The sequence below is a fragment of the Protopterus annectens genome, chromosome 3.part1 (genome assembly GCF_019279795.1).
Source record: "Protopterus annectens isolate FY-2018-M chromosome 3.part1, PAN1.0, whole genome shotgun sequence".
NCBI lineage: Eukaryota > Metazoa > Chordata > Ceratodontiformes > Protopteridae > Protopterus > Protopterus annectens.
In genome coordinates, this window is record NC_056732.1 from 1286406912 (window position 1) to 1286479000 (window position 72089).

Consider the following 72089-nt stretch of genomic DNA (forward strand, 5'->3'; position numbering starts at 1 on the left):
AAAGACAAGCAAACCTCACAAATACATTTTCAGCATAAGCATCTGTACAAATCAGTTTGATAAACAAATGACATATGATTATTTAAAAAAATTCCAGTTAGCTGTGTTGGCATATGTTACGCATCCACTGACCCACTTCTCCTGGCATGGCTGGCAGTACTTCCTATCGTCACATTTTCTCTCCTCCCTTTGAAGCCTCAAGCTAGTTTTTCAAGTGCCCCTTGAGAAAAATTGCTTGAGAGGAATGAGCCTATCTGGGAATACATTATCCCATACCTTGTCTTGAGATTTCAACTGCCTTGGCATTGCTAACCCCACTACACTGCTGCACTGTCATATCGCATGCCTGCAAGCTTAGGTTCCACCATAGTAACTTGGTATTTTGCTGGCTGGCTCAGTGTAGCCATAGATCACCATCAGACTCCTCCTGCCTCCTACTGCAAATACATAACACAAGGGCCTCCTTAGCATGATAAGGTTTCATCATGTTAACATGGTACAATTTGTGCCCCTGCCTCCTGCCTACCATATAGTTAACATCACTGACCTTCTTTACCACTTTGAATGGTCCCTCCCAAGCTGCCTATAGCTTATTGTGTCTAACAGGAATGAGAACCATCCCCTGCTGCCCCACAGCATATTCTCTGTCTAGAGCATTCCTGTCATACCACACGTTTTGCTACTATTGGCTTCATGCCAGGATCTTCTTGGCCAATCCAATGAGCTCCCTAAGCCTTGTCCTGAGGTTTAGAACATGTGCCACAACAGATTCCTTGTGGGATTCACAGTCACCCTCCAATTAATCACAAATAAATTTTATAAAGTCCCCTCACCCTATGCCTACACATCAACTCAAAGGGTGAAAAACCTGTGGATTTGTGGGGTACCATTCTGTAAGCAAACAGCAGATGGGGTAAATATTTGTCCCACTGTCTTTTAAACTGGTTTGTAAATGCCTGTAGCATGGTCTTTAGTTTAGAGTTTAACCTCTCCACAAGACCATTAGTCTGGGGATGGTAGGGGGTGGTCTTTAGGTTCTTCACCCCACAGTGCTTCTACAGACAATCCAGCAGTTCTGACATGAAAGTGGCACCTCTTTCGGTGTATTTCTCTTGGGAAATCTACCCTGCTGAAAATCTCTAGCAAAGAATGTGCCACCTTCTCTGCCCCAATGGAGGACAGAGCAACTGCCTCAGGCTATCTAGTAGCATAATCTACTACCACAAGGATATACTTCTTCCCTGTGGAGTGTGGGGTACTCAGAGAAACCAGAATATCCATAGCTACCCTTTGAAATGGCTTGTCAATCACAGCCAAAGGCATCAAATGAGTTTTGACCTTATCTCTTACCTTTTCTGCTTTTTGGCACTGCTCACAGGTCCTGCAGTAACCTGTCACATCCCTTGCAATCCCGGACCAATAAAGGTTCTGCATAATATGTCTCTTGTTATGCTTTATGCCCATATGACCTGCAAAAGGAATGTCATGGGCTATGGCTAGAAGTGCCAGATGGTAGGCTCTAGGCACTACCAACTGCTGTATTACCTCACCCTCTAGCCCTCCTTCAGGGGCCCACTCTCTGTACAGTAACCCTTTGTTCTAGTATACAGAATCCCCTTTTCCTTGAGAAGCAGGTGTCAGAAGCTTCAGAGAGTTAAGTCCTCAGCCAAGTGCCCAAGCCAAGTCCTCCACCACTTTCTCTGTAAAACCAGTGCTTTGGGTCCTTGCCCAAGTAGCTGACATACACACTCTTTGAGATTTAATTTTCACACACACACACACACACACACACACACACACACACACACACACACACACACACACACACACACACACACACATACACACACACACACGCACACACACACACACACGCACCTGGGAATGGCTGCCACAGATTATTCACTCTTCCAACTTTGTCCGGACTATAAGGGTTGACTCACTGCCACCAGTCAGTTACTATACGGCTCTTAAAAGGGTATCCAGTTATACTGAGTGAAGTTAATACTAATACAAATTGTAATGTTGACCAAACAGCTAGGCTTCCAGGAGTGGCCAGAGTTATCACCACATAAATATGTACAAATACTCTCAAAATGTAAATATTTTCTAAAAAGAACCAGCCACAATGAAGCATTTAAATATTTAATAATAAATAGTAAAAGAACATGAAAATACTAAATATATATTTATAGTAAACTCCAGAGTTTGGTCACAGGAAATATTCACCAATGGAAAGTTTCAAACAGTTATAGAAAAACAGTATTTAGCGAATCTCACTATCTATTCCTGATTGACTAAAAGAATTACTGTTCCTACTTAATGAATAGAGCACGCACAATAATATGGTTGTATGGTCCTTGTTTTCAGATCCAAGTCAGAATGCAGAATGCCAAGAGCAATCTCGTACTACTACCTAAATATTCTTTATGGCTTACAGAATGACATCACACACATCTGGTCATCTGACTCTGTTTTCAGAACTAGCTCCAATTACTAGAAGCTGACAGGATTTTAGCACCTGTGTGCTACCATATACACAGATAGAGCATTGTTCAGATGTGTTGCATAAAACCATAAAACTATTTCACTCTTCCTACAGAAACTACAATCTATTCTCTAAAATAGACATTGCGTCTCTGGCTACATTCAAAACTGTAGGATACTATTTATGGCTTAACCCATAAAGTAATTTAATTTCAGATATATTTTAAAGTTTGAGATTAACCTCATCTCTTTCAGTCCTCTGTTAAAAAATATTCATTTAATTCAGTTACAGTAATACATGTACATTTATTCTCCTTCCAGCAGGGAGCACTGTTCATACACTTAAAGACAAGCAAACCTCACAAATACATTTTCAGCATAAGCATCTGTACAAATCAGTTTGATAAACAAATGACAAATGATTATTTAAAAAAATTCCAGTTAGCTGTGTTGGCATATGTTACGCATCCACTGACCCACTTCTCCTGGCATGGCTGGCAGTACCTCCTATCGTCACATTCTCTCTCCTCCCTTTGAAGCCTCAAGCTAGTTTCTCAAGTGCCCCTTGAGAAAAAATGCTTGAGAGGAATGAGCCTATCTGGGAATACATTATCCCATACCTTGTCTTGAGATTTCAACTGCCTTGGCATTGCTAACCCCACTACACTGCTGCACTGTCATATCGCATGCCTGCAAGCTTAGGTTCCACCATAGTAACTTGGTATTTTGCTGGCTGGCTCAGTGTAGCCATAGATCACCCTCAGACTCCTCCTGCCTCCTACTGCAAATACGTAGCACAAGGGCCTCCTTAGCATGATAAGGTTTCATCATGTTAACATGGTACAATTTGTGCCCCTGCCTCCTGCCTACCATATAGTTAACATCACTGACCTTCTTTACCACTTTGAATGGTCCCTCCCAAGCTGCCTGTAGCTTATTGTGTCTAACAGGAATGAGAACCATCCCCTGCTGCCCCACAGCATATTCTCTGTCTAGAGCATTCCTGTCATACCACACGTTTTGCTACTATTGGCTTCATGCCAGGATCTTCTGGGCCAATCCAATGAGCTCCCTAAGCCTTGTCCTGAGGTTTAGAACATGTGCCACAACAGATTCCTTGTGGGATTCACAGTCACCCTCCAATTAATCACAAATAAATTTTATAAAGTCCCCTCACCCTATGCCTACACATCAACTCAAAGGGTGAAAACCTGTGGATTTGTGGGGTACCATTCTGTAAGCAAACAGCAGATGGGGTAAATATTTGTCCCACTGTCTTTTAAACTGGTTTGTAATGCCTGTAACATGGTTTTTAGTTTAGAGTTTAACCTCTCCACAAGACCATTAGTCTGGGGATGGTAGGGGTGGTCTTTAGGTGCTTCACCCCACAGTGCTTCTACAGACAATCCAGCAGTTCTGACATGAAAGTGGCACCTCTTTCGGTGTATTTCTCTTGGGAAATCTACCCTGCTGAAAATCTCTAGCAAAGAATGTGCCACCTTATCTGCCCCAATGGAGGACAGAGCAACTGCCTCAGGCTATCTAGTAGCATAATCTACTACCACAAGGATATACTTCTTCCCTGTGGAGTGTGGGGTACTCAGAGAAACCAGAATATCCATAGCTACCCTTTGAAATGGCTTGTCAATCACAGCCAAAGGCATCAAATGAGTTTTGACCTTATCTCTTACCTTTTCTGCTTTTTGGCACTGCTCACAGGTCCTGCAGTAACCTGTCACATCCCTTGCAATCCCGGACCAATAAAGGTTCTGCATAATATGTCTCTTGTTATGCTTTATGCCCATATGACCTGCAAAAGGAATGTCATGGGCTATGGCTAGAAGTGCCAGATGGTAGGCTCTAGGCACTACCAACTGCTGTATTACCTCACCCTCTAGCCCTCCTTCAGGGGCCCACTCTCTGTACAGTAACCCTTTGTTCTAGTATACAGAATCCCCTTTTCCTTGAGAAGCAGGTGTCAGAAGCTTCAGAGAGTTAAGTCCTCAGCCAAGTGCCCAAGCCAAGTCCTCCACCACTTTCTCTGTAAAACCAGTGCTTTGGGTCCTTGCCCAAGTAGCTGACATACACACTCTTTGAGATTTAATTTTCACACACACACACACACACACACACACACACACACACACACACACACACACACACACACACACACACACACACACACATACACACACACACGCACGCACCTGGGAATGGCTGCCACAGATTATTCACTCTTCCAACTTTGTCCGGACTATAAGGGTTGACTCACTGCCACCAGTCAGTTACTATACGGCTCTTAAAAGGGTATCCAGTTATACTGAGTGAAGTTAATACTAATACAAATTGTAATGTTGACCAAACAGCTAGGCTTCCAGGAGTGGCCAGAGTTATCACCACATAAATATGTACAAATACTCTCAAAATGTAAATATTTTCTAAAAAGAACCAGCCACAATGAAGCATTTAAATATTTAATAATAAATAGTAAAAGAACATTAAAATACTAAATATATATTTATAGTAAACTCCAGAGTTTGGTCACAGGAAATATTCACCAATGGAAAGTTTCAAACAGTTATAGAAAAACAGTATTTAGCGAATCTCACTATCTATTCCTGATTGACTAAAAGAATTACTGTTCCTACTTAATGAATAGAGCACGGCACAATAATATGGTTGTATGGTCCTTGTTTTCAGATCCAAGTCAGAATGCAGAATGCCAAGAGCAATCTCGTACTACTACCTAAATATTCTTTATGGCTTACAGAATGACATCACACACATCTGGTCATCTGACTCTGTTTTCAGAACTAGCTCCAATTACTAGAAGCTGACAGGATTTTAGCACCTGTGTGCTACCATATACACAGATAGAGCATTGTTCAGATGTGTTGCATAAAACCATAAAACTATTTCACTCTTCCTACAGAAACTACAATCTATTCTCTAAAATAGACATTGCGTCTCTGGCTACATTCAAAACTGTAGGATACTATTTATGGCTTAACCCATAAAGTAATTTAATTTCAGATATATTTTAAAGTTTGAGATTAACCTCATCTCTTTCAGTCCTCTGTTAAAAAATATTCATTTAATTCAGTTACAGTAATACATGTACATTTCTTTTCCTTCCAGCAGGGAGCACTGTTGATACACTTAAAGACAAGCAAACCTCACAAATACATTTTCAGCATAAGCATCTGTACAAATCAGTTTGATAAACAAATGACATATGATTATTTAAAAAAATTCCAGTTAGCTGTGTTGGCATATGTTACGCATCCACTGCCCCACTTCTCCTGGCATGGCTGGCAGTACCTCCTATCGTCACATTCTCTCTCCTCCCTTTGAAGCCTCAAGCTAGTTTCTCAAGTGCCCCTTGAGAAAAAATGCTTGAGAGGAATGAGCCTATCTGGGAATACATTATCCCATACCTTGTCTTGAGATTTCAACTGCCTTGGCATTGCTAACCCCACTACACTGCTGCACTGTCATATCGCATGCCTGCAAGCTTAGGTTCCACCATAGTAACTTGGTATTTTGCTGGCTGGCTCAGTGTAGCCATAGATCACCCTCAGACTCCTCCTGCCTCCTACTGCAAATACGTAGCACAAGGGCCTCCTTAGCATGATAAGGTTTCATCGTGTTAACATGGTACAATTTGTGCCCCTGCCTCCTGCCTACCATATAGTTAACATCACTGACCTTCTTTACCACATTGAATGGTCCCTCCCAAGCTGCCTGTAGCTTATTGTGTCTAACAGGAATGAGAACCATCCCCTGCTGCCCCACAGCATATTCTCTGCCTAGAGCATTCCTGTCATACCAAACGTTTTGCTACTGTTGGGTTCATGCCAGGATCTTCTGGGCCAATCCAATGAGCTCCCTAAGCCTTGTCCTGAGGTTTAGAACATGTGCCACACAGTTCTTCTACAGACAATCCAGCAGTTCTGACATGAAAGTGGCACCTCTTTCGGTGTATTTCTCTTGGGAAATCTACCCTGCTGAAAATCTCTAGCAAAGAATGTGCCACCTTCTCTGCCCCAATGGAGGACAGAGCAATTGCGAGCAACTGCCTCAGGCTATCTAGTAGCATAATCTACTACCACAAGGATATACTTCTTCCCTGTGGAGTGTGGGGTTCTCAGAGAACCCAGAATATCCATAGCTACCCTTTGAAATGGCTTGTCAATCACAGCCAAAGGCATCAAATGAGTTTTGACCTTATCTCTTATCTTTTCTGCATTTTGGCACTGCTCACAGGTCCTGCAGTAACCTGTCACATCCCTTGCAATCCCGGACCAATAAAGCTTCTGCATAATATGTCTCTTGTTATGCTTTATGCCCATATGACCTGCAAAAGTAATGTCATGGGCTATGGCTAAAAGTGCCAGACGGTAGGCTCTAGGCACTACCAACTGCTGTATTACCTCACCCTCTAGCCCTCCTTCAGGGGCCCACTCTCTGTACAGTAACCCTTTGTTCCAGTATACAGAATCCCCTTTTCCTTGAGAAGCAGGTGTCTCTCTAGAATACCTCCTTCAAGCCTCTCAGTGTAGGGTCTGAGAGTTGAGTCTGTCTCAGCTCTAAATTTGTGACCCTTCCCAGCTCCCCTTCCAGAGGAAGACTGATATCCTCTGACAGCGGTTCCTTACTGTCAGCCTGAATACTACCACTTACCTCTGCCTTGCTGTTACTCTGTCCAAGAGAACTTCAGTACCTACCAGCAGCTGTATCTCACCTTCAGACTCACTGCTACAGGGTAGCTCCCTCCCTGAAATAGCCACCTCACCAGCCATGGCTTCAGGTGTGGTATCTGCCTGGGTCTGCCCCCCAGGCAACCAGACCCACATGCCTGTCTCCAAGCCTGACTGAGTGTAAATGTATGCACGCAAAGTACTACATTATCAGCATCAGTCACTATCAGGACATCTACAGGGATCTCCTCAAATACACCTACTTGCTTGCATCCTTTTTCACCCTGCCAATGAAGGTGAACCCTGGCCAAAGGCATTTGGAATGGGGTCCCTCCTAAAGCTGTGACTGGAGTGGACTGACCAAGCAAGTACTACTCCTCTGTAACCACTACTGGCGTCACAATGGCTATGTCAGAGGCTGTGTCTCTCTTAGCAGTGGCCTGTTTTCCATCCACTAAGGTAGGATATGAACTCTTGTGATAGTGTGATAGTTTAGTACACCTGTTGTCTCCAGACAACTTACCACTGGCATACTGTTATTCCCACTTGTGGTTCCCCCATCTCTTGTTCCCCATCTTGCCTCAGTGGACATCTATATGCTACATGGCCCCACCAGTTACATTTAAAACATTTAACCCTTGTTCCTGGCTGTTTACCTGAACTAGCAGGTTCCCCTGTTATTGGTGAACTCTGCCGGGTTGGTTTAGGCTGCCTATCATTGGTTCCCTTATGTCCATGTGCAGCACTGGGCATCCCCTTCTTGTGCAGTGATGCCCTGCTTGCTAAGTAGAGATCCCCTTTCTTCACCAGCTCATATGCAGAGTTACATTCTTGGTCTGCCAACCAGATTCTCATGCCCTCAGGCAAAGTGCTAAGGGTTTGTTCCCTCACCAAAAGGTCAGCCAGCCTTTCAAAAGTGGCTGCCTGACACCCACTTACCCACCTATGAAGATAAGTGCTTAACTTAGCAGTATAATCCCACACACTTTCATCTGCCTTATGTCCATGCTCACAAAACTTTTTTCTGTAAGCTTCAGGTGTTAACTTACAACATTCTAGTAAACAACATATGACTTTTTGTCATGTTAAACAGTCAATATCAGGCAATTGAGAAACAGCAATTACAGCTTTACCATGGAGAAAGGAGGTCAGTAACTGTGCACAGAGCCCTTGGTCAACATTATACTGTTTACATACCCTTTCAAACATATGAAGAAAACTATCAAAATTATCACCCTTTGTAAATTCTGGAAGAAATTTTCTGACCCTTATTGCTTCTGGGGTTTGGTTATTCCCTTCCCCATTACCTCCATGACCCTAAAAAAGAGTCATCATCTCCTTCTCATATTGACACTGCTTCTCATTTTCTTCAGCCTATAAATGCCACAGTCTCTCTGCCGATTCTATTTTGACCTCCAAATGCCACAATCTCTCTGCTGTTTCTAATTCCAAATGTTTGGCCTCCAGTTCAAGTGCCTTTAATTCCAGATGGATTTTTAATTCCTCTGAGGAAAACATGAACTGTCCTGGTTCTGTGGGTTGCAGATTCCCATCACCAGACTGGTTACTCTCCTGGTTGCTGGTCTGAGCTGCAACTAAGGCTGAAATCATTTCCTCTTTAGTCAGGTTTGCATACACCAGTCCTTTGGCTTCAAATACCTTTGCCAACTGGTTCTTTGTCGATTTGCATAATCCACTGCTGACATTTTTGCCTGCTGTCCCTGACTAAACTAAACTAACAAAAAAATAAATGAATAAAACTGTTGTGATATGAAACTCTGAATGTCTACCTTGTGGCTGCTGAGAGAATGAAAACCTTTAGTTACAACAGGCTACAGAAGTTCAATATCCCACCTCTGCCAATAATATGTGATGTCCTCACTCTGGGTGAATAATCAAGGAGACTGAATCCTCACCACTGACATTGGAGAGGGACGTTCACTTCGAATGGAAATGGATACACTCCATATTTCCAGATGCAGACTTCTCTGCATCAAGCACAATTTCCTTTAAGAGCATACAGGGGATACAGTCAGCCTGGGGTGTAGATTTCTCTATCTGTCTCCCTCCAGGTCCCCAGTAAGACTCCCCACTGGCACAGCTTCAGAGAGTTAAGTCCTCAGCCAAGTGTCCAAGCCAAGTCCTCCACCACTTTCTCTGTAAAACCAGTGCTTTGGGTCCTTGCCCAAGTAGCTGACATACACACTCTTTGAGATTTAATTTTCACACACACACACACACACACACACACACACACACACACACACACACACACACACACACACACACACACACACACACACACACATACACACACACACGCATGCACCTGGGAATGGCTGGCACAGATTATTCACTCTTCGAACTTTGTCCAGACTATAAGGGTTGACTCACTGCCACCAGTCAGTTACTATATGGCTCTTAAAAGGGTATCCAGTTATGCTGAGTGAAGTTAATACTAATACAAATTGTAATGTTGACCAAACAGCTAGGCTTCCAGGAGTGGCCAGAGTTATCACCACATAAATATGTACAAATACTCTCAAAATGTAAATATTTTCTAAAAAGAACCAGCCACAATGAAGCATTTAAATATTTAATAATAAATAGTAAAAGAACATGAAAATACTAAATATATATTTATAGTAAACTCCAGAGTTTGGTCACAGGAAATATTAAAAATAACACTAATGGAAAGTTTCAAACAGTTATAGAAAAACAGTATTTAGCTTAATCTCACTATCTATTCCTGATTGACTAAAAGAATTACTGTTCCTACTTAATGAATAGAGCACGGCACAATAATATGGTTGTATGGTCCTTGTTTTCAGATCCAAGTCAGAATGCAGAATGCCAAGAGCAATCTCGTACTACTACCTAAATATTCTTTATGGCTTACAGAATGACATCACACACATCTGGTCATCTGACTCTGTTTTCAGAACTAGCTCCAATTACTAGAAGCTGACAGGATTTTAGCACCTGTGTGCTACCATATACACAGATAGAGCATTGTACAGATGTGTTGCAAAGTCATAAAACCATAAAACTATTTCACTCTTCCTACAGAAACTACAATCTATTCTCTAGAATAGACATTGCGTCTCTGGCTACATTCAAAACTGTAGGATAATATTAATGGCTTAACCCATAAAGTAATTTAATTTCAGATATATTTTAAAGTTTGAGATTAACCTCATCTCTTTCAGTCCTCTGTTAAAACATATTCATTTAATTCAGTTACAGTAATACATGTACATTTGTTTTCCTTCCAGCAGGGAGCACCGTTGATACACTTAAAGACAAGCAAACCTCACAAATACATTTTCAGCATAAGCATCTGTACAAATCAGTTTGATAAACAAATGACATATGATTATTTAAAAAAATTCCAGTTAGCTGTGTTGGCATATGTTACGCATCCACTGCCCCACTTCTCCTGGCATGGCTGGCAGTACCTCCTATCGTCACATTCTCTCTCCTCCCTTTGAAGCCTCAAGCTAGTTTCTCAAGTGCCCCTTGAGAAAAAATGCTTGAGAGGAATGAGCCTATCTGGGAATACATTATCCCATACCTTGTCTTGAGATTTCAACTGCCTTGGCATTGCTAACCCCACTACACTGCTGCACTGTCATATCGCATGCCTGCAAGCTTAGGTTCCACCATAGTAACTTGGTATTTTGCTGTCTGGCTCAGTGTAGTCATAGATCACCCTCAGACTCCTCCTGTCTCCTACTGCAAATACGTAGCACAAGGGTCTCCTTAGCATGATAAGGTTTCATCGTGTTAGCATGGTACAATTTGTGCCCCTGCCTCCTGCCTACCATATAGTTAACATCACTGACCTTCTTTACCACTTTGAATTGTCCCTCCCAAGCTGCCTGTAGCTTATTGTGTCTAACAGGAATGAGAACCATCCCCTGCTGCCCCACAGCATATTCTCTGTCTAGAGCATTCCTGTCATACCAAACGTTTTGCTACTGTTGGGTTCATGCCAGGATCTTCTGGGCCAATCCAATGAGCTCCCTAAGCCTTGTCCTGAGGTTTAGAACATGTGCCACAACAGATTCCATGTGGGATTCACAGTCACCCTCCAATTAATCACAAATAAATTTTATAAAGCCCCCTCACCTTATGCCTACACATCAACTCAAAGGGTGGAAAACCTGTGGATTTTTGGGGTACCATTCTGTAAGCAAACAGCAGATGAGGTAAATATTTGTCCCACTGTCTTTTAAACTGGTTTATAAATGCCTGTAGCATGGTCTTTAGTTTAGAGTTTAACCTCTCCACAAGACCATTAGTCTGGGGATGGTAGGGGGTGGTCTTTAGATGCTTCACCCCACAGTGCTTCTACAGACAATCCAGCAGTTCTGACATGAAAGTGGCACCTCTTTTGGTGTATTTCTTTTGGGAAACCTACCCTGCTGAAAATCTCTAGCAAAGAATGTGCCACCTTCTCTGCCCCAATGGAGGACAGAGCAACTGCGAGCAACTGCCTCAGGCTATCTAGTAGCATAATCTACTACCACAAGGATATACTTCTTCCCAGTGGAGTGTGGGGTACTCAGAGAAACCAGAATATCCATAGCTACCCTTTGAAATGGCTTGTCAATCACAGCCAAAGGCATCAAATGAGTTTTGACCTTATCTCTTATCTTTTCTGCATTTTGGCACTGCTCACAGGTCCTGCAGTAACCTGTCACATCCCTTGCAATCCCGGACCAATAAAGGTTCTGCATAATATGTCTCTTGTTATGCTTTATGCCCATATGACCTGCAAAAGGAATGTCATGGGCTATGGCTAAAAGTGCCAGACGGTAGGCTCTAGGCACTACCAACTGCTGTATTACCTCACCCTCTAGCCCTCCTTCAGGGGCCCACTCTCTGTACAGTAACCCTTTGTTCCAGTATACAGAATCCCCTTTTCCTTAAGAAGCAGGTGTCTCTCTAGCCTACCTCCTTCAAGCCTCTTAGTGTAGGGTCTGAGAGTTGAGTCTGTCTCAGCTCTAAATTTGTGACCCTTCCCAGCTCCCCTTCCAGAGGAAGACTGATATCCTCTGACAGCGGTTCCTTACTATCAGCCTGAATACTACCACTTACCTCTGCCGTGCTGTTACTCTGTCCAAGAGAACTTCAGTACCTACCAGCAGCTGTATCTCACCTTTAGACTCACTGCTACAGGGTAGCTCCCTCCCTGAAATAGCCACCTCACCAGCCATGGCTTCAGGTGTGGTATCTGCCTGGGTCTGCCCCCCAGGCAACCAGACCCACATGCCTGTCTCCAAGCCTGACTGAGTGTAAATGTATGCACGCAAAGTACTACATTATCAGCATCAGTCACTATCAGGACATCTACAGGGATCTCCTCAAATACACCTACTTGCTTGCATCCTTTTTCACCCTGCCAATGAAGGTGAACCCTGGCCAAAGGCATTTGGAATGGGGTCCCTCCTAAAGCTGTGACTGGAGTGGACTGACCAAGCAAGTACTACTCCTCTGTAACCACTACTGGCGTCACAATGGCTATGTCAGAGGCTGTGTCTCTCTTAGCAGTGGCCTGTTTTCCATCCACTAAGGTAGGATATGAACTCTTGTGATAGTGTGATAGTTTGGTACACCTGTTGTCTCCAGACAACTTACCACTGGCATACTGTTATTCCCACTTGTGGTTCCCCCATCTCTTGTTCCCCATCTTGCCTCAGTGGACATCTATATGCTACATGGCCCCACCAGTTACATTTAAAACATTTAACCCTTGTTCCTGGCTGTTTACCTGAACTAGCAGGTTCCCCTGTTATTGGTGAACTCTGCCGGGTTGGTTTAGGCTGCCTATCATTGGTTCCCTTATGTCCATGTGCAGCACTGGGCATCCCCTTCTTGTGCAGTGATGCCCTGCTTGCTAAGTAGAGATACCCTTTCTTCACCAGTTCATCTGCAGAATTTCATTCTTGGTCTGCCAACCAGATTCTCGTGCCCTCAGGCAAAGTGCTAAGGGTTTGTTCCCTCACCAAAAGGTCAGCCAGCCTTTCAAAAGTGGCTGCCTGACACCCACTTACCCACCTATGAATATAAGTGCTTAACTTAGCAGTATAATCCCACACACTTTCATCTGCCTTATGTCCATGCTCACAAAACTTTTTTCTGTAAGCTTCAGGTGTTAACTTACAACATTCTAGTAAACAACATATGACTTTTTGTCATGTTAAACAGTCAATATCAGGCAATTGAGAAACAGCAATTACAGCTTTACCATGGAGAAAGGAGGTCAGTAACTGTGCACAGAGCCCTTGGTCAACATTATACTGTTTACATACCCTTTCAAACATATGAAGAAAACTATCAAAATTATCACCCTTTGTAAATTCTGGAAGAAATTTTCTGACCCTTATTGCTTCTGGGGTTTGGTTATTCCCTTCCCCATTACCTCCATGACCCTGAAAAAGAGTCATCATCTCCTTCTCATATTGACACTGCTTCTCATTTTCTTCAGCCTATAAATGCCACAGTCTCTCTGCCGATTCTATTTTGACCTCCAAATGCCACAATCTCTCTGCTGTTTCTAATTCCAAATGTTTGGCCTCCAGTTCAAGTGCCTTTAATTCCAGATGGATTTTTAATTCCTCTGAGGAAAACATGAACTGTCCTGGTTCTGTGGGTTGCAGATTCCCATCACCAGACTGGTTACTCTCCTGGTTGCTGGTCTGAGCTGCAACTAAGGCTGAAATCATTTCCTCTTTAGTCAGGTTTGCATACACCAGTCCTTTGGCTTCAAACACCTTGGCCAACTGGTTCTTTGTCGGCTTGCATAATCCTCTGCTGACATTTTTGCCTGCTGTCCCTGACTAAATTAAACTAACAAAAAAATAAATGAATAAAACTGTTGTGATATGAAACTCTGAATGTCTACCTTGTGGCTGCTGAGAGAATGAACACCTTTAGTTACAACAGGCTACAGAAGTTCAATATCCCACCTCTGCCAATAATATGTGATGTCCTCACTCTGGGTGAATAATCAAGGAGACTGAATCCTCACCACTGACATTGGAGAGGGATGTTCACTTGGAATGGAAATGGATACACTCCATATTTCCAGATGCAGACTTCTCTGCATCAAGCACAATTTCCTTTAAGAGCATACAGGGGATACAGTCGGCCTGGGGTGTAGATTTCTCTATCTGTCTCCCTCCAGGTCCCCAGTAAGACTCCCCACTGGCACAGCTTCAGAGAGTTAAGTCCTCAGCCAAGTGCCCAAGCCAAGTCCTCCACCACTTTCTCTGTAAAACCAGTGCTTTGGGTCCTTGCCCAAGTAGCTGACATACACACTATTTGAGATTTAATTTTCACACACACACACACACACACACACACACACACACACACACACACACACACACACACACACACAAACACACACACACACACACACACACACACACACACACACACACATACACTCACACACGCACGCACCTGGGAATGGCTGGCACAGATTATTCACTCTTCCAACTTTGTCCAGACTATAAGGGTTGACTCACTGCCTCCAGTCAGTTACTATACGGCTCTTAAAAGGGTATCCAGTTATGCTGAGTGAAGTTAATACTAATACAAATTGTAATGTTGACCAAACAGCTAGGCTTCCAGGAGTGGCCAGAGTTATCACCACATAAATATGTACAAATACTCTCAAAATGTAAATATTTTCTAAAAAGAACCAGCCACAATGAAGCATTTAAATATTTAATAATAAATAGTAAAAGAACATGAAAATACTAAATATATATTTATAGTAAACTCCAGAGTTTGGTCACAGGAAATATTAAAAATAACACCAATGGAAAGTTTCAAACAGTTATAGAAAAACAGTATTTAGCGAATCTCACTATCTATTCCTGATTGACTAAAAGAATTACTGTTCCTACTTAATGAATAGAGCACGGCACAATAATATGGTTGTATGGTCCTTGTTTTCAGATCCAAGTCAGAATGCAGAATGCCAAGAGCAATCTCGTACTACTACCTAAATATTCTTTATGGCTTACAGAATGACATCACACACATCTGGTCATCTGCCTCTGTTTTCAGAACTAGCTCCAATTACTAGAAGCTGACAGGATTTTAGCACCTGTGTGCTAACATATACACAGATAGAGCATTGTACAGATGTGTTGCAAAGTCATAAAACCATAAAACTATTTCACTCTTCCTACAGAAACTACAATCTATTCTCTAGAATAGACATTGCGTCTCTGGCTACATTCAAAACTGTAGGATAATATTTATGGCTTAACCCATAAAGTAATTTAATTTCAGATATATTTTAAAGTTTGAGATTAACCTCATCTCTTTCAGTCCTCTGCTAAAACATATTCATTTAATTCAGTTACAGTAATACATGTACATTTCTTTTCCTTCCAGCAGGGAGCACCGTTGATACACTTAAAGACAAGCAAACCTCACAAATACATTTTCAGCATAAGCATCTGTACAAATCAGTTTGATAAACAAATGACATATGATTATTTAAAAAAATTCCAGTTAGCTGTGTTGGCATATGTTACACATCCACTGCCCCACTTCTCCTGGCATGGCTGGCAGTACCTCCTATCGTCACATTCTCTCTCCTCCCTTTGAAGCCTCAAGCTAGTTTCTCAAGTGCCCCTTGAGAAAAAATGCTTGAGAGGAATGAGCCTATCTGGGAATACATTATCCCATACCTTGTCTTGAGATTTCAACTGCCTTGGCATTGCTAACCCCACTACACTGCTGCACTGTCATATCGCATGCCTGCAAGCTTAGGTTCCACCATAGTAACTTGGTATTTTGCTGGCTGGCTCAGTGTAGCCATAGATCACCCTCAGACTCCTCCTGTCTCCTACTGCAAATACGTAGCACAAGGGTCTCCTTAGCATGATAAGGTTTCATCGTGTTAACATGGTACAATTTGTGCCCCTGCCTCCTGCCTACCATATAGTTAACATCACTGACCTTCTTTACCACTTTGAATGGTCCCTCCCAAGCTGCCTGTAGCTTATTGTGTCTAACAGGAATGAGAACCATCCCCTGCTGCCCCACAGCATATTCTCTGTCTAGAGCATTCCTGTCATACCAAACGTTTTGCTACTGTTGGGTTCATGCCAGGATCTTCTGGGCCAATCCAATGAGCTCCCTAAGCCTTGTCCTGAGGTTTAGAACATGTGCCACAACAGATTCCATGTGGGATTCACAGTCACCCTCCAATTAAGCACAAATAAATTTTATAAAGCCCCCTCACCTTATGCCTACACATCAACTCAAAGGGTGGAAAACCTGTGGATTTTTGGGGTACCATTCTGTAAGCAAACAGCAGATGAGGTAAATATTTGTCCCACTGTCTTTTAAACTGGTTTGTAAATGCCTGTAGCATGGTCTTTAGTTTAGAGTTTAACCTCTCCACAAGACCATTAGTCTGGGGATGGTAGGGGGTGGTCTTTAGGTGCTTCACCCCACAGTGCTTCTACAGACAATCCAGCAGTTCTGACATGAAAGTGGCACCTCTTTTGGTGTATTTCTTTTGGGAAACCTACCCTGCTGAAAATCTCTAGCAAAGAATGTGCCACCTTCTCTGCCCCAATGGAGGACAGAGCAACTGCGAGCAACTGCCTCAGGCTATCTAGTAGCATAATCTACTACCACAAGGATATACTTCTTCCCTGTGGAGTGTGGGGTACTCAGAGAAACCAGAATATCCATAGCTCCCTTTGAAATGGCTTGTCAATCACAGCCAAAGGCATCAAATGAGTTTTGACCTTATCTCTTATCTTTTCTGCATTTTGGCACTGCTCACAGGTCCTGCAGTAACCTGTCACATCCCTTGCAATCCCGGACCAATAAAGGTTCTGCATAATATGTCTCTTGTTATGCTTTATGCCCATATGACCTGCAAAAGGAATGTCATGGGCTATGGCTAAAAGTGCCAGACGGTAGGCTATAGGCACTACCAACTGCTGTATTACCTCACCCTCTAGCCCTCCTTCAGGGGCCCACTCTCTGTACAGTAACCCTTTGTTCCAGTATACAGAATCCCCTTTTCCTTAAGAAGCAGGTGTCTCTCTAGCCTACCTCCTTCAAGCCTCTTAGTGTAGGGTCTGAGAGTTGAGTCTGTCTCAGCTCTAAATTTGTGACCCTTCCCAGCTCCCCTTCCAGAGGAAGACTGATATCCTCTGACAGCGGTTCCTTACTGTCAGCCTGAATACTACCACTTACCTCTGCCTTGCTGTTACTCTGTCCAAGAGAACTTCAGTACCTACCAGCAGCTGTATCGCACCTTCAGACTCACTGCTACAGGGTAGCTCCCTCCCTGAAATAGCCACCTCACCAGCCATGGCTTCAGGTGTGGTATCTGCCTGGGTCTGCCCCAGGCAACCAGACCCACATGCCTGTCTCCAAGCCTAACTGAGTGTAAATGTATGCACGCAAAGTACTACATTATCAGCATCAGTCATAATCAGGACATCTACAGGGATCTACTCAAATACACCTACTTGCTTGCATCCTTTTTCACCCTGCCAATGAAGGTGAACCCTGGCCAAAGGCATTTGGAATGGGGTCCCTCCTAAAGCTGTGACTGGAGTGGACTGACCAAGCAAGTACTACTCCTCTATAACCACTACTGGCGTCACAATGGCTATGTCAGAGCCTGTGTCTCCCTTAGCAGTGGCCTGTTTTCCATCCACTAATGTAGGATATGAACTCTTGTGATAGTGTGATAGTTTGGTACACCTGTTGTCTCCAGACAACTTACCACTGGCATACTGTTATTCCCACTTGTGGTTCCCCCATCTTTTGTTCCCCATCTTGCCTCAGTGGACATCTATATGCTACATGGCCCCACCAGTTACATTTAAAACATTTAACCCTTGTTCCTGGCTGTTTACCTGAACTAGCAGGTTCCCCTGTTATTGGTGAACTCTGCCGGGTTGGTTTAGGCTGCCTATCATTGGTTCCCTTATGTCCATGTGCAGCACTGGGCATCCCCTTCTTGTGCAGTGATGCCCTGCTTGCTAAGTAGAGATCCCCTTTCTTCACCAGCTCATCTGCAGAGTTACATTCTTGGTCTGCCAACCAGATTCTCATGCCCTCAGGCAAAGTGCTAAGGGTTTGTTCCCTCACCAAAAGGTCAGCCAGCCTTTCAAAAGTGGCTGCCTGACACCCACTTACCCACCTATGAAGATAAGTGCTTAACTTAGCAGTATAATCCCACACACTTTCATCTGCCTTATGTCCATGCTCACAAAACTTTTTTCTGTAAGTTGCAGGTGTTAACTTACAACATTCTAGTAAACAACATATGACTTTTTGTCATGTTAAACAGTCAATATCAGGCAATTGAGAAACAGCAATTACAGCTTTACCATGGAGAAAGGAGGTCAGTAACTGTGCACAGAGCCCTTGGTCAACATTATACTGTTTACATACCCTTTCAAACATATGAAGAAAACTATCAAAATTATCACCCTTTGTAAATTCTGGAAGAAATTTTCTGATCCTTATTGCTTCTGGGGTTTGGTTATTCCCTTCCCCATTACCTCCATGACCCTGAAAAAGAGTCAGCATCTCCTTCTCATATTGACACTGCTTCTCATTTTCTTCAGCCTATAAATGCCACAGTCTCTCTGCCGATTCTATTTTGACCTCCAAATGCCACAATCTCTCTGCTGTTTCTAATTCCAAATGTTTGGCCTCCAGTTCAAGTGCCTTTAATTCCAGATGGATTTTTAATTCCTCTGAGGAAAACATGAACTGTCCTGGTTCTGTGGGTTGCAGATTCCCATCACCAGACTGGTTACTCTCCTGGTTGCTGGTCTGAGCTGCAACTAAGGCTGAAATCATTTCCTCTTTAGTCAGGTTTGCATACACCAGTCCTTTGGCTTCAAACACCTTGGCCAACTGGTTCTTTGTCGGCTTGCATAATCCTCTGCTGACATTTTTGCCTGCTGTCCCTGACTAAACTAAACTAACAAAAAGATAAATGAATAAAACTGTTGTGATATGAAACTCTGAATGTCTACCTTGTGGCTGCTGAGAGAATGAACACCTTTAGTTACAACAGGCTACAGAAGTTCAATATCCCACCTCTGCCAATAATATGTGATGTCCTCACTCTGGGTGAATAATCAAGGAGACTGAATCCTCACCACTGACATTGGAGAGGGACGTTCACTTGGAATGGAAATGGATACACTCCATATTTCCAGATGCAGACTTCTCTGCATCAAGCACAATTTCCTTTAAGAGCATACAGGGGATACAGTCAGCCTGGGGTGTAGATTTCTCTATCTGTCTCCCTCCAGGTCCCCAGTAAGACTCCCCACTGGCACAGCTTCAGAGAGTTAAGTCCTCAGCCAAGTGCCCAAGCCAAGTCCTCCACCACTTTCTCTGTAAAACCAGTGCTTTGGGTCCTTGCCCAAGTAGCTGACATACACACTATTTGAGATTTAATTTTCACACACACACACACACACACACACACACACACACACACACACACACACACACACACACACACACACACACATACACACACACACGCACACACCTGGGAATGGCTGGCAAAGATTATTCACTCTTCCAACTTTGTCCAGACTATAAGGGTTGACTCACTGCCACCAGTCAGTTACTATACGGCTCCTAAAAGGGTATCCGGTTATGCTGAGTGAAGTTAATACTAATACAAATTGTAATGTTGACCAAACAGCTAGGCTTCCAGGAGTGGCCAGAGTTATCACCACATAAATATGTACAAATACTCTCAAAATGTAAATATTTTCTAAAAAGAACCAGCCACAATAAAGCATTTAAATATTTAATAATAAATAGTAAAAGAACATGAAAATACTAAATATATATTTATAGTAAACTCCAGAGTTTGGTCACAGGAAATATTAAAAATAACACCAATGGAAAGTTTCAAACAGTTATAGAAAAACAGCATTTAGCGAATCTCACTATCTATTCCTGATTGACTAAAAGAATTACTGTTCCTACTTAATGAATAGAGCACGGCACAATAATATGGTTGTATGGTCCTTGTTTTCAGATCCAAGTCAGAATGCAGAATGCCAAGAGCAATCTCGTACTACTACCTAAATATTCTTTATGGCTTACAGAATGACATCACACACATCTGGTCATCTGACTCTGTTTTCAGAACTAGCTCCAATTACTAGAAGCTGACAGGATTTTAGCACCTGTGTGCTACCATATACACAGACAGAGCATTGTTCAGATGTGTTGCAAAGTCATAAAACCATAAAACTATTTCACTCTTCCTACAGAAACTGCAATCTATTCTCTAGAATAGGCATTGCGTCTCTGGCTACATTCAAAACTGTAGGATAATATTTATGGCTTAACCCATAAAGTAATTTAATTTCAGATATATTTTAAAGTTTGAGATTAACCTCATCTCTTTCAGTCCTCTGTTAAAACATATTCATTTAATTCAGTTACCGTAATACATGTACATTTCTTTTCCTTCCAGCAGGGAGCACTGTTGATACACTTAAAGACAAGCAAACCTCACAAATACATTTTCAGCATAAGCATCTGTACAAATCAGTTTGATAAACAAATGACATATGATTATTTAAAAAAATTCCAGTTAGCTGTGTTGGCATATGTAACGCATCCACTGCCCCACTTCTCCTGGCATGGCTGGCAGTACCTCCTATCATCACATTCTCTCTCCTCCCTTTGAAGCCTCAAGCTAGTTTCTCAAGTGCCCGTTGAGAAAAAATGCTTGAGAGGAATGAGCCTATCTGGGAATACATTATCCCATACCTTGTCTTGAGATTTCAACTGCCTTGGCATTGCTAACCCCACTACACTGCTGCACTGTCATATCGCATGCCTGCAAGCTTAGGTTCCACCATAGTAACTTGGTATTTTGCTGGCTGGCTCAGTGTAGCCATAGATCACCCTCAGACTCCTCCTGCCTCCTACTGCAAATACGTAGCACAAGGGCCTCTTTAGCATGATAAGGTTTCATCGTGTTAACATGGTACAATTTATGCCCCTGCCTCCTGCCTACCATATAGTTAACATCACTGACCTTCTTTACCACTTTGAATGGTCCCTCCCAAGCTGCCTGTAGCTTATTGTGTCTAACAGGAACGAGAACCATCCCCTGCTGCCCCACAGCATATTCTCTGTCTAGAGCATTCCTGTCATACCAAATGTTTTGCTACTGTTGGGTTCATGCCAGGATCTTCTGGGCCAATCCAATGAGCTCCCTAAGCCTTGTCCTGAGGTTTAGAACATGTGCAACAACAGATTCCATGTGGGATTCACAGTCACCCTCCAATTAATCACAAATAAATTTTATAAAGTCCCCTCACCTTATGCCTACACATCAACTCAAAGGGTGGAAAACCTGTGGATTTTTGGGGTACCATTCTATAAGCAAACAGCAGATGAGTTAAATATTTGTCCCACTGTCTTTTAAACTGGTTTGTAAATGCCTGTAGCATGGTCTTTAGTTTAGAGTTTAACCTCTCCTCAAGACCATTAGTCTGGGGATGGTAGGGGGTGGTCTTTAGGTGCTTCACCCCACAGTGCTTCTACAGACAATCCAGCAGTTCTGACATGAAAGTGGCACCTCTTTTGGTGTATTTCTTTTGGGAAACCTACCCTGCTGAAAATCTCTAGCAAAGAATGTGCCACCTTCTCTGCCCCAATGGAGGACAGAGCGACTGCCTCAGGCTATCTAGTAGCATAATCTACTACCACAAGGATATACTTCTTCCCTGTGGAGTGTGGGGTTCTCAGAGAAACCAGAATATCCATAGCTACCCTTTGAAATGGCTTGTCAATCACAGCCAAAGGCATCAAATGAGTTTTGACCTTATCTCTTACCTTTTCTGCATTTTGGCACTCCTGCAGTAACCTGTCACATCCCTTGCAATCCCGGACCAATTAAGGTTCTGCATAATATGTCTCTTGTTATGCTTTATGCCCATATGACCTGCAAAAGGAATGTCATGGGCTATGGCTAGAAGTGCCAGACGGTAGGCTCTAGGCACTACCAACTGTTGTATTACCTCACCCTCTAGCCCTCCTTTAGGGGCCCACTCTCTGTACAGTAACCCTTTGTTCCAGTATACAGAATCCCCTTTTCCTTGAGAAGCAGGTGTCTCTCTAGCCTACCTCCTTCAAGCCTCTTAGTGTAGGGTCTGAGAGTTGAGTCTGTCTCAGCTATAAATTTGTGACCCTTCCCAGCTCCCCTTCCAGAGGAAGACTGATATCCTCTGACAGCGGTTCCTTACGGTCAGCCTGAATACTACCACTCACCTCTGCCTTGCTGTTACTCTGTCCAAGAGAACTTCAGTACCTACCAGCAGCTGTATCTCACCTTCAGACTCACTGCTACAGGGTAGCTCCCTCCCTGAAATAGCCACCTCACCAGCCATGGCTTCAGGTGTGGTATCTGCCTGGGTCTGCCCCCCAGGCAACCAGACCCACATGCCTGTCTCCAAGCCTGACTGAGTGTAAATGTATGCACGCAAAGTACTACATTATCAGCATCAGTCACTATCAGGACATCTACAGGGATCTCCTCAAATACACCTACTTGCTTGCATCCTTTTTCACCCTGCCAATGAAGGTGAACCTTGGCCAAAGGCATTTGGAATGGGGTCCCTCCTAAAGCTGTGACTGGAGTGGACTGACCAAGCAAGTACTACTCCTCTGTAACCACTACTGGCGTCACAATGGCTATGTCAGAGGCTGTGTCTCTCTTAGCAGTGGCCTGTTTTCCATCCACTAAGGTAGGATATGAACTCTTGTGATAGTGTGATAGTTTGGTACACCTGTTGTCTCCAGACAACTTACCACTGGCATACTGTTATTTCCACTTGTGGTTCACCCATCTCTTGTTCCCCATCTTGCCTCAGTGGACATCTATATGCTACATGGCCCCACCAGTTACATTTAAAACATTTAACCCTTGTTCCTGGCTGTTTACCTGAACTAGCAGGTTCCCCTGTTATTGGTGAACTCTGCCGGGTTGGTTTAGGCTGCCTATCATTGGTTCCCTTATGTCCATGTGCAGCACTGGGCATCCCCTTCTTGTGCAGTGATGCCCTGCTTGCTAAGTAGAGATCCCCTTTCTTCACCAGCTCATCTGCAGAGTTACATTCTTGGTCTGCCAACCAGATTCTCATGCCCTCAGGCAAAGTGCTAAGGGTTTGTTCCCTCACCAAAAGGTCAGCCAGCCTTTCAAAAGTGGCTGCCTGACACCCACTTACCCACCTATGAAAATAAGTGCTTAACTTAGCAGTATAATCCCACACACTTTCATCTGCCTTATGTCCATGCTCACAAAACTTTTTTCTGTAAGCTTCAAGTGTTAACTTACAACATTCTAGTAAACAACATATGACTTTTTGTCATGTTAAACAGTCAATATCAGGCAATTGAGAAACAGCAATTACAGTTTTACCATGGAAAAAGGAGGTCAGTAACTGTGCACAGAGCCCTTGGTCAACATTATACTGTTTACATACCCTTTCAAACATATGAAGAAAACTATCAAAATTATCACCCTTTGTAAATTCTGGAAGAAATTTTCTGACCCTTGTTGCTTCTGGGGTTTGGTTATTCCCTTCCCCATTACCTCCATGACCCTGAAAAAGAGTCAGCATCTCCTTCTCATATTGACACTGCTTCTCATTTTCTTCAGCCTATAAATGCCACAGTCTCTCTGCCGATTCTATTTTGACCTCCAAATGCCACAATCTCTCTGCTGTTTCTAATTCCAAATGTTTGGCCTCCAGTTCAAGTGCCTTTAATTCCAGATGGATTTTTAATTCCTCTGAGGAAAACATGAACTGTCCTGGTTCTGTGGGTTGCAGATTCCCATCACCAGACTGGTTACTCTCCTGGTTGCTGGTCTGAGCTGCAACTAAGGCTGAAATCATTTCCTCTTTAGTCAGGTTTGCATACACCAGTCCTTTGGCTTCAAACACCTTGGCCAACTGGTTCTTTGTCGGCTTGCATAATCCTCTGCTGACATTTTTGCCTGCTGTCCCTGACTAAACTAAACTAACAAAAAAATAAATGAATAAAACTGTTGTGATATGAAACTCTGAATGTCTACCTTGTGGCTGCTGAGAGAATGAACACCTTTAGTTACAACAGGCTACAGAAGTTCAATATCCCACCTCTGCCAATAATATGCGATGTCCTCACTCTGGGTGAATAATCAAGGAGACTGAATCCTCACCACTGACATTGGAGAGGGAAGTTCACTTGGAATGGAAATGGATACACTCCATATTTCCAGATGCAGACTTCTCTGCATCAAGCACAATTTCCTTTAAGAGCATACAGGGGATACAGTCAGCCTGGGGTGTAGATTTCTCTATCTGTCTCCCTCCAGGTCCCCAGTAAGTCTCCCCACTGGCACAGCTTCAGAGAGTTAAGTCCTCAGCCAAGTGCCCAAGCCAAGTCCTCCACCATTTTCTCTGTAAAACCAGTGCTTTGGGTCCTTGCCCAAGTAGCTGACATACACACTCTTTGAGATTTAATTTTCACACACACACACACACACACACACACACACACACACACACACACACACACACACACACACACACAGACACACACACACACACACACACACACACATACACACACACACACACACACACACAAACACACACACGCACCTGGGAATGGCTGGCACAGATTATTCACTTTTCCAACTTTGTCCAGACTATAAGGGTTGACTCACTGCCACCAGTCAGTTACTATACGGCTCTTAAAAGGGTGTCCAATTATACTGAGTGAAGTTAATATTAATACAAAAGGTAGTGTTGACCAATCAGTCAAGCTTCCAGGTGTGGCCAAAGTTATCATCAAATAAATATGTGCAGATACTCTCAAAGCTTAAATATTTTCTAAAAAGACCAGTCACAATGAAAGGTTTAAATATATTTAATGATAAGTAATAATAAAAGAACATCAAAATACTAAATATCTATTTATAGTAAAGACCAGAGTTTCAGTCTCAGGAAATATTAAAAATAACACTGATGGAAAGTTTGATACAGTTAGAGAAAAACAGTATTTAACTAATCTCACTATCTCTTCCTGATTAACTAAAGGAATTACTGTTCCTACTTACTGAATAGAGCAAGGCAAGATAATGTGGGTGAGTGGTCCTTGTTGTCAGATCCAAGACGGAATGCAGAATGCTGAGAGCAATTTCTTACTAATATCTAGATATTATTTCTGGCTTATAGAATGACATAGCACACATCTGGTCATCTGACTCTGTTTCCAGCACTATCTCCCTTACTAGAAGCTGACAGGATTTTAGCATCTATGTATTATCATACACACAGCTAGAGCATTGCTCAGATGTGGTGCAGCTGCTGGAAGTCATAAAACCATAAAACATTCCACTCTTCTACAGGAGCTAAAACCTATTCTCTATCACAGACATTGTGTCTCTGGCTCTATTCAAAACTGTGGGACGATATCTTTATGGGTTAATCCATAAAGTCATTTAATTTCATATATATTTTAAAGTTTGAGATTAACCTCATCTCTTCCAGTCCTCTGTTAAAACATATACATTTAATTCAGTTACAATAATACATGTATACATTTATTTTCCTTCCAGCGGGTCGCACTGTTGATACATTTTAACACAAACAAACCTCACAAATACATTTCCAGCATAAGCATATGTACAAGTCAGTTTAATATACAAATAACTTATAATTATTTACAAAATTCTAGGTAGCTGTGCTGGCATATGTTCCACATCCATTGCCCCACTTCTCCTGGAATGGCTGGCAGTACCTCCTATCATCATAGTTGTAACTAATGTTTAGTTTACATGTCCTTCAGCATTTAATTTTCCTGGAAACACTTGCCTATATATGCAGCACCAGAACTGCTCCACATCTAATATAATTGTCATCATCATCCTTATCAGCAGCAGCAGCTTTGTTACTGTCCTCTTTAGATTATTTGATGATATAACATTCCATTTGGTTGGTTTTGCCTATTGCTATTACAGCAAATATGTGGTTTTAGGAAGGTAAAGGCTAAGTCTGATCAATAACAACCTTCCCATGTCCTTTGTAGAAAGGTATGTCTTTATGTGATTGGTTGCTATCCCTAAAACACTAAAGCTTCAGTCAGAATTTTTATGTACTTATTTATTGCATTTCTTAACTGGGGAGGTCCAGCTAGGAAGTCACATTTTCAGTGTAGCCTTGAGAAATAAAAAAATCAAGACAAAACCATACACTACAGTTTACAAAGAAAACAATAAATGAGAAGTCAGTAGTAAATACTTTGGAGAAATGATGATTACACAAAATTAACTCCTCATGTTAAATACTCTATTTGACAAGTATTCTACAATGAAAATAGATGATAACCATGCAGTCCAAACTCACAGTTGTTACAAATGCACCTATCTCGTACAAAAATCATAGTTTACAACAATGATACAAAATCAATGACACTATAGATGAGACAGCTGAGGAAGAAATACAGATAATAGTAGATTGAGAATGTTTGGAAAGGTTACATATCTAGGTAAATCCACAAGTATAAGACTAATTATATTGCAGATAGCTCTTAATAGTAACCTGAAGGTGCTCCTTGTGTAGATGTACCTAAGGTTGTGTTGGAATTTATTCTATAGTTTGTCAAAAGAAAAAGGGAACCTGGAAGGACTGAGTCTATCTTTTTATTTTTGGAAAGTCCATTAATCTACCTACAGTATAACAAGAGCAAGGAAGTATTGCAAGAAGTAGCCAGCAACGTGTGTGCATATGTGTTGCATCTGTATAATGGCCATAGTGTTGGAACATGTTGTTCTTGTAACAAAACAATTATATGAAAATGTATGAGATCTCCAACAAAGGTCAACATATACCATTTATATGTGCAAGATATATGACATACCTGCAGAGGGAAAGGGAGATGGGCAACATGGGGCCACATCAAGTAAGACATGGCATCAAAACTCCATAGATAAATGATAAAACAGGACAACAACATGTAAGGTGACACATTGCGTATGTATATGTATACCACATATGGTGTTGCTGAAGTCAACCCAAACTATGTTGATGTGAAAGACCAATGCATATCACATGGGCAGACTGCATTGTTGACTTTGACAGAAAGGGGCAAGTGTAAATCACATATACAGTATTTTGCAATCATATAACAGCAGCAGACATAGGTAGGCAAGCTAAGGACTGGTTTCACATACACATATATATTGTCATACTGATGTAAAATAATATGTGGACTAAACAACTATGGTTATATATCACTGACCCTGGTTAAAAGGACAGTCCTTTTAGCAACATTACAGCACATTAACATGAAGTCAGTGACTGCTCACAATTCTAAGGTACAGCAGCATTTCTCTATTAAATAGAATATGTGCAGAGACATGTACATAAGTCATTGCATATGTAAATCATGTGCTGAAATGTGTTAATTTATGTGAACAAGGAATGGATGTGGAAATGTAATATCAGCCAAAGAAGGTATACAGCACTGTTACTGAAAAAACTATCTTTACCATGATGTATACATGAACAATTTATTGGTGGTCTATGCATTCAGTAAAGGAGGACTGCCCATATGTATCAGACACATTTATATGACACAACATGGCATCAGCATTGCCAACACATGTCACACAATGCAGTATGCCACTATGACAGCATGACAAATTTCATTCAAAGCACAAGGGCAAGGATATGTCCTTCTGTTGAACATACATGACATGGCAATCCACAAATCATAACCACACCAATGTGGTATTTGTTGAATATGGTTAACATGTTGTTTGCAAGTTGCTGTCAGTACCCACATGTATACAGTGGAATTGTTGCAGCAGCAGGAGCATGTTAATTGGTGAAACTCATGGACAGCTGAATACTGAGTGAAAATCTAATGTGGTAACACGTGTCATGCACTCATTGAAACACAATGCTAAATATCACATGACATCTGCAGTATATGTTTGGAAGTGTAACATACAAGCATGACAGCAAAATGACATGCATGCACAAGTGTTCATATTCAGTCCAGTCAGTGATAGGGCAAATACTATGGTGGCAGCATTACATAAGTGGATCACACAGACCATATTTATGGTGTTGAGGGACCACTCTGATGGGGCTGAACATCACAAATGATCTCCCAAGGTATTTCCCTGATTGAATCTTGCATAGCCCATGTCAAATCTTGGAAGAAATTCCCAGTCCTGTCCCTCATATCTGTCTGGAAGACAACAGTCACCACCTCAGAGATCTGCTCCCAATAATAATCTTGTTGGTGTGCCTGGTGTCTTCTCCTCCAGGGTACATCAGGGATGGTGGTATGTGCAGGTGCAACTTCCTTGTCATCATTCTTGTCTCTGACATGATCGTTATTGTCATTGGAGGACTCTTTCAGTGGTCTGGCATCCACTGATGGGCGAGCGTCCATGGGTCCCATGCTCTATTAGGATGAATTATAACACAAGACACTAAGCACATTTGCATACCTGCTATTACATGACTACATAACATACCCACTGTAACACAATGAACATGCAGACAAAAGTCAGTATAAAACCTTAGAATACATTATGGCCATAATCAAGTGTACCACCATGTGTGATGTATGTCAGTAACCAAAGCCATCATAATGAAAACCAGATATCTATCAGGTCACACATTTATGTGAAAATCACATCTGGCATTAAATGGAAACTGATGTGCACATCTGTAATCTGACAAATGTTAAGTAACATCCCATTGACATACGATGTCTGCATATGACAATAAAGGTATATCAGCATACATTGCAGATGTCATTAAAAACACATTCTCAGATGAAGTGGCCTAACATTATTATTTAGGATAGGTATAATAAATAGATTTTCTGCTAGCAGATGGCTCCTAATGTACACAACACATCCTTATGGCCTATTATCTATACTTATTGATGTTTTCAATAACAGAACATGTCATGGCCACTGTGTCCATCACACAATATGAACAGTTTACTCCAGGCCATGCCATGGCATGCTTAACACAGCTTTCCAGTGGAAATACTGACATTACAGAACACTTGTTTAAGCCATCATAATGCATGACAAGTACATGCAAAGCCAGCACACTTACATATCCTGGTATTTGAAGAGAAATGTGCTTTAACACTGTGTGATGCAACACTCACATGAGTCTACCTTGCAAAACAAGAATTTGAAACTGAAATCATAACACTAATAGTGTCACCTGCACTGTTTAATACTTGTGATGTATGTCTCAGTAAATTGGCCAGGTGACTGAGAGAATATCACTATGTCCATGTTTACCATCTTATATGTGTCACCTGTACATTTATATTGGTATGTGAAAGTCAAATGCATTCCAGGATTCTGTAAATGTGAAGAGTCATATGAACAGCCACTGATTAACATATTGGTATAATGAAGATACAGTTAGATGATAGTCCATTGGAAAGTATAAAAGCCATATGCAAAAGGGCTGAGCTAGCAACATGGTCATTGCCTGACCTAACATCAATTTTTAGGATATAACACAACACACTGGTGACAATGTGCAATTATAAACACAGTGACAACCTGTGACACAAGAAAATATGGAATATGTCATACAAACAGTCTTGTTTGTCTACAGATATATCCTTTCCCTACATACACTTATTAGCAAACATTATCCTGCAAAATGCAAACAGGATGATGCTGCTTGCTGATTATGTAACAGAGAGTTTGAATGTTGGACAGGAATGCCTGTAGAAGTATCGGCGATATTGTACTTGAGGGCCTCACCAGTTAGTTTCACGCAGAAGTGGGCGTGCCGCGAATTGAGTGACAACCCGGTCTGCATATGTAATTTGCTCGTGCATACATGATATGAGAATATTAACATAAATTAAATGTAAGCTGTCTTGCAAATCTCGCTTTACCGTCATTCAGTCTATTTAATCAGAAAACCCGAAATTTTAACAGCACACTCTATAATTCAGGAATTTACAAACGTGGAAACAAATGACAAATAACGCCCATAACACGTACACTTTCCTAGTGTTAATACAGTTGACCTAAGTTAACGGTCAGAACCACGCCTCTTGCACAGTAAAAAAAGCCTGATGACATGTGCTTTGCTGCTAATGTTTGATTTTGCTGAATCTTTTTTTGTTTCATTTGTTTGGACAGTAAAAAGACTGATGAAATGTGTTTTGCTGCTAATGTTTGATGGTTTCATTTCTTTGCTGGTTATGGTGTAATAAAACCTGTCAGTTACTGATGTTGGTAACAGTTTACTGGTATATTTATTGTCATATTAGTGCATGTCAGTGCGCTTATTTTCTTTTTACATTTTGTTGTACATTCGGAGGGAATGCATATTCATGAATGACATACCACGGGGTTGGGTTTTGGGCGGGGCTTGCTACTGCGCATCTGGTGAGGCCCTCAAGTACAAAATCGCCCAAGTATCCCTAAACACAGGATGCAAGTTTGTTTTAATCAAGCCATCACAGGTATTGTAGACAGATGCAATGCCTGTGTTGAACTGAGGACCATGCCAGACAGTCTGCCAACAACAGTGTGAACACTGACACAGCAGGCTGCTACTGGTATCCGTAGACAAGATAGGTTCATAGTCCTATTTCAGGACACTAATAGTTTATAGAGATGTCAGGTATACCACTATCCTACCATGCAAATCATATAGATAGTACATTAAGATGTAATAAGAAAACTCTTTCCCTTTGGGATGTTACCTATAGCAAAGGTCAACCAGCTGCACTTTGGATGGAAAGTAATGCAGTGTTGCCATAGCTTCTGATTGTCTTTGGATCTTGCAATTAGAGAAATTCAGGAACAGGTTACTTATCAGGTTCATGTTCCATGCTGTCTTTGGCTTGAATTCTTGAAGTACATAGAATTGTACTTGAACTTCTTGAAGTACATAAATTGATGGACAGGCGAGGACTATTCGCGCATGCACTACTGTGCATCACAAAGCTAATTTGTTCTGTCGATTCCCATCATTGTACCATCTATCAAACTTCCTTGTTAGATTTGTTTCTAGGATTGTTGCATTCCCCCATCTTGTACAACACAACTGCTACATTGGTTTTAATTTTGTCATATAGAGCTAAATATTACAATGGTTATGCCTATTGTTCTAGTCATTGATCAGTTCTACACAGGTTAATTTGTTCATAGTTACTAGGCTAACTGCCCTTGAAGCCTTTTTTGCCTAATCAGTTTCTCTTTTTGTGCTCAAAATAACCTGTTCCATTTAGTTATAGACTGGCCTTTTCCATTCCAATGTCGATAATTTCATATTACCCTTAATAGAAATAACTGGGATCATACCACAGATAATTTGAGGGGATCCATGCATCCGATAAAGCATTTAGAAGCTGCCTCTGTCCATTAGTAGTATAGGGGGCTATCCTCGGGTAGAATTTCTGTTTCTTGTCCATAGATCTATGTTGCACTTAAAAATGGATGGGGATGAACTTTGTTTTAAGTGGATGGGAAGTCTGTTCCACAGCAGCGGTATCCTCTGTGAAATACACTTGTCCCTACAAACTGTTCTTTTGATGTTACAGAAGAAGTTTAGATCCCTAGGCTTGTGTATTTCTGATGCCATATGACTTGTTGATGTGCAGTAAGTCCATTCATAATGGGTCAGAGGATGCCTTGCATGCCAGACACAGGTCACCTCTTAGCAGTCTGTAGGATAATAAGTATTGTGACATGACTTTGAGGTGGTCCATGCAGGACATGCTGTTTGGCTGTAAGTGTCTCTGTGGGCATTCCAATTGTTGCATGTGTCTGGACAGATGCATGCCAAAGAGCAGATTATATTCCATGACTGGCCTAATGAGGGCTGACATCCCTAGATTTAGACACAATCCCTTTTTTTATAACCTGTGCAATATAGAAGGATATTCTTGCAACAATAGACAAATGTTGGTGAAAAGTTAGCTCACTGTCCACATAAATTCCCAAATCCTGAACAACTGGGTCATCTCTTAGAGGAGTAATGCTAATATGGTAGTTCCCTGGGGTAGATGACTTCCCAAAGATACAAAAAATGTATTTTCTGGCATTTAGTTTTGCACCAAGATTTTGACATTTGGTATTTATTTGAGACAAACTTTCCTGCAGGATTGCCAAGTAATTTTGGATTTAATGACTGCCCCTGGCTTACAGTTGTCAGCAATGAATGTAAATTCATATGAAGTAAATTTCTTGCTATGCTCCCATAGCTACTTTTTGCATTGTATGTTAACAGGATACTTCACTTGTTGATTGGGTGATTGAAGAAAACTAAGTGTTACTGATGATCAAGAAAAAAAATACCCTGCTTCAGACTCTTGTCCTTTTAACATCTTAGTATCCCTGAATTAAGAGCTATAAATCAGTTGCACCACAATCTAACATACAGCTGAAATCCATACAATACATGCTAAACCTGAAATAATATACAAAAGCAAACAGTAGTTATGAAAAAATCTCAAAAGAAAATGTTAATGATTCAGCTTTATTTGTAACACACTAATTCTAAGTGCCATTAAATAGGTATATAGGCAAATAATAAAACGTGAGTATATTTTTTTTTCCCAGGGAAAAAATTGCTGTTCCAAAAAAGAAAAAAAACAAAAACATTTTAAAACATTACATAAAGTAGGGGGCTGTGTCCCCCCACACCACCTACTTAAATATAACAACTCCAAGACTGCACTACAGTGAGGAAAATGGCAAAATAACGAAGGTGGCCAAGCAATTTCTTTCCCTGGGAAAGAATTTGCTTATATGCCATTTCAGTATTTTGCCATTTCGTGCTTTCAAGTTCGATCAAGACTCATTCTAAAGAATGCGTCTTCGATCATATAACAGGGAACCTAATATTAGGATGGGGTAAAAATGTACTTGGAGGAACTAAGAGGATAAAAAAGGGGTAGCCCAGGTTGAAATTGTTCTAATACATTATTGTATCAGGGTTCAGAAAGTTCAATTTTTGAGTGATCTGTATGAAATTAATAACTGTGCTGTCTTTAATGTCTGTATAACAGTATCAGGAGAGGGGCCACAAAACACACTGCATAATTAAGCTTGAAGAAAATAAAACCAAATAAGTAGGATTTTATATTTAGCTAACAAGCTAGTCAGCTTCTTTGATAATCACTAGCAACTGAAACAGAAGGAGCCACCTCATTAAGCAAACATGATAGTTCAGAATGAACCAACAGTCAGACCCCTTGAGCATTTAAAATAATATTTAAATGTAATGATTTAAATGTAGGCATCCTGTTATGACATTTCTTCTAACTACATATGGCATCAGACATCTCAGCACTGCAAACACATAAATTGCCTTTCTTTTTTTTGTGTTCTTTTTTTCAGTGCAATGTATTTACTTCCCACAGGAAGGGCTGTTCACAGGCCTGCCTTTCAAGTGCTTGCTACATATTACTAATCCAGTAGAAAGCCATCAAATGCTTTAGATTCTAATATTTTCACTTAGACGGTCACTTATTTGGAAAGCACCATTGAACAAACACTAATTGCCACCATCCCCCTTCGTAATAAAAATAAATTTTTTACTAGTTGTTGCCTTGATGAGATTCACAAAATTAGACATCTGACTCTTGATATCAAAGGAAGAGTACCAAGCAAGAAACCTGTGTGTGCGTGTACACATATCTATGTCTAATATATATATATATATATATATATATATATATATATATATATATATGTATTATAAATGACTTACTTCAGGGTATTTTTACATAAATATATTTTAGAAATAAGATATTTAGATACTGGTGTATTAATTTTATGCAATGTATCTTTTAAGTATAGCAATATTAAATAATTTGTCTCACCATAAGAAAAATACTTCAATCAGTTATGTATCCTCATATACAAAACAAAATACATCATTGTACATTAGACACATAAAGCAAATACCGTTCTTCTTAGAGATACAGTAAACAGTTCAGGTCGCAGCACTTGATAACTAAATAAAAAAAAATACCACCTCAGTTAAATGCCTCTTTTTTTAAAAGAAGTACTCAGCATACCTAGACATTATAAAATTATGAAACAGATTTCCAAACCACACATTCTAAATCAGAAGATGAAGGTTATTTTCTTGATATGGTCATATTTGTACCATGCAAATTGTCAAGAGGCCAGATTGTTGCAAAACATGCCAGATCAATAGACTTTGACCCACTCAAGACAGTGTGTAGAGAATGACATACCATTCAGTTGAATGCATAAGCATCTGTTAAGGAGCAACATTAGACATTTAGCATTAATCTCTCCACTTTATCCTAGTCGATGGTGGTGCTGTATTAGGAAGGCATCAATATCAGTATTTGTCAATCCATTCATAGATTGCTCTGTCTACATGGTGAGAGAAGTCCTCATGAGATATTGTAGTTCTGCTCATGAATTGTGAGTGACCTTATTGACCACATGAGCTCCAGTCCTACAGTCTTTGCTGAGGTCAAAAGAAGTCAATGAGGCTAAGTGAAGATACGTGTCTCATTACATAAATGTCAGTCATATGTTTAATTTATATATTCAATTAATTATATATTTAAAACAGAGAATAAAGCTTCATGAGCCTTACATTATGAAAGGCATTTAATGATGTCATACATTAGTGTCTGAATGCAGTTCATACTAGTTAGGGCATGAAATTTATAACTGTAACTAATATCAAGTGCAAAACCAAATCCAGTGCTATGAACATAATTATAGTTTTATATATGTGTCTGTTTTCAGTAGCAGATGCCAGAAAAATACTCAAACACATACTGTCGACTTAAATGCAAAACAGTCAAAGACTATTAAGTATATATCATGTAATGACATATTAACACCTATAATATCTCTCAGCCACTTGGTGCAATAAATCTGGACAAAGCTAAAAATAGTGTGAGATGGAGTCACAAAATCAGGGACAGACTTTATTGTGTATATAAACTAAGGCAGTTGCTAGAACAATAGGTTTTGCAGTAGGATGCATTTTCTGAAGGCTATGAAGTCTAAAACTTTAATGGCTGTCATTATTTACTAATGTTAATCCTCAGTGTCTTGCCAGAAAAGCTCAAATCTTATGAGGAGCAGACATAAAATATGAGGTTAAAATCTTGATATTCTGTGAAGTTCTGGGCAGTTGAGGGGTATAAAGGTCTATCAGCTATCCTCCTACTTCCCCAGAGTTACCACCATATCTCTAGGGGCTGGTCATGGACCTTAAGAGCATCCTAGCAGCTCAGCCATTTGTGCTTCGATTTGGTGAGGGGGTTTATTTTATATGCCCTACCCATTTTCCCTTTCCCCACCCCTACGCTTGCTAATTGCAGTCAAGGGCAACCCTTCTGTTTGGACCACACCTCCAGTTAGGGAGAAACATTAATAAGCACTCTCCCATCATGAACCGGCCTGATTACCCCTCACTGCCACTCCTTCCATTCCATGAGATGCTAACTGAACTCAAGTAAGCTGGGCAGTAGTTAGCGCATTGCCCCTCTTCACCACTGGAGCGGCATCACTTGACATATGTTGTTTGTTATTTACATTAGAAGGTATGTAAGCTGATACTGAATATTGCATTTTATTTTAGTTTCTTCTTTCTCACTTTGCTTGCTTTATCCTTAACTATTTTTAACAGGACTGCATCAGACAGTTGACTTACATAAATTATGAAAACTAAAAACAAGAAAAGAAAAATACAGTAGCACTTGACTTGCTGGAAGAGCTACTCTTAGAGGAAAAATACCATTGTGTAATCTCAATGTGTGCCAAGTTTAAACTATGTTCAGTAAATGCGTTTCCCTCAGTAAAAGTGGCACAAACTATACCTCTTAACCTGCAGACATTAAAAGGAAGTACTGAGGCTCTTGAAAAGTAGGTTTATGCACACAACCTGAATATTGAACAGCTTATGACACTTACCCTGCCACTAAGACTGCAGGCTACTACTCAGAAATGTAAGTTTAAAAACTGAGTGACAAAAATGTCTCAAAACATAAGCATATTATCAAAGACACAGTACAAAATCGTTAGACTTTAATGAAATCTATTGCAAAAATCTACCTCACAAAGTAATTTATTTTTACCTCTGAAAAAAGAAGGTGTAACATATGGGTTCTGTCTCTTTAAAGTGCTAGTGCCATCAGTATGTTGGTCATGCGGTCCAGCTTCCTCTGTATTAAACAGCTTCAAAATCATGTGAGATGGGGATTCAGAAAGTAGTGAAGAAATCAATCAATTCTAAAACTAGGAATGCACCTCGAAAAATTAGTAGATAATGTGAAGCGGTAAATCAAGCTTAAAAATATACATTTCTTCAACACAGATACAACTGAGAGATCTTGCACAGACTAGAGTAAGTAAAGTAATGTCTTTTGGCTTTTCCTGGTTAGGGGGTCACCACAGCAGAACTTCTTCTTTTGGCTTTTCCCGGTTAGGGGTCACCACAGCATATCACCTGTCCGCTCATGATTGGCAGTGGAGTTTTACAGTGTTGAGTTGCCAGCCCAGTGCCCAATCTTCCACAGAGGGCACACACATGCCGCACTCACACCTAGGGCTAATTTAGAGTGTCCAGTCCACCTACGGCATGTCTTTGGGGTGAAACCAGAGCACCCAGAGGAAACCCACGAGACCACAGGGAGGACATGCATACTCTGCACAAAAGGTACCCCAGCTGAGGATCAAACTGGAGAACCTCTTGCTGTGAGGTGGCAATGCTAACCGCTGCACTACTGTGGCTGCCCTCGCCACAGCGGAACTCCGGTCCACTAATGATTGGCAGTGGATTTTTATGGTGCCGAGTTGCCAGCCCAACGCCCAACCTTCAAAGAAGGCACACCCATTCACACACGCACCTACCTGCATGTCTTTAAACATCACTCGACCACAGGGAGGATATGCAGACTAGAGTAAAGAAAGCAATTTAAAAATCAAGTTTTATTCGGAGATGTACTGCTTTTTTGCAACAGGCTATTAGTGGGCTTCCAGACCTACTTATCTTGAGGGTGCCAGTTTAAAATTGGGCTAAAACATTCCTCATACTTCCATAATTTGTCAGAACAAATGTTAACATTTGAGCCTGACATGTCAAAATTCTGAAAATCAAAGGTGGAGAAATATGCATTTTTTTCCCAATATCTATCATTACTTTTCCCATCCTTATCAGAAAGAGTAGGACTGGAAGACTGGAATTAACTGAGTGCTTAGCAGCAGTGGGATCAAGTAAAGCTATAGCTGCTGGGTCATGTTTGAAAATAGTGTATAAAAATGTAAAAGACTGAGGAACTTTATACATTCTATCTACCATTATAGGAGTAGTTGGCTGACTATCAGGAAAATTACAGTCAGCAACACACACATCCTCTAAAGCAGACAGAACAGGAGGAAGGGCTGTAGGTTCTGGAAAATCCTTCTGTAACAACTGATAGTGTTTTCTGAGGGACTGAGCAACCTCAGTGTTCTACCACTGAAAACACTGGCACATTATAGCAATTGTCTCAGAGAAAGAGAACCCCCCACAAGGAGAATCAGAAAATAAACTCTGCTCTGAGTCTGAATTCAATATCTGATTAGAAAAACCTTGCATCTGTTCCAGCATCTTCCTGTTCAGATTCAGAATCAATAATCTCTTCAGAAAAAGAGGAAACCCTCTTTCTTTCACCAGAAACTTGTTTACAAGCAGGATCAATAGCCTGAATTAAACCTTGAGGCAGACCCAGTAAAATACTCCTCTCCAAAGAAATTTGAGAAGGAGTAGATTCTGCTTGGTTTTCTGTTTCATTTCCACAGGAAAAATAGGGCCAGCCATGTTACTAGTGGTAGCAGCTGTTTCCCCAGTGATGGTACAGTATTCTGACACAAAAGATAACCCTTCCCTGTTCCCTCACCCAGGACTGACATAAATGGATCTCCCTTGCCCACTGAAGGGGTCCCAACAGCTGCAGAGGATGTGGCTAACCCTCAGTCCATAGTGGCTGTAGATGCTACATCAGAAGTATCCAGGGTAAAAGATGAGTAGTTTGAGGTACAAAAATGGCCAAAGCAGAGTCAACCACCTGTGGCTGTGGCAAATTGCTAGTCTGTTGTCAATGCAAAGACTGTTTGCTTAACTGTTTCTTTCTGTGGCTAGAAGAAGGACTGACCACAAAACTGGTAGTCTGTTCCAATGTCAAGCTACAAATGATGCCTTTTCCCCAGGAAGATAAGTAGCAAATGCTGGTAAACACTGATGAGATGATTCAGATATACATAGACGGATAGAGAATAATGATTTAGCAAAACACATTATTGACATGCAAGAAGCTTATAACTTTACTTTTAGAGTACTTACTGTTGTAAAGAAAAAATATTAGAGGAGGTGATATAGTTTTAGATACTGAATGTATTGTGTATAAATGGATTAATTGTTTCCCTACACATACTTATCCAGGGCTGAATGAAACTGTCACTATTAAACATGTTTTAAAGAAAAGATCATTAATTATTTGATTTGTTTAACATAATTTATTTTGGTTGCACTATGAATTGTTAATTAGTTTTATCTGTGATGTACAAATATGTTAATGGTTTTTAATATTTTATTGAAGCACTGAGGAAAGTTAATCTTGAAAGCTTTGCTGTTAATAAATTGTTTGTTTTTTTTTAACACAGTATACCTTGAAGTTCCTTCATTGTTTGCTGGTAAACAGTACTAGTCCAAAAAATTTTATTTTTTTGACACAATAAAAAACAGCAAAAATTTTATTTTTATTTATGTTATTTTACATTTGCTTACCGGGAAAGCCTGACTGAACACATGTCCTTTTTTGATGGAGACCCAGGGAGAAAAGCACTTTAAAACACTTTGCCAGCCCACAAAAGAAAAACAATCACAAAAAATGCTTTCATTTACTACACTACTTATAAACTGACAGAAATAAAGAGTGCTCCATTTAAAAGCATGTTACAGTCTTTAAACAGTCCATTAAAACACAACACTCCTAGATTTAAAATAGCATAAATTCTCAAACAAACTGACATGGTATGTAAGGGATGTATTTACATGATGTCACTAGAGGCAAAGGTCTCACATAAAAGTACTCCTAATGTCAATCAGGCTATCAGTAGTACACATGCTGCACCCATCACACACAATTCAAAGCAGACACATAGATCGACATGTGTAACCTTTCTAAACCTCAAAGACCTCCTAGATGAAGTACACATAACAAGCACCCTCAGCAACCCCAAATGCACTCTTTCAAAACAACACTCACATCAACACATACAGCCACATCTCATGGAGCCTCTGCTCATAAATCCATAAGGCAAGCCACCACACAATCCAACATTCTGGTCATACTGATGTCCGACTTACCAGGCTGAGTAAGGAGAAAGTCACCATCAGTTGCTTATCTGGCACCAGGATCTGTCACATTATGCATGCACTCAAGTCATTGGACCACAAGTACTAGTATGACTCAGCCATAGTCCATGTGGATGTAAATGACCTGAGATGTACTTCCCTAGACTATATGAAAAGAGGCATCATGGAGCTCTAGGAATATGTGTCTCAGGTTGGTGTATGAGGCTAGCATTTAACATAATTTTACTTCTCCAAGGACTGTGCCACAAAATGAACAAAAGATGGTTAGCTTTAATAATCAGCTTAGTTTCTGGTGTCATTCTAAGGGGTGCACTATTTGGGGTGCACTATTTGTCAGCATGAAAGGAGATGGCCAACAGACCACACTGCTTTGCAGGGATGGTCTACACCTCTCCCCTATATGGTTTTGAATATTACCTAAAACATTGTCCTCCCCCAGAGTGCCTTTTTTAGGCAATGCCAAAGTTAAAGTCCTTCTGACATAGCAAATCAAAACCAAGAAAATCGAAAGCTGCTCAATGCTAGGAGTCTAAACAAAACACTCCACTCCCTAGAAGCTCTACTCATCTTAAAGAATGCTGATGTCTGTGCAGTTACTGATATGTGGTTATAGCTATGGAGAGTACACCAACAGAGTAAAGTTATAATAACTTCTATACATTTAGACCAACTACTACAGAGACAGGGACTAAAGGTGGGGGTGTCTCAATTTATATCAAAAATAAATATACTTCAAGACTGGTCAAATAGGACAATGCACTTGAGCTTCTCCATGTTCAAAGGACCTTAGGCAAAATCCTATACCACTTCCTTGCAAGCTACACGTTCGCCCTATGACCCAGGAAACCCATAACTTATTGGAAACACTCGCTATCCAACCCAATACCATATTCATGAGCGACTTTAATTACCCCACTGTTAACTGGGAATTACATATTATACTAAATATACAGGCACAGACATTCCTGCATTTTATAAACACAAATTCCCTGGATTAGATTTTCAATACACCAACCTGGGGTGCAACCATACTGGATCCAGTCCTGACTAATATGGGAGAATGCTACAAACCCCCTACTGTAATGTTTTCTCTGGTAAGGTCAGACCAGAAAATAACCTCCTTTGAAGTAAAAATAAACCCTGAGAACACTGTTGCCTATGCTGAACTGTTCACAGAAACCCTATACAAGCATGTTAATAGCTGCACAGTCAGCTGTACCCACCAGGAAGAAGTGCAGAACTAACTCAAAAACCAAGCCACCCTGATGGAATCACAAAATCAATAGACTGTATAAGAGAAGGAAGAAAATCATAGCAAAAATTAGGAGGTGCAGCACCCAGCAGGATAGAAGCTCTCTCATCAAACTAAACAAAACAACTCAAAGGACAAATAAAGTCTAACAAAGACAAATTTGAGGTAAATTTGGCCTCCCAGGCCAAGGACAACCATAAGGCATTCTTTAGCTTTGTCCACAACCTCCAAGGCAGTACACAATTGTGTGCGGAGCTCATTGTTTTTGGAGTTGCCTATACTAAGCCAGGAGATATAGCAAAAAATACAGGCTGACAAATTCAGCTCCAACTTTACTCCTCTATCACCCTCAACCTTTTCTCAGGAAATATCATCAAATATAACTCCCCTTGCTATTACTAGGGAAGAGGTCTGTAATTCTCTCTCTAAGGCCAAGAACACTGCATCAGTGGGCCAAGACAATATCCCAGGATGCCTTCTAAACAGCATGAAACATGACCTATCAGGCCCTCTGAAACTGCTACTTAACTGCAGCTTCAAAACATGCCTCATGAATGGAGAACAGCAAAAGTCATCCCTCTGCATAAAGGTGGGCCATCTACAGACCCATAGGTCTCACTAGTCTCATATGCAAACCTATGGAAACAATTATTATAGAAATGATCCGTAATGACACAGAAATCCTCCATATACTGTAACCAATCCAGTTTGGTTTCATCAAGGGCAGGTCATGCCTACTCAACCTGGTGGACTTCTTTGAGAAGATCACCAAAGCAATGGATGAGGGCAGAATGGTTCACACTGCCTACCTTGACTTGGCCAAGGCATTTGATGCAATACCCCATTTGGACATAATTGGCAAACTCAGGAGGTTAGAAACAGACCCTTATGTTACTTGGCGAATAGCCAGGTGGCTCACAGTCAGGACCCAGAAAGTTAGAATTGGAGTGTCCACCTCTACAAAGAGTCCAGTCACAAGCAGAGTCCATCTGGGATCAGTCCTGCGACTGCTCTTTTTGGCATTTATTTCTCTGAAGTCAAAGCCAATATCAGTGGCCTCTACCTGACTAAATGTGTAGATGATTACAAATTAGAAGCTGTCATTGAATCCCCCACAAAATATGAATATTCTCCAGGAAGGGGTGACACAGACAAATAACTGGTGTTAGAGCCATGGACTAAAACTAAATGCCAAGAAATGCATAATAGTATCCTTAAATAAGTCAAATATCCCTGGTAACTATCATATCGAAAACATAACCCTAAGAGTTGACCCAATAGTTAAGGACTTGAGGACAAACATAGACACTAGTCTAGCCTTTGATCATCATGTGTCTACAGTAGTGAGAAAATCATTCCATGCTATGCAACTTATAAACAAAGGTATGGCATTTAGGTCCAAGGAAGTCATTGTTCCACTGTATTCGGCATTCATCAGACCTATCATTACGTATAATGCTCCCTTTGGTATGTATCTAACCAGGCATATCCAACAATTTGAATGTCCAAAGAGGTTCCTCACTAAAAGAATACAGGGCATAAGTAACATGTCCTGTGCAGACTGCCTCAAGGCCCTATCCCTGCATTCTGTCTCCTACAGGTTGCTGAGGAGAGATCTGTGCCTGGCATACAAGGTGTTGCCAGACCCCATTCTGATGGACCTACTACATATCCACAAAACAAAAAGCACCAGAATTACCTGCTCTAAAGACCCCCATTCCAGATTTCTGGAAACACTGGGAAATATAAAGGTCCTACCAAACACCCTAATATTGGGTGATTTCAATTACCCAAACATTAATTGGGAGAACTACTCAAGTACTAACTCTCTTGCCCAACATTTTTTAGAATTTATAAACTCAAACACCCTGGATCAACTGGTCAACACTCCCACCAGATATGACAACATATTGGACCTGGTCATCACCAACATGGGCGACCGGTGCTCCACACCGGTGGTCAAACCCTCACTGGTTAGATCTGACCATAAAGAAATCACTTTGGATATCCACATTCCGCCACCACCCCCGGACAAGGAAACCACCGTGAAAAACTTTTCAAAAGCAAACTTCACATTACTTAAGACCGAGGTGGAAAGCTTCAAAACCCCCATGCTAAAGGATAACATTGTCCAAGCTGCAAAATCCTTTACTAATGCATTTTACGGGCACCTACAAGAATGCATGGATCATGCTATCCCAAGCAAAACCAAGACTCACTCATCTAAGAAAAGGAAAACAGTCTGGTGGACTCCTGCCATAAACAAGCTATACAATAGAAGGAGGAAACTAGTACAGAAAAGAGTAAAATCCCAAGAAGGGAAGACATCCCTGATCAGTATCAGCAAGAAACTACGATCCATCATAAAATCCTCCAAGGCGAGTTTCGAAAGAAAAATTGCCAAGGACTCCAAAGATAACCACAAGGCATTCTTTAGCTATGTCAAGAATCTAAGTGGCAATGCTCAGATCTGCTCAGAGTTAGTGCAGAATGGTACAAAATACACTGAACTGACTGATATTGCCAACATCCTGGCAGACAGGTTTAGCACAAACTTCACCCCCCCTTTCACCCCCAAAAGGGCCCATAACCATACCAGAAGAATGTAGAGCTCCTGAAATCACAGACACTCAGGTTAAAACAGCCCTCTCCAAAGCCAAAAACACAGCATCAATGGGACTGGACGGTGTCCCAGGCTGCGTCCTACATGAGCTCAAAGACGAACTAACCCCTCACCTAAACACACTGTTCAAACTCAGCCTCTCCACAGGTTACATATCCATAGAGTGGCACACAGCAACAGTTATTCCACTCCACAAAGGTGGAGCCACAACAGACCCCGGGAACTATCGCCCTATAAGCCTGACGCGCTTGGTCTGCAAGGCTATGGAGTGCATCATCATGGAACTCATTAACAGAGACATTGGGAACCTCCAAACACTGGACCCTACCCAGTTTGGCCTTGTTAAGGCAGATCATGCCTCTTAAACCTGGTGGACTTCTTTGAGACAGTTACCAAGGCTATAGATGAGGGAAAGGTGGTACACACAGCCTACCTAGACCTCACAAAGGCCTTTGACACCATTCCCCATTCTGGTATTATAGACAAGCTCACCAGCCTGAACATAAACCCCTACGTCACAAGATGGGTTGCCAACTGACTCATGGACAGAACCCACATGGTAAGACTTGTGGGAGCTAGGTCTGACTCTAAACCGGTTACAAGTGGCGTTCCCCAGGGCTCAGACTTAGGACCCCTCCTGTTCAGCATATACTTCTCAGAGGTACAGGCAAGCATAGGAGGACTATGGCTGACCAAGTTCACAGACAGCTGCAAACTAGGGGCTATAATTGACTCTCCGGCTGACACAGACATCCTCCAAAAGGGTCTCATTGAGATGGACACCTGGTGTTAAAATCATGGCCTCAAGCTAAATGCCAAAAAGTGCATAGTCATCCCCTTTGGAAAAAACAAAGTACCCACAAACTACCACATAGGTGGTAGTCCCCTAAATATGGAAGACGTAATAAGGGATCTGGGGACCCAAGTAGATAGTAAACTCTCCTTTGATAATCATATTGCCAAAGAGGTTAGAAAATCCTTCTATGTGGCACACCTTATCACAAAGGGGTTTGCATACAGATCAAAAGAGGTCATTGTGCTCTTCCACTCATCATTCATCAGACCCATCATAGAGTATAATGCCCCATTTGGGATGTATCTTACAAGACACCTGCAATAGCTGGAAAGACCACAGAAATACCTCACCAAGAGGATCACTGGCCTCAAACAGATGCCCTATGCAGCTCGACTGAAGAAACTCCAGCTGTACTTGGGTGCATACCGCCTACTCAGAGGTGATCTCTGCCTGACATACAAGGCCATGTACAACCCAGAACTGATGGACATGCTCCACCTAAAGAAAAGCCTAGCCCCTCAAGCCACATGCTCTAGGGATCTAAACCTCACCAGAACAATAAATAAGACGTGCTGGAGGGATAGATTCCTGTCACAGAGACTTCCCATGCTTTGGAACAAGATTCCAATCTACATTAGGCAGAGCTCCTTGCTAACACTCTTCAAGAGGAAACCTTGACGAGTGGATGAGAAACAGAAAGTTTTCCCCGGGGATTACTTCAGTGTCTCTGCTGGACAGAGGCACAGGGAACTAATCTAAGGGGGTGGCGAAAGCCAACTCATTCTGGCTAGGCTTATAAATGCCTTTGGGCAGATAGCCTAGTACCTACCTATGAACCTAAACCTTGCCTGTGATATAAATAAGACCTGCTGGAGAGACAGGTATGTATCCTTGAAAATACCCCTACTCTGGAACATGTTCCCTATCCATGTGAAGATTTCCTCTCTAACCCAATTCATGTGTTAATTGGACAATTTGATGGGGAACAGGAAATTCATCCCTGGTTTGACACCTGTGTCTCTAATGGACACAGACAATGTGTAAATGGTTCATCTCCCAGACCCTTGATTGTAAATGTTTCATCTCCCAAGCCCCTGTTTACATGTTTCAGAACTTATCAGAGATTTGGGATGCATGGCTATGCTTAAAAAGTCCCTGGTGGTCATTAGCCTAGTAAACACCTATAAACCTATGAACTTTCCTAAAGATGAAAGTAATAAAGCATCAACAAAATGATAAAAATGGAAGGTTTTTTTTTCCCCCAAGGGAACATATTGGCCCAGCAGAGGAAAGCAAAAGCTGACAATAAAATCTCAAAAACCTCAGAGGAGCATAATATTCACCAGTAGTAAACGTGCCTTTTTGTCAGCTCTGCTCAAGCTGCTTGACAGTGTAGGTGCATTGATGGTGTCCTGAAGCTTTAGATGCTGGCTATGATCAATATAATAAACATGATGGATTTTTTTAATAAAAGCATGTTGCAATACCATTTGATCACTGTTAGTCAAGAGTTTGAAGCCAAACTAATAACTGTGTGAAAAAGAAATCTCATTTAAAATCTGCAATTGGTATCACTGTTGGCATGGGGATAGTATTGTGTGATGGTACACCTGTGATGGAATGGATGTCTAGAAAAGAGAAAATAAAGTGAGAGATAAAGACCTTAGAAATTTCAGGAAATTTAATATTGTTAGAAGCGGAGTCTGGACAACAACTTGCATATCTGTTGCAATACCAAGGATTGTGACTGCAGTTTTTATAAATGTACAATTTTAGTTTTAAGAATAGAGAATATATAACAACAGAGGTTATCATATATTGACAGACTTTCCTCTAGCCTGTGGTTCAGCTCTCTTACAGACTTAACCTACCCAGCTTCCAGAGCTTCAGGGCACCTTCCACGTGCCCACACTGCCGCACTTGGGGGGGTTCTGAATAAATCCTATGCCATCCTTAGCAGATAAGATTTATTTTACCTTTTTGCAGTACTTTTAACTGCTTTATCTGGTAATTTTTGCACTTTAAATCATTGTCAAGTACCCTGATATTGTACTATTTACTGATTGCTTAGAACTGCCCTTTTGTTAAGCTTTATTGACAGTGTTACTGTGTAATTTGTTACTTTTTATTTTTATTGGTTAATTGTTGTATTCCAGCAATTCTTATCCTATAAAGGGATTCTACAGTTTCCATTGTTTGAAGTGTCTGTATAAGTTTGGTGTGTTTGCGAGGCTCTTGCCTGGTTCCCACAGAACTCAGCAATACTTAATGCCCTTGCCTGTGCCTCTGAAGGGATTTCCTTGCATTACGGCTATCCAGGCACAAGCTAAGTACTTGTATCTAAAAATCACACTTTTAGAAGTTATTTTACTCATCACCTACTGATTTCTTGTTTTATCTGTGCATTTATCTGTATTTAAGGCTGAAATTACTGCATTTGCTCACACTGTCCTGTTGTTGACCTGATTGACTTGAAATCACTTTGTCTAGTTAGTTTGTTAATGTTGTTTTGTGGTAGCATACACTCTCAAGCAATCATTTTTTGTGCTTTTACATTCAGAAGACTTGGATATTCCATCCAGAAGCAGTAGGTTGTGGTGTGATCTATATGAGTTGGGAAAAACAGAGGTTTACCTATAAAACTAGTACTAAGAGTGCAACCTTAGTCATGCACTGCACAAAGTTATGTTCAGATCATCTAGCTTATTCATCAGATAGCACTAATATCATATCCTAGCACTATTCAGTGCTAGTTCTCACCCCTAGAGACTACCCTAGAAAAATCTTAGCAAAATCCAGCTCTCAAATCCTAATAGCACACCCTAATACAGGTTCGAACAGCATGAATATGCAATGTCCAAATGTCTCCATAGCCAACTTTATATATATATATATATATATATATATATATATATATATATATATATATGGGCATCCTGAGACAATGTAGCAATTGTCTCATGTTCACTGACATTCTTGTAATCTTTAAAGAAACCAACACAATATGTGACACATCTACATACATAATATCCTTGGAGTTGAAAATCTCATACAAACAAGGTTGTCAAGAACACATGCCCTATATCCACGACACATGGTGTCCACACACACATACATGCCCACACACACACACACACACACACACACACACACACACACACACACACACACACACACACACACACACACACACACATCTTATGCTGAGTCAGTAAAAATCAATCTCCCTAAATATCAAAGACCTCATAAGCCTGCACACAGCAATGCCTATCCTCAGCAATCTCTAAAGCACACACCCAAAACAGCACCAAACACCACACAAAATCCAATGCCCAATGAACCCCAAAAACAAAGCCCATAAGGCAAGCAAACAGTTAAACCATGACTCTTATCATAGGGAACTGCATTGCATGACACACAGATGTCCAACTCACCAGCCTGGACAAGGAAAATATTATGATGAGTTGCTTATCTGGAGCCAGAATCCATTAAGTTACATGTGCACTCAGGTTATTACAATGCAGGCAGAAGTTTGATTTTATCATATGATTAAAACCACAGAAAGTACTCTAGCAGCAAAAGGCTACAGTGCCTTCCACACATTTAGACCATCAGCCACACAGACAGGGACTAAAGGTGGAGCTGTCTCAATCTACATTAGCAACAAGTATACCTCAATGTTGGTTAAACAGGATGACACCTTGGAGTCCATCCATGTGCAAATCACCTTCGCTAGAGTTCCAGACCATATCTTAGCTACCTATATGTCACCATCTACGTCACAAAAATCTGACAACTCTTATCCATACCTACTGGAGGCACTCTCCATCCAACCAAACACTCTATTCATGGAAGACTTTATCTACCCCTCTATAGACTGGGAAACATACACTGCTTCCAACTTGTTGGAACAACATTTCCTGGATTTTATTAACACAAATGCACTTGATCAGTTAGTGCACACTTCAACCAGAGTTTCAAATATACTGGACTTTGCTTTTGCCAACATGGGAGAGTACCCCACAATGTCAGTCACTTATTTCTTTATTTATCTACAGTTTGTTTACTGAGTAGTGTACGACTGAGCCAGTAGCCCGTTTTCAGTGGAGACCCAGGTGGAAAAGCTCCAGTCAAGAAAAAAAAAGCAGAAGACAAAATACTACAAAGTATTACATTCATGGTATGACTATAGAAATTATATAAGATTATAAAAATAGATTAAGGTTATAAGCAAGGTAGTTCACAATATACAGATGAATGTACAACTTAATGATAAGAAGCATAAACATACAAAATTTCTTTTTTTATAGACTAGGTTAAAAAAAAAGAGACAAATGGACAAGAATAGTGAATCAATGGCTCATGGGAGGGTAGAAGTTGCTATGCACATCAAGTTGATATGAACTCAGTCAGAGTAAGAGAATGTAAAGTGGGTGTAATTAGCCTGGGGCTGTACAGGAACATAGCATGATTAGTGAGGTATTCTTTAAGGAGTAGTTTGAATTTGTGGCTATATGGATGTTTTAGGATGTGTTGGGGGAGTAAGGTGCAGATATTAGATATTTTCTTAGAGTAGACGGAGTCTCTATAGTAGGTATTAGATTTACTTACCTTTAGAATTAAGTTGTCTGATGATCTAACGGACTTGAGGTTTATGTTAGGTTGTAATTTGTTGATGAGAGCAGGGCAGTTGGGTTTATGGATGACACCTTGACAATGGTTAGTTGATTAAGGGATAGTAGGTTGGGTTGTTCAATCCAGTTGAGTTGGTGTAGAGTGGAACAGTGCTGAGATCTATAGGGTTGGTTAATGGCAAATTTGGCTATTTCATATCCTCATTGTTGATGAGGTCAGATCACAAAGCTGTCTCCTTCAAAATAAAAAATCAACTTGGAAGACACAACAAAAAATGTGTTATAGTCAAAAACTATTCAAACCATTCTAAAGCAAGCTACATCCTATTAAGCAATATTTTTTTTTTTACATTTAATGCCTGGCCCAACCCAGAGTTCACACAGCCTATGCGGAATTATTCACAGAAACAGTGAAACATGTAAATGGCTGCATAGGGGCTGATGTACCTACCAGAAGTAAGTCCAAAACAAGCCCCCAAAACAAAACACACTGGTAGAATCCTAATTTTGACAGAGTATATAACAAAAGGAAAATAGCTATAGCCAAAGCCAGAAACAGCTGCTCTCATAATGACTAGAGCTCACTAATAAAACTAAATGGTAAACTAGGAGGACTAATTAATCCATCAAGCCAATTACAAGGTCAGGATAGCTTTTCAGGGTAAAGTTAACAAGGTCTTCTACAGCTACGTCCAAAGCATCAACGGTAACCTGCAAAAGTCTGCAGAACTGGTAGTAAACGGCACCACCTTCACTGTGCAAAGAAGTTTATGCAAATGAGAAAGCCAAATTAATCAATGCAAAAAAGGAGTCCCAAAAATATTTGAAGATAAATATAGGCAATTACATCAGATATGTAAAATTTCACAATACATAAACTAAGATCACAAAGAGGGAACAGAGAAGTTAAAAAATAGAAGCTAAAGTTACGGAATACCTACAAAGTGAAGGATGTAGAGTAGAACGTCTCACACAGGTTATATCACAGTATGATGGAAAAACAAATCCTCCAAGTAAGGAGAAATAGGAGGAGCAGACGACATCCGAAGAAGAAACATTGTCATAGGAAAGAAAAACAAGATTGAATGTGGTACAATGTTTATGCAGAGAAGAAAGGAAAACTAATCAATACAAAAATAGCAGCACCACAGATATTTGAAGAGAAATGTTAGCAAAGGCTTCTGGATAGGGAAACTTTTGCAATACAAAAAATAAGAAAATAAAGACAAAAGGTAGAAAAGAAGATTAGTAATGAAGAAGTTAAAGAAACAGAAACTGAGGTTATGACTTACCTGTGAAGTGAAGGATTTAGTGTATAAAACTCTGATAACATCACAGCGGAATAGAGCAATGGATCACCAAATGAACGAGACATCAGTGGACTGGGAAACCTCTGATCAGTTGCCACATAAAGATACTTTGGAGCCTTCCGTAGGAAACTTGTACAAAAGTTCAGTTAGAGTTGCACATCAAGGGAAGCAACATGAAACTCTGGCAACTCTGACACAGTCAATGTTGTAGAGTGATAGGCCAGGGAGTTCCCATATGAAAGAGCAATGGATGACACAGGACGATGATCTGGATCTTTCTGTAGACTGCCTGCAGAGAATAGAGAACAAAGCTTGTTTGTATGAAGCTGAACTGAGGTGTGTTATCAACCATAACTCTTGAGCTGAGATACTAGAAGACTAGAGGCTTCTGAGCTTTCAAAAAAACATATGTTGCCAGTTTCTTTGCTAATTTATATAATGTATTGCACTTTTTATTGCCTGCTGCCTACTTTAATACTGTATTTATATACTATGTGCTAATCTGCACTGTTGTACTGCAATTCTCTGCCTTATTGTGCCTGATAAATAGAATTATATTGCTGTGTTCACTGTTTGCTAAGGTCCTTTTGCTATTTTCACTCTTTATTAAGTATTTGCTGGTGTTTTCACTGTTGCAAAGCAATCTGTTCTGCTTCTTCTGGTTTTCCCACCAAGCAGTGTTATAATAACTGATTTTTAGCTGTTAAAACATTTTGAGTATCCTTGTTGATTTTCTGCTGCTTTAAACATCTTTTAGTATCTCACTGCTATTTTTCTGCGGTGTTAAACATTTTCTAGTGGTTCCTGCTGAAACTAGGATTCTATTGCATATGAAAAGGGTACTGCTTACCCTTTACCACCATCTAGTGTTTCTAATAAGGGCAAAGCAGCAATGACCAACAATGTTCATGACCTTTCTGAAGATTTAATTGAATCGAATGATGATTTTTTTAATGACAATCCTGAGGTTCCATTGGTTAGAAGAAGCGAAAGGCTTGCGGACAGACTTAGGAACAATGGCCCTGAATCTGAGGTTATTACGGATGTTAACCAGAACCAGGGTTTTCAAGTCCACAGGAAAGTGAACACTAGGGGGCAACAAAATCAGGTACAAAAACAAAACCAGTGGAGAAAGAAAAAACAGAACAAAAGGAGGAGGTAATTTCCTTCAATGGGTTAAATCTAAACACCACTGGTTGTATTGAAGATGAAGATTGTGATTTGTGTATTTTTTTGAATACCACCAATGACTTTAAGATTTTTAATTACTCTTCTTTCATTCCTGCCCCAGTGCTTGTTGATACTTTAGCCAGGGGGCTTTCTTTTGTTCCTACTTTTAGGAGTAATTTGGAAAGAACTCTGGTTGATTTAAAAATTTTCCCTAGAAAACTTAATTTAAATGTATTATTAAATAACACTTCGAGTCTTACTAATAACCTCAGGGTTGCAAGTGTTTTCAACCCAATTTTACATCCCATTATTGCTTTATTTGAAAAAGTTTGTGAGAATGATTTTAGGACATTGACAGGTTCACATAGCCTAACGAATTTGGTTGAGTACAACCTTACTCAGATAGAGAGGGATGCCCTTGATAGGTTGAAATTTGCCAATATCCGAATCATGAAACCAGATAAGGGTGGTGGTTTAGTTTTTATGAATAATGAAGATTATATTTCTGATATGGAGACAGTACTTAATAGTGAGGCCTACACGAAAGTTTCCCTAAATGAAATGAATGGGGCTTATCGTAAGCTTTCAGGGTTTATTAAAGACAGTTTTATTGAAGGACGTATTGATATTGATCTGCTTAATTATTTGGAGATCATTTATTCAGTTACCCCGACCCTATTTGGCCTGCCAAAAATTCATAAGAACTTACAGAAGCCCCCCTTTAGTCCTATAATTGATGGGCGACAATCAATAACATATGGCTGTGCTAAATATGTTGATTCAAAATTGAAGGAAGCTTTAGTGGGTGAGACACAGATATGTAAAGACTCATGGGCATTCTTAGAAGCCATCAACAAGCTTTCCTTTGATAAGAATCTTAATTTTCTCACAACAGATATTTGTGATTTGTATACCTCTATCCCACAGGATATTGGATGTGAATGGGTGAGGGATTTCCTTCTTGAAAAACAGTTGGAAGGTCAAACTATTGACATAATTATTTATTTGCTGGAATTGGTCCTTAAGAACAATTATTTCTTGTTTAATAAGCAATTTTATTTACAAAAAACAGGTGTAGCCATGGGGTCTCCGTGTGGTGCTACTTTTGCCAATACATTTATGGCATTCTGGGAAAAACATTATCTTTCCTCGGATCCCACCTTTCACGAAAAGACCGCCTGGTACACCCGTTATTTGGATGACATCTTTATTTTATGGAGGGGTGATGTAACTTCAGCCAGTATGTTTATGGAACAAATTATGAAACATACTAACTTTCTAAAATTCACATGGGAATTTCAAACTGATTGGATTTCCTATTTGGATGTTGAACTAAATAAAAATCCTATTAGCAAAGGTTTCACTTCCAAGATTTTTAGGAAACCTACGTATTTTAACGTTTTCTTGCATTTCTCCAGTTGCCACCCACTACACCAAAAGAGGGGTGTTGTTAAGGGGCAACTTGTTAGAGCCTCTAGGATGGTGACTTTGGAAGAAGATTTTTTGCAGGAATGCAATACATTAAAGAACATGTTTGTGAAACGTGGCTATCCAATTAAGTTGATTGAGGACCTTATTGAGGAAGTAACTATGAAAAGAACTTGTGGCTCTTTTAAGCCAATTTTGGATATCAATGAATGTGAAATGGCCCTAGGGCAGGTTAGTGACCAGATAAGTGGTTTAACACATGCATCCGATAGTTCATCCATCAACAACATGGTTCCCTCTACACTGAACAACTTGAATACTGGTGAAATAGGGAGATTGCGTTTTATTACTACATTTTCCTTGGATGCCCCTCTTTTAAAATCTATTATTTATAAAAATTGGTGTTTTCTGTTCGAGGACCAACTTGTAGGTAAACATATTGCTGAGTGCCCTCATATAATATTTTGAAGGGGGATTAACTTAAAAGGCTTGCTTGAAGGTAACAAATCCTATTGCCATCAGCCACATTGTGGTATGTACAAGTGTGAAAACTGCCGTTGGTGTAAATATATCAAAGTAGGAAACTCAGTTACAATAGGCAAGTTGAAGTTGTATATCAAAAATAGATTTAATTGCAACACTAGAGGAGTGGTCTATCTAGGTTTATGTTCTAAATGTCCCGCCTTTTATGTGGGAAAAACCGATAGACCACTAAAAAACAGAATATATGAACACTGTTATGCAATGCAAAAGGGGAACATTAATAATGCTCTGGCTAGACATTTACTGACTTTCCCTGAGCACGATTTTCTCTTCTTAGCCATTGACAAGGTTTTGGAGAATGGCAGGGGTGGTCCTATTAGTTTAAAATTGGAAGAAAATGAAGTTTTGTGGCAACTATAATTGAATGCTGCAGCTCCACCAGGGCTTAATGATCTTATTTCGATCAAGAGTATTTTAAAATTAAAAGCTTTATTGAGATATTTAGCCACTTGAGATATATTACTTTTATAATATTCAATTTATTGGTTTTGTAAACTTTTCTAGTTTTCTGTTGACTTTTTAGTGGTAAAAGTAAAGCACTTGAGATTCACATGTACATATAGAACTTTTTGAGTATGGTTGTGACTTTAAAATGGGGTGGGGTTATTTTTGTAATTAATGACATAATTAATTTTATTGTATTTAAGCAGGTTTTTGTCATTGTTGTATTGTCTGAAGAAGTTTACATATTTTAGTAAACAAAAGCGCTAACCAAGATTATTCTGCTTCCAGCGTGGTCTTTTCTCTTTTTTATTTCATTTGTTTCATTTATTTAGTTTTTTGTCATCTGTTCTGCTTGCTCTGGTTTTCCCACCAAGCAGTGTTATAATAACTGATTTTTAGCTGTTAAAACATTTTGAGTATCCTTGTTGATTTTCTGCTGCTTTAAACATCTTTTAGTATCTCACTGCTATTTTTCTGCGGTGTTAAACATTTTCTAGTGGTTCCTGCTGAAACTAGGGTAGTTAGTAGCTATAGCCTAGTCCAGATACAGGTTTGCTGCATCTGTGTCTGTTTACAGTGGCTGTTCTGAGCACGTTTCCCAGGTCATCTTGGACTGGAAGGGGCCTTTCTGCACATTAATGAGAAAATTGTATTGATTGGATCCTGTCTGGTTAAGTGTGGTTGGTCTCGGACTTGGAATAAGCATCTTCATTGGTCCTTTTGAACATTTTTAAAATTTTTTCCAAGTTTAAAGCTTCTGGTATTTAAGCCCTGCATTTGAGCAGGTTTCTGCTTGTTTGCACATTGTGTAGCATTGCACACTGCCACGCAATTGTGCATCATAGTTGGTCAGATTAATGGTACAGTTTTTCCCTTAGTTACATCTGTAGCACATTTATGTAACCCTCATACCTAGTACTTTCCCAGTCAAAAAAAATATTAGCTAGTGAGTTTAAACCTATTAAAGTGCCAAAAAAAGAAAACCTAGGCAGAAATATCCATCCACTGAGCTCCTCCTTGAATGATCCTAAAAAGCCCCCTCTAGTGACAGCAGTCTTCAACCTAGCATTATGGACTGTTGGACCACCCTTTTTTCTCCTGCCAACCATGTTGACTTGGGTGTGTTGAGGCAGTGTAACAATTGCCTCATATACACCGACAACCCTCTAGTAATAATGCACACTGGAACACAGTGTGAGAGATGCATCTACACCAAGAATCTTGAATCCTTGCCCTCTCACACTCAAAACAGTAACATGGAAGAAGTTACCAACCCAACCACCATTACACATGCACATAGTACCACTACTCATATGCATAGTATGCATCCAACACAAAAAACAACATATGTGGAGGTTGTCTCAAAAAACATATCGAGACGCCTGAGACCCCCAAAACACAAGACTGATACAACTAACACAGTTCCCAAAGCACTCATGACACACACCAACACCAGTGTTTCACCTACCAAGCCCATAAGGCATAACACTCAAAAAACAAATTTTCTAATCATTGGAGACCCAATAGTGCAACACATAGACGTCCTGCTCATCAGGATGGACAAGGAGAAAGTCACAGTCAACTGCCTGTCTGGTGCCAGGATTCATCAGATCATGCATGCACTCTGAAGCACACCAAAGCCTACACTAAAGCCCTGTACAATTACTTGCTTAAGTGTATAGACACAGCTGTACCAGAAAGTGTCAAAGCCAGAGCCCCAAGTAAAAACAAGCTGCCATGGTGTACATCCAGCATCAACAAACTTTATAATAAATGCAAAAAGTAGCTGTCCTTGAAAATTAAGGTGAGACTTCAACAATGGAAAAGCACCCTCTTCAGCTCAGCAGGCAAATAAGGTAACTTGTCAAATTCTTTAAGGGCCTCTTTGAGAAAAAATGTAGTTAGCACAGCCAAGGATAACCATAAGGCTTTTCACAGCTATGCACATAGCCTAAAAGGTAGAACCCAAGCATGGGCAGAACTAGTGACCAACAGTATTACACACATTGAACCCAGAGAGATAACAAACCTGCTAGCAGATAGGTTTGGTGAAAACTTCACCCCCCTATCCCCTCCAAATCTATCGCAAACCTTCTCCCAAACTTCCCCTCTACCCTACATTTCTGATGAAGAGGTCATCAAAACCTAGTCCAAGGCAACAAAACATAGCCTGTATGGGACCAGATGGGACCCAAGGCTGTCTTCTAAACAGGCTAAAACATGAACAAATATCACCATTAAGTATCCTTTTCAATCATAGTCTAACAACATGCTTTGTTCCTGCAGACTGGAGAACAGCAACTGTTATTCCCCTCCACAAAGGTTGCCTAGTAACAGACCCAGGGAATTACTGACCCATAAGACTGATCAGTCTCATCTGTAAAGCCATGGAATGTATCATTATGGACCTCATAAATAAAGACATAGGCAACCTCCAAACCCTCGATCCTACCCAATTCAGCTTTGTCAGGTGCAGATCTTGCCTGTTAAGTCTTGTGCATTTTTTTAAAAATGTAACCAGGGCCATTGATGAGGGCAAATCTGTGCATACGGCATACCTTGATTTGGCAAAGGCATTTGACACAATACCACACTCAGGCTTTACTGATAAACTTAGCAAATTGAATTTAAACCCCTTCATTGTAAGATGGGTTTCCAACTGGCTCACAGACCGGACATACGCTATCAAACTGGGTGACTCCACATCAACCAGCAGACCTGTTACCAGCGGGGTGCCACAGGGGTAGTGCTGAGCCCCCTATTCTTTAGTATATACTTCTCAGATGTTCATCTCAAAGTTAAGGGGTTGTGGCTGACCAGGTTTGCAGATGACTGCAATCTGGATGCAATTATTGAATCCCTAATTGATGTCAATATACTCCAGGAGGGTCTTACGCAGACCAACGACTGGTGTCTTCATCACAGTCTTAAACTGAATGCAAAGAAATGCATCATCATTCCCTTCAGCACAAACAATGTCCCTTCACACTATCAAATCAACAACAATACCCTAAGTATCCACAGAGTGGTAAGGCACTTGGGTTCACAAGTTGACTGCGACCTTAACTTCAATCACCATTTGTATACTGTAGTAAGGAAGTCTTTCTATGTAGCACACTTGATTAGTAAAGGCAATGTCTTGCATGCAAAATAAGTTATAACACCTCTATACTTGGCACTAATCTGGCCCATAATTTAACATAATGCCCCATTCAGCATGTACCATACAAAGCACCTGCAGGAATTGGAGGGACATCAGAGGTTTCTAACAAAGAAGATCAAGGGTTTCCAACACATGCTGTACACAGAACAACTTAAGTCCTTGTCACTTTACTCTGTATCATATAGAATTCTTAGGGGAGGCTTATGCCTGGCTTACAGAGAAACCCGCATATCCATAAATCAGATGGGACTAGGGTCACCCATTCCAGGGACCTAAATATGGCCGGTGACTTAAATATGATATGCTGGAGGGACATATTTATCTCCCAGTGACTGCTGCATCTTTGGACTAGGTTACCTATTCATGTGAAATAGAGCACCCCTATGACACTGTTCAAAAGGAGTCAGGATGAGTGGAGAGGGCACTGTAAATTCTTTCCAGGAATAGTGCCCACAACCCACCTGGACATGTGCAGTCATTACTAAATGCAGTCTTGAATAGTATCTAACATTTCTATGACATTTCTTTGAGAGGAAACAGCTAGGCTTGAAATGACCTCCTGGTTGATAGCCTAGTAATCTCCTATGATCCTATAAAGAATGTGGAATGTGGCCTCAGTTTAGAAGAAAATTATCTAAGAAAAGAGTTGCTTAATTTACTAGAGATGAACAGACCTATTAAGATCAATGAAAGAAATAGACTACAGAAAGTTAATAAAACCCAAAAAGTTAGAAGTTCGATCAAACAAATGAACACAGTAATTAGGGCTATTCATAGAAATTCATGCAATATAACAGAAGTTAATAGGATATATTACTGTGCAGCTAAATTAATAACAGGTAAAGTCTTACCACAAAAACACAGGACATTAAGAGAAAGGAAGGTGAGACGTCAAATGCTGTCATGGAAGTATCAAACAGAGAAAACTATAAAACAATTAATACAAGAACTGTCACTGTTAGAAGAGTAGAGAAGACAGAACAGATCAACAAAAATAGAAAGACAAGATAAAAGCAATGTGCAGTATCAGAACAGATCAGGATCTGTCATGCACTATTGCAAATAAATTAAAAATAGCACAGACAGAAAAGCTTAGAATATATGCAGATAAGTATAAAGGAAAAGTGCAAAATTTATTGATGACCCAAAAAAGTTTTATAGAGAATTTGGAAATAAGGCATTAGGAACTGAAATGCCACCAAAAAAAGAAGAACTAGATACATTTTGGAGAAAAATCTATGAAGATCCTGTGGAACATAACAAAGATGCTGAATGGCTGGAAGAAGAAAAAGAAAAAAATAAGTTCAAATGTACAGGATATGAAATGGGATGAAGTAATGGTCAGAAATATTGAAACAAAGTTAAGAAAAGCTCCTAATTGAAAAACCCCAGGTCCAGATACAGTACCTAACTTCTGGCTATAAGTATTGACATCTTTACATGAAGATTTAGCCATGAGTAAGAACTTTTTATGTGAGCACCCTGAACGGACACTGTCCTGTTTAACAACAGGAAAAACAATACTCCTATTTAATTAATTTATTTATTTATTTTACATTTGATGCCCGGGAATGTCCGTCTGAGCTAAGTAGCCCTTTTTCAGTGGAGGCCCAAGGAGAAAAGCTTCAATATAGATTGCATGGCTAACATCCATAGTACTAATAAATGGACAAATAACAAAAAGTGTACACGATACAAAAACATAACATCTTAATACAATGAAGTTAAAGAAATAATATCATATTTACATGTGATTAGTTTTGGTAACTGGTGAAATGAGAAGTGGAGCACAGTTAAAAGGAGGTACAGGAGATGGAGATAGAGGAGAGTTAGTTAGTAAGAGTGAACCTGCAAGCTGTCCTAAAAATTATAGACCAGTAGCTTGTCTTATGCTGACAGAGTTTATAGTCGTATAGAAGAAAACTTAATCGTGGCAATAGAACAAAAGGGTAACAAAGGAAGCCATATGCAACAAAGGATAATTTTTTGTTGAATAAAGTTATAATGGAGAACTGTTGAAAGGGGAACATAAGTATGGCATGGATAGACTACAGAAAAGCATTTTACACTCCACATTCATGGAGTGCTTAAAATGTGTAAGATGCACCCTACACTGATCGATTACATTACAGTGACTGTAAAACAGTAGTAAACCACTCTGCAATTAAGCCATGATAAAGGACAAATTATTATTCTAGGGATAAAAATTCAAAGGGGTATATTCCAAGGTGACTCATTGTCACTGTTGCTCTTTTGTTTTGCCATTAACCCAGGAAGCTGCTTAACAGATTAGATCATGGCTATAAGTTTGTTCCCAGAAAACAGCAAAGTGTAAAGACTTCTTGCCTTCTTTTCGTAGATGATTTAAAACTGTATAGTTCATCAGAAGAGGAACTAAAAGTACAACTGCAAGTGGTCAAATGATATAAGAAAGTCATTTGGGCTTGACAAATGTGCAAAAGCATCCTTTAAAATGGGAAAGGTGCAGCACCAAGAAAACATCAGCCTAGGCCGGGAATGTGATATGAAAGAACTTAAGCAAGAGCGAGTGTATAAATATGTGGGAATTGATGAAGAATAAACAATAGAACATGAACAAAAGCAAATAAAACTTAGTAAGGAATATTTTAGAAGACTAAAATTAATACTGAAAACCAGCACTGACATCTACGAACAAAGTCCAGACTATAAACCAATTTGGGCTTCCTATCTTAACCTAAAATTCTGGAGTGATTGACTGGCTGCAAAAGGTGTTGTATTGGTTGGACAGGAAAACAAGCAGTATGCTTCATGCTCATCAAATGATTTCTAAAAATAAGTGTATACCAAGACCATATATTCCCCATTCTGAAGGAGGTATGGACCACCTCAAAACTGATTGCATGTATATATCTTCATCATAGGACTGTATACATATCTGCTAATTTCACAAGACCCAAATGTAGTGAAGGTTTTAAAATATGAGGAGAATAAATCTAAGATGACTTCCCTGCTTGGTTAGCAGAAGCATATTGGTGTCAAGTGGGAATGGAAATCAAACCAGAAGTAGCTAAAAATCAGGTAGCAACTGAACGTGCCAAAAAGCAAAACAAAGAATATAAGGGAAGGATCAGATGAGAAGGCAAGAAATGTGGAAAATGCATAAATATAGTTGCAAGTATAGAAAACTCTTGGAACAACCTCATATTGATCAGGAGTGAATGCAGCAATGGTTAAGGAGAGGCAAATTTTAACACCCCCTATCTCCAATACGTTTGGATGCTGAAAAGCATTTCGCATAAGTGCATGGGATTTTATTTATGAAACAGTCTGGCATGTAGAATTTCCTAAATATTTTTGAGCTCCATTGAAGGCGGTTATTGTGGAGAGAGAACAAATATCAAGCCTGGATCAAATTTATCACCAATTTTTTACCTGACTATAAATGCAATGCAGTATTTACCACTGTCTCCATATCTGTTAGTTATTTATGATAAGACTTGTGCCATTCATATTATGTCTTCACTATTGTTTTCTGATCATCAGTCACTCTCTTTGGGGAACAGAGACTATTGCTGATGACCTTGTGGTATATTTTAGCAACCCAGCTGCCTTCTTCCTACTTTATTAAACTGATTTTATTCTTTTGGATAAGTCTGCTCTTTGAAAACTCAGACAGTTTGCATCAACTACCCCTCTCGAATGGCATTAGGCAAGCATGGCAGTTTGGCTATAGCATAGTGGTATCTGATATTTCAGTGTTCAAATTTTTCCTAATAATACTAAACTGGGAAACAAAATAAAAGATAGATACATCACTCCACAACTGGGCCATGTACTTCTGCTAAGGTAGTAATAACAGAGATTGTTTCACTTCTTCACTTTTTATTCTTAAGCAATACACTTAAGCTCCCCCATGCCTAAACATATATTCTCTTATACATCTTCTCTTTTAATGGTTGAAAATTTGAGTTAATTTGCTTCTAACCACCACTTTCAAGTTGTCTATGTCCTCCTTCCCGTCTACAGCATGAGTGTCATGTTACACAGAGTCCTACAGCTATTTGTTTAAATCATGCCAACTTGAATCACAGTGGTTTGAGCAGAATAGCTAGAGCTGACAGCTGGTCTTGTTGTATTGCTTCTGTCACAGTGAATCATGCTTGAAATATTCATATGCAAGTGACTTGTGGGTGGTCTAAGATCAGTGCACCTTAAAGAAAGAGTGAGACATGTGTTATATCACCTCTCATTGATCAATCTTTGCCCCAGGTGCAGTGAACTCAGAGTGAGAATTATCAAGAAAGAGGATTAGGTGCAGGTAAGCTTCATTCCCTTCAGAATAACCCCTTTATCTGTATCTACTATGGTCATACAAGCTTAAATACATAGATTATGAAAATATGTGTACGTGAGCAGCTGCTTATGAGTTGCTGTAAAACAGCTGATAAGGTATGAGCTTGGATGACTTGAGGAGATGTACAGAATCCATAACCAAAGTCTCTTGTCTGATGGCTGCTTTCTTCCTATTTGAAAACATGGAAATCATCTAGAATAACTACCAGTCACAAATGATGTATTTCTTCTAGCTAAAAAAGCTCTCTGATGTTTATTTTACTGCCTACATATCATAAAATATTACCAGTGGCAGCTGGTGACTTCAGATTAAAGGGGGAGGGGCTGCAGGAGACTGCTGAATTGGTGGGGCCAATGGAAAGGGGTGTGGTCAATTAGAAAAGGGTGGAGCTATGCTCAAAACCACAACAACTGGAACTTTAATTAAATACGCTGCCCCAGTTGCAAAACCATCATGAGAAGAGTCCAATCAAGACAAAATGAAGTGTAGAAGAAAAAATATTTCAATGCATTGGCTACATGACAGCTTACTTAATATCTAGATGGAAACAAAAAGGTTGTGAGGCATGAAACAATAAATTACTTTTAAATATATTACTGGAATCCCAGTCAAAATCAAGTATAGAAAAAAGCAGCACTCAACTCAAACCACTTCTCCTTGCACTGCAGTTTAAATTATAATTTATATTCAGCTTTATAAAAGTACCAAGTAACATGCTGAAAGTAGCAATCTCTGTGATACCCCCACTTGTAAAAATGTTTTTTATCCAAAAAAGACCTGCTGCCTGCAACAACTAACTTTTTTCATGGGGAAAACATGACCAAAGTAAAAAATGAACAGCAAACAAAAACAAGCTCAAGATAAATTGCTTAAAGGATTACAGCACAGGTTATGGACCACACATGATAGATTGGCATTCTGTCTAGTTTACGGGTAAAGCCTGCAAAGACGACTGCAAGTCTCCAACAAATGTAATGAGCTTCTAAAAACATGGCAATCCTGTCCTTTATTACAAACACTGTCATATGCATTTCAATATATAAGGCTTATACGTTATCTAGTTATGTAAATATTCTCTGCATGGCAACAACAAAAAGGCTTTCAATGTTGGTAATTCTTTAACAGTATGCTTATTAAAGCTTACTTGCATCTTACAATCGCAGACAAGCTAACCTGATGGTCATTAAAGCATTGCTACTTAAACACAGAGCAACAGGGCACTGCAACAGCATGCATTTTCTGAATAATAAGAAGCATAAATCAACAGTATAAAAATATGACAGAAAACCAGAACATTCTGCAAAATCAAGGACAGATGAAAAGCCACTGTCATACTTGTGTCTATCTTGGATGGGGGAATACTCTGCACACTTACACTGCATAACTGCTCCTTGCCTTGCTTGGACACATCCAGAGTCACTACATGGGGGAGTGGGGTGCAACAAGTATGTCACAATTTGAAATGTTTCTGGTTGACGGTGATGGCTCTGACACTCATACCTCTCAACCTCAGAGCAAGAATTGTGGACAAAGCCATACATAGGAGTGGGACAAAGGCCCAAAAATAAGCCCCCGGATTTACTAATCCTCCGTGTAAGAGTTAATAAGTCTTACTCAGAGGCTGCAGTTGAAAGGTTTGACTTCAGCATGCCATGAATATTCATGAGGGCACGCTGACTCAACCGTAACTCTTACACGGACTGAGTAGGAAAGCAGGGGGCGTGTCTGACTGCCGAGCAGTCTAAATGTGCACGCCCCTGCAAGGTTTTAAAAAGCATAATGTCAACACACAAGAGCGAGTTTGCTCAAATGTACTTGCACCTAATACCACACTCCCTGACACTGTAAACCCCCATCACACTTATATAAAGTAAATAATTATATATTTTTTTTAAATCCACGATATAGCTGCCCGTATTTGTGCGTGTGTGCACGGATGTGCCCATTGCTTAGCTGCAGTTAGCAATCTCGACATGGAAGAGCATAATAAGGAATATTTATGCAAATTACACCACATAGGAATAGAGTAGTGGTAGAGCGTTTGCACAAAGAGGAGGCATTCACGGTTCGAGTCCCACCACTCCCCTTCCTATTGTATGTTCAAAATTAGTATATGAAATAATTCCTGACATATATGATTAAACTTTTACTAAAAAGCATTGAAATGGCCTATGTATCAGTGAACAAAATGTATATTTATAAAGGAACCTGACATATAATTTCCCGCAGTCAAGCAACGCTTTACCCAGCACAATATAGTTGCCCGTAGTTAAGCAGCGCTTTACCCAGCGCAATGTAGTTGCCCATAGCTAAATAGCACTTTACCCAGCGCAATGTAGTTGCCCATAGCTAAATCGCACTTTACCCAGCGCAATGTAGTTGCCCATAGCTAAATAGCGCTATACCCAGCGGAATCGGTTTGCGCTGAGGTGCGCGCCGCGCCAACCCGCTTACTGTCGGGTAACGTGGAGCAATGTAGAGCAAAGTTGCTTAAACACAGTCACGCCCCCAACCTATCTGGACAGTATTAAAATAAAAAGCAATGCTAAGGTTTGAACCAAGGACACTGCGCACCATAAGCAAAGAACTGAACCACTAAGCCACAGCAAGCTAGGATAAACATCCCCTGTTAACATATATATAGTAATAAAATGTGGATTAACCATTGCTAAGCAGGGCTGCAGTCAGCCGAGAATATTCAAAAATGGCCAATCACAGAAAAGTGCGGGAAATGTGGTATATTTAAGCCACATAGGCGGGAATACTCGCCATTACTGATTGTAGCTGTCATCTGTAGTTAGAATGTCTGGTGTTGGAGAGGGAACACGCTTTAGAGCACAATGTTGGGGCATCGAGGAGTCAAGATACATGGTTTGGCTCCTAGTCCATCGGCATGAGACCCGACTCCTGCAGGGCCAGTTCCAAGGAACGGAGTATAAGGCAGAGGCTTGGAACCGGTTGGCTCATGAACTCACCAGTGCCACTGGCGTCCCAAGGACTGGTGAGCAGGTCCATCAACACCATGCAGACCCAAAGAGATGCAAGCAGGACCTTCTGAACCAGTGGATCCAGGAGACCCATCATATGCATGATGCCCCACTACTAAGTAGGTAGCCATGGAATGCAGTATGTAAGACAAGCTAATATAGTCTAAATAATGGATAGATGTGTTTCAATATCCCTTCATTTACTCCACAGCTGCAGGTGTTCGTGCTATGAATCAGCAAGCCTATGCAGATAGGCTGCTAAGGCTGCGCCACCATGCAGGTTAGTAGATATTCAGCATGTATTGTTATATAAAATATGTGTGAGAGCATGATAAAAGTGTTGCAATAGAGTGTAGTAACCCATTAATAAAGGTAAAAGAAGTGTGGAATACTATCTCTGCATGTACTGTCAGATAATATAAGTGAGCAATCCTGAAAAACAAAGGTATAATATGTCCTGAATAGTTCTCCTGCATGCACTGCAATATCAAATAAAGGAGACAGCCTGTGGAAAAGAGTGTTCAATGTAATTAATAAAGGTATATTACTCGGAGTGTGTCTGTGTCAGTTACCTAGAAATGTTGTACCCTTGCATCCAAACAATAGTACTGTCGTCTAAAGTGCTGTCAACCCACAGTTCTGCAGTACCATATAAAGTGGATGAAGGAAGTGCCAGTAGCTGTGAAGCATATGACATTAATTCCCTGAATAAATACTCTGCATGTACTGTAATAAAACAAAAGTCAGAGAGCCAGGAATAGAGTGTAGTAACCCACTAATAAAGGTAAAACAGGTCTGGAATATTATCTCTGCATGTACTGTCACATAAAATAAGTGAGTTAGCCTGGAAAAGAGTGTTGGAACCTATCAATAAATGTATAAAATGTCCTGAATATGTCCTCTGTATGCACTGTAATACAAAATTAAGGGTAGAGCCTGTAGAAAAGAGTGTTAAATGTGAATAATAAAGGTCTAATACTTGGAGTGTGTCTGTGTCAGTTACTAAGAAAAGTTGTTGTACACTGCAGTCAATAAATTGAACTGTTGTAATAAGGGCTGTCAAACCACAGTCCTGCAGTCACATATAAAGTGTATGAAGGAAGTGCCAGTATCTGTGAAGCATACAATAGTCATCAACAGTTGTTAAATGGCTGTCATGCATAGGTAAACTGGCACACAAGTAGCCTGTCAAGGTGTTTATCAGAAATGTGAGTGTGCTACATGAAATGCAGGGTGCTGTAGATAATCAAGTGTAAATGTCATGGGAATACATCCAGATGTGTAGATACATCAATATACAAATACAATACAAGTATGTAGCAGTAACATCTGCAGCCTGGACAGTCACATATACAGATATATTCCAGGTATATAATGAACTAGCCAAACCCAATACACAATCAAATGCATATTGTCTACTGTAATAATACATGTAGGGGATTTACACCTGCAGTCAATAGGAATGTAGTGTAGATTAAAGGTACTAATAATATGTTAATGTATGTTTTTTTACCCCCTACTCCATGTGCATGAACATTGCAATTCCACACTTCAATGGGTATGTGTATTCTCATAACATTTGTTGGGACATATGTCCTATTGTTCAATGAACTTATTTCTTACTTTAATGCATGTGCCCTGTTCAAACACCACAATCTTGGTGGCTAGTTGCCACCAATCATCCCTGCATGCCATTGTAATGTCCACTGTTGTTCAATATATGCATGTGTCATGCTTGCTGTTCAACTGTTGTAACCCTGGTGCATTGGGTTAATGGGAATATTACTGCATGCTGTTACAACTAATCTGGAATGCTGTTGTCTATGTTGTAATTAAACACACCTAATCACAGAACGTATGAGAAGGCCAGTCCCAGCGGACCCACCTGTCCATCCTCAGCTGGCGAGTGCACCTGGCACCAGCATGTCCGGTGCCCAGCCCGGGCCATCCTCCTCCGTTGGTCATGTGCCACCTTCGGGTAGAAGCGCTGCAGGGGATGGGGCTCGCCCCCCCTGCAAACGTGGGTGGAGAAGGGCCACCTGTCACCCTCTGAAGGGTCCGGGTTGTCGTGCATAGGGAGATCCAGCGTTTAGTTTCTGATCCCCTATGCCAGCTCGAGGCGAGAGTGGTGTGACTCACGGGTGAGCCTGCCCCTCCTACACAGCCCCCAGCACAGCGACCCTTGGGTCTGTGAAGGTTCAGGGGATACTGCCCATGGGTGGGGATCTCAGTCCCACTGTTACCAACTGTGAGCTCATAGGCTTGCGATTTCCAAACATCCGTCCCCATCAATATTGCCATATGCTGCCCGGTTAAAGAAACTCCAGCTCTACTCAGTGGCATACCGCCTGTTCAGAGGCGATCTGTGCCTGACGTATAAAGCCATGTCCAACCCGGAATTAATGGACATGCTGCACCTCAGAAAATCCAAATCCCATCGAGCTACTCTCGAGAGAGACTTGAACCTCAGCACTGAAATAAATAGGACATGCTGGAGGGACAGATTCATAACCCAGAGGCTCCCTTCACTCTGGAATAAAATCCCAGTCCAGGTTAGGCAGAGTCCCTCATTGACTCTCTTCAAGAGGAATCTTGATGAGTGGATGGGAGATCGTAGGTTTACCCCGGGTATCACTTCTGTGTCACTGTTAGACAGAGGCACAGTATACTAACCTCGAAAAAGGGCAGAGCAAAATTAATTTAAAATGGGTGGTGAAAGCCAAACACATTCTGGCTAGGCTTATAAATGCCCTAGGGCAGATAGCCTAGTATGGACCTATGAACCTATGAATTGTGTTCACCCACCCCATGTGTCAAACACCGCCCCTGTATATGTCTTGTTTGTCTTGTCTGTCTACCTCCCCAACCTACCACCCCACAAATACCTACCCCCCCTACCTCACTTCCCACTCTCACCTGAAAAAAAAAAAGGGCAATCTGTACCCACAAAAAAATTACGCCCCATACATAGCTGCCCATTTCGCACACATGTCTGCTGGACATGTAAACTGATAATTCTAATTGGCACTACAACATACTTTGTTGTCGCCACCCTTCTCCCAGGGGTGGAAGGAGTCAAATTCATGTACAGCTGTTGCTGTTAGAGAAATGGGCAGCTATGGACCTTCCCTACACCCTTCCTGCACATCCCGAGCTTGTTTTCCTACTGTCTTTCCCTCTTTGTGCCCCCTTTTTCACCACTTTCCTATCTCCCCATTTTCTTTTCTTTAAAAGAAATTAGCGCTGGGGTTAGCGGGAGTAAGCACCTTTAAGCAGTAGCAAGCAGGTTTAAGCGATTGTGCGCATGTGTGCGCTAAGCTTAGCATCGCTAAACGTCGTGCAAACCCGTGAAAACCCACTTACAACTGCTTAAAAGTGCCTTAGTCACTCTATGTGACAAGGCCCTTGTACTGCTCAGCAGAAAATAAAAAACCTTGTCAGTCTCGAACCCGGGACCTTGGATTCACCAGTCTGCATGAAGTACCACTACACCACAGCAGATATACAATAACTTGGTGCTGAAAGAAATATAACGTGCATTACAATGAGTGACTGTAAAGGGAAAATGGGAAAGCCATAGGAATACATTGCAATAACTACTATTGTATGCCAGTTAATTCTCTAATTCGAAAAGAAAGTACATACTCCCATGTATCCAGTGTTAGCATTAGGAGGTGTGAGTAAACCTACACACTGAGAAGAGTGTACTGGAAGAAGCAACAGTCAGGTTTCAGTACAACATGCATTTCACTGGCTATAACCCAGCTTCAGATATGAGACATATACCAACCTTCTCACTGAGACAACAGTGTCCACAGCAAACAAGCATGGTCCCCACCTTGCAAAACTGAAAGGGCTATGCCTACCTAACCTATCATTTTATAGCAGTGCCCTGAAATCACAGTGAGAACTGCAATTACCACACAGCAGGCTGCATGCAATTACTAAATGGTGGGCACCAACTGGTGCAGAGGCCATCACATGCACATGTGCAGATACCTAGAAAAGCAGCCTGTATCTGCTGTCCACACATGCAATAATATCATTGCACCAACTGGGAGAGAGAGAGAGAGAGCATGAGCGAGAGAGACAGACAGAGACAGATAGACAGATACAAACAGGCAGTGGGAGACAGACACTGAAAACAAACAGCAACACACAAAGGAAACCAAAACCAAAAAAAAAAAAATACAACACCTACAGCACACGGAGGTGAGGAATACAAAGGTAAGGTATGTAACAGATATGTATTTGCTGACATCCGAAAGATGTGTCTGAAGGGTACCCTACATACTGTGAATCATCCATATGTGGCAGCAGTTTGTATCTATATGTACATGCACATTTGCATAGGGCAAGGGACATATTGCAATTGTTAGTGAAGGCTGGACATATGTATGTTGTTGAAGGCTGCTATGTGCACATATGTATGTAGGCTGTAGTGTGTGGCATTGCAGACAGCAAACAGTGCCGGTATATGTCATGTGGTGATTAAATGCTGTGGGACTGAGCTACAGGCAGTGAGGCCTGCTACAACTGTATGGCCTGAGGACAGCAGAATGCATTCTGCACAACATTGTAAAATAGTATTACATAACCGTATGTCTCACAACTGTTGCATAATTGACATCCCCACCATGACAGGTGGGCAGTATATGTGCCTATATGTGCAGCTATATGTACAGCAATGGATGTTCAGATGTATGTGTATATATGTCAAAGATGTTTCAGGTTTTACGTAGGTAAGACCAATCGTTCCTTGAGAGAACGTATTCGGGATCACTTTTATTGCTATAATAGATTGGACACCTGTAGCGCAATCTCTAAGCACATGTTACAATTTGCCCAGCACACTTTTATGTTTCAAGTATTACATGTACAGAAAGTGAGTTCAAGGGGGGGGATCTAGTAAATCAAACTGAGTTATCAGAGATTGAATGGATTTTGCGCCTTGCAGCCCATCGTGAACGAGGGCTGAATGAAAGTGTTCCTTTGAGACCATGGTTAAAAAAGAGATCTATTAAACGCTAGGTCCTATGTGGACCTTAATGGCCAATGTGTTGAAGGCACTATTCTATTATGACAGGTTGAGATGATATAATTGTTACTACGTTATCTTAGCTATTGTATTTTTATGTTTAACATATATGCACCTTAGTTCAGGATATCTGTGATTAGATTTTAGAGTAGGCACTGTTTCACGTGTTTTGTATAAAAAGTTTTAGATATTAGATCCTTGTCATGATATGAAGCATAGCATGACTACAACATGATGACTGCTAGTAGATGTTTTACTTTTTATTTTTATATTTTTTTATTTTCTACCTCTCAGGTGACTGATTTTATATATACATTGTATGTTTGATGAAGGATTTTATTATGTTTGTTAGATATTAGTTTTGAAAGACGTCTAGTTGTTTAATTTAGTTTTATGTGTGTGGCTGATGTTTATAGGATTAGTATCACTTTAAGGCAGAGTTTGTCTTATTTTAACAGGAAGTGAGGTTGAACAGGAAATGATGTATTTCAAAATTTGGTATATAATGCTGCATGGAGATGATTTATTTGTAACGCCTGATGAAGCAGGGGTACCTGAAAGCGCTTAACGTCAATAAAATTCTTCTTGACTATATCGTGCTCGATTTTGGAGTTTTACTGGCTTTGAGTCGTTTGGAGTGGAGTACTGGCTGTATCTTCCTGTTGGGTCTGCTTTGCTGATATATATATATATATATATATATATATATATATATATATATATATATATATACATATATATATGTGTGTGTGTGTGTGTATAGATATTTATATATATATATATATATATATATATATATATATATATATATATATATATAGATGTATATATATATATATATATATATATATATATATTTATATGTATAGATATATAGAAATATAGATATACAGAATTATAGATATATAGATCTATATATAGATATATTCATATATACACATATATATATATATAAAGATAGATATAGATATATGTAGATATATATAGATATATATATATATGGATATATATATAGATATATATGGGTATATATGGATAAATATAGATATATATAGATATATATAGATATATATGGATATATATAGATATATATAGATATATATGTATATATATAGATATATATAGAGATATATATAGATATATATGGATATGTATGGATATGTATGGATATGGATAGATATGGATAGATATGTATATATGTATATATATATATATATATATATATATATATATATATATATATATATATATATATATATATATATAGGAGAGAGAGAGAAAGAGAGAGAGAGAGAGAGAGGGAGACATGGGGTCATATGTACTGCAACAGGTGCCTGTTGTCCAAGGCATGGACTGAACACCAGTGTTGATACTGCAGTGCCATACCCCATTCCAGAACACCTTACGCAGTAACTGCCACATAGGTGGTATCCTGCCTAACACTGAAGGTGTCAGAAGGGAACACGGGACCATACCTCTCAACTGTACAGATTTTTGCCTCATATTTTTGGTCTGTTTTTCATAAAATTGTAGTTTTCTGGCAAATTAGTGGCACATCATTACAAATTGAAGTTAGAAAATAATGGCAGACATTTGAGTTTCAGAATTCATTCCCTTCAGAAAATGTATACTAAAGCAAAACCTGTTGTTCTGTCAACTTTCTAAGTTTGTAAGACCAATACTTAAAAAGTGTCCCTATTTTTAGGCCTTTGTCTCACTTTATTTATAGCTTTGTCCAGATTTCTTGCTGTAACAGGTTGAGAGGTATGCACAGGACACAGGTGGACAGTAGGCTCCCCTTTGATAATCACAGTGCCACAGTAGTCATGTAATCTGTCGACGTGATACGTGTCATCACAACAGGTGTGTCATCTAGGGAAATAGAGGTCGGTGTTTCCCTCTACCCATCACAATGCCCCATGTGGTATGTACCTCACATGACAACTACAGCAAGTGGAAAGGCCACAGACATATCTAACAAAGAGTAATACTGCCCTCAAACACATGCCCTATGCAGACTGACTCACAAAACCACAGCTAGAGTGCGTTGCATACCGCCCACCCAGAGGTTTCCACTGCCGGACATACAGAGGTATGTCACACCCATAGCAGTCGGCCAACCACCATGACAACACCTCACAATCCCTCCGGGCTACATGACCTAGGGCCCTAATCCTTGTCACCTCACTAAACAGCACATGCTGGAGGTACAGGTTCCTATCCACAAATATGCCATACTCTGGACTAAACCAACCAGCATTAACAAATAAGGCTCCTCATTAGCAGATGTCATACATACCCCTGATGATTGTTTGGGAGATAGGTAATATGCCCTGGGAGTCACCTCTGTGTATGCGGTTGACAGGAGCAAGTGAAATCACATTACATGTGTGTCAAAGGGCAGGGTAGCATATAGCTAGGCTGCTCTAGGCCCTAGGGCCAATAGCGTATTACCTACATATGACACAATGCACACACACATGTACTCAGTGCAATACCTGCTATGTGAGGTGGAATGAGTGTGACAGTGACTGTGTGCAAGGTTTGTAAAGGTGTGATAGCTTAGTGCGAGGTTGCGTCTGTCATGGTAGTTTGTGTCCTAGGTGTGAGGCCAGAGAAAGATGTGTCAGTTATTGGGATGCAGACATAGTAGGATGGCATATGTTGTGATGTAGTTCCTTGTGTACGACTGTGGTGTCCC